The 72,089-nt window shown below is 34.6% G+C and overlaps 4 protein-coding genes, 1 non-coding gene and 4 pseudogenes across 5 annotated transcripts; 5 read left to right on the top strand and 4 right to left on the bottom strand.

Moving 5' to 3' along the window:
- The first annotated feature begins 2,542 nt into the window (after positions 1-2,542).
- On the top strand, positions 2,543-7,734 carry LOC120185904 (filament-like plant protein 4). Its single transcript, XM_039189984.1, is given in 7 exon segments — positions 2,543-2,776; positions 3,646-3,809; positions 3,902-4,121; positions 4,204-5,730; positions 5,733-6,627; positions 6,749-6,806; positions 7,005-7,734. Coding segments are annotated over 6 exon segments (3,282 nt in total). The 5' UTR covers positions 2,543-2,776; positions 3,646-3,680; the 3' UTR covers positions 7,458-7,734.
- An 8,017-nt stretch (positions 7,735-15,751) lies between these two features.
- LOC120185911 (auxin-responsive protein SAUR50-like) lies at positions 15,752-16,084 on the bottom strand. The gene has a single exon (XM_039189989.1). The coding sequence runs from the start codon at positions 16,067-16,069 to the stop codon at positions 15,752-15,754; it is 318 nt and encodes a 105-aa protein (XP_039045920.1). The 5' UTR covers positions 16,070-16,084.
- Positions 16,085-24,959: 8,875 nt separating this feature from the next.
- LOC120185429 lies at positions 24,960-34,721 on the bottom strand (annotated as a pseudogene).
- Positions 34,722-35,772: 1,051 nt separating this feature from the next.
- On the top strand, positions 35,773-38,583 carry LOC120185925 (annotated as a pseudogene).
- Positions 38,498-40,199, top strand: LOC120185439 (annotated as a pseudogene).
- An 879-nt stretch (positions 40,200-41,078) lies between these two features.
- Positions 41,079-41,774, bottom strand: LOC120185918 (snakin-2-like). Its single transcript, XM_039189998.1, has 3 exons — positions 41,627-41,774; positions 41,464-41,506; positions 41,079-41,380 (listed from the first exon to the last, which is right to left on the bottom strand). The coding sequence occupies exons 1-3, from the start codon at positions 41,702-41,704 to the stop codon at positions 41,199-41,201; spliced, it is 303 nt and encodes a 100-aa protein (XP_039045929.1). The 5' UTR covers positions 41,705-41,774; the 3' UTR covers positions 41,079-41,198.
- A 5,255-nt stretch (positions 41,775-47,029) lies between these two features.
- LOC120185448 lies at positions 47,030-47,527 on the top strand. The gene has a single exon (XM_039189664.1). The coding sequence runs from the start codon at positions 47,030-47,032 to the stop codon at positions 47,525-47,527; it is 498 nt and encodes a 165-aa protein (XP_039045595.1).
- Positions 47,528-47,717: 190 nt separating this feature from the next.
- On the bottom strand, positions 47,718-47,820 carry LOC120186245. The gene has a single exon (XR_005522193.1). It is a non-coding gene; the product is annotated as a small nucleolar RNA Z279/snoR105/snoR108 (small nucleolar RNA).
- Positions 47,821-69,268: 21,448 nt separating this feature from the next.
- Positions 69,269-69,952, top strand: LOC120185715 (annotated as a pseudogene).
- The last annotated feature ends 2,137 nt before the right edge of the window (positions 69,953-72,089 follow it).

Genomic DNA, 72,089 nt, shown 5'->3' on the forward strand with positions numbered 1-72,089 from the left:
GTAGTATCTAATTTATGAAATTATGGACTAAAATAGATACTAATCAAACTAGAGAGAACTGAAAGAATAATTATCTATTTTTCCCCAAAAAAAGGTGTGAATCCTAAACTAGACAGACCGGGTATTTGATTTGATGCCAAAACAACATCATTTTGAAACTTATTTGTTGTCCCCAAAATCATTAACTTTAGAGGCAATATGTAAATCACTTTTCTTTTGTTTCCTTCTCATTTTATCCTTTCTTATTTTTTTCTTTCTTTAATTTCTTCATAAGTTGATCCTCGTATGTCATATTAATCACTATTAACTATCATTAACCACTGTATCGATCACTACCAATTACAACCGTCTCATATCAAGAATGCAGGTAAGATCTTTTTGGTATTTCGATCACAGATTTAAGGTTTGTTTTCCCAAAAAAAAATCAATTTTATACATATACCTTAAAATGAATATAACAAAAAACGTTTTATTGATGATAAGGGATATTTTATATAACATATAAATTGTATAATTTTAGTTCATTGAAATTAAAAATTGTTGAATAAAGAGTTTTAACACATTTTTATTTGAAGGTATGGTAATTAAATTGCTAAAGTAAGGGAATATTAGAAAATATAGTTAAGATAAAAAGTGCGTAACCATTTGGATGTGACATATCAAAATACAAGTGATAAATTATTGTCGTTGAAAGTGGTGGATAGCTAATTTTTAATTTTTGTATGTGGTTGGATGTTGTATTTTCACTTGAAAATTAGTTCAGCCATTGAAATTCATGCACTTTATATTCTTAAAAACACAAATATGCAGGGATTAGTATATGGACTTACTATTTATTAAATATAAACCCTTAATATTTTGCCAATTAATACCATTTTCTAAGGTTTTACGTTACTAAATTGAGTTGCTTTGCTTATGAATCCAGCTACTGGAAATGAAGAAGTCACCTGAAAACTAAGAGGAAAAAATGCCCTCTTCTTAGATACTGACTCATGCTTCGTGTGGAACACGCGCCATAAATTCCACCCTTCGTCGCCTGCATTTTGTTGTGCGGTCGAATCACCATGACATGGCATTTTCCCCCCTTTACACAAATTTATTACTACAGCTACTACGTAACAGAAGGAAAAGCAAGTCGTGGGAAGTAATAGGTAAAACTATGATTCTGGTCTCTTTATTACGCTCAATATTATCATTTAGTTCTTAGAGTTTAATTTAACATAAATTTTTCCTATAATATTTCATGTAATTAACTATCCCGAAATTCTGATATGGAATTTTATGTCGGAAAGAGTATTGGTAAGAAAAAAAAGATTTTGGAGTAGTGAATGAAGAATATTACAATAATGTATTAGATTTCTAATTTGGACATAGTGGAGGGATGGAAATGAAGTTTGAGCAAAAGAATAGGTTGAGGTTATAAAACGTCAGAAATTCCAATTTGGAAGTAATGAAAGATGGGATGGATGAGGTCAGAATTGAGAAGTGGGAGAAAGCAGGTGCTGTTTATGGACCGAAACGATCGTTCTTTTGGACAATTTTGGAGGTTTGTAACCTAGGAAATGTAGGTTTCACTGTCAATCTCGTCACTTGTCCCGTGTTTAAGATTGAAAATTAATAATATTAATTTCTTAAAAAAATTAATTATAATCAAATAATTATGATTAATATTTTATTTGAAGATTCAATTTATTAGTAAACCGCATGTTTTTTCATTAAACAGATCAAGTACAAGGGGTAAGGTAAAAGAGAAATATATTAAAAAAGAACCCAAATTTGCATGTCACTGTTTACTTAAATTTCTTTTTCATCCTTTCAGTTAAATCTATGACGTCAATAATAAACAGCCACGTCCCGTCGTATTTCCCAATTATTGCATAAAGTATTTACGGCGATACACTTTTCTTAATATTTACTTTTCTATTTGAATTTAGTATTTGACAAGAACACAATAACCTAATCATTACCCATCTCATTTAATTTTATATTAAATTTATTTCAGTTAACATGTACACGTGGATTATAATCGTAACTTTTCTCTAAGTACTAGTAATTTGTATATTTTCTTATACGAGTAAAATTTAGCCAAAGTATCTCATGCACCTACAGCTGTTGTTACTTCTACCACAAGAGTATGTATCGGCCTATTTTTCCTCTTAAATTTAATATTTTTAATTTAAATTTAAAATTTTATCAGTATTATTTAAGTTCGTGTCACATAATATATTATTAAAATATCATATTAACAAGATAACTTTAAATAGTAAAAAATCTTAATTGGGGACTAATGTGAAAAAAATTCAAAGATTAAATTAAGAAATATTATTAATTCTAAAGAGAAGTTCTTTTTCCATAAAACAGACGAAAAAAATATAAAATTAGGATATTTTAAATAAGGTATATAATTTATAAAATTAGTGACTCCAAAAGGAAATTATGATATTTTTACGGTCTTAAAAAATATACATGACTTGGGGCGTTAGTGTAGTATATTAAAAGGTGATTGGTTTGGGAACCTTTTGCAAATGAGTTGCCTTTTTAAAGTGACATCCAACTCCCAGAAGCATATTTTACAGCTTACCCATTTTTCCACCACTTCCCTCCGCCTCCTCCTCCGCCATCACCACCACTTGTTTTTCTTTTCCCAAAACCTCTACTTTAAGTCATTAACAATATCAAAGGGAAAAAGGAAGAAGAAAAAACGCCACAAATTTGGATCTTGATCTTTGAATCCCACACAATTTTCCAGTTCCAATCAAAGCTGCATTTTCTGGAGGTTAGTCAAGCTTATGCAATAACGTGTTTTTCTTCAGTTGTTTGGTTTATTTTTTAAATGTCAATGCTGGTAGTGAAAGTACAGTGGAAGCGAGTGAAGATGGAAATAGATTCTGTCTTCGCTCTCATTTCTGCACTCTGCTTCTTCTTTTTTCAGAGTAAAAATGTTTTCTTTCTATCAAGTTTTTTAAAGATGATTTGTCTTACCTGTTTTGTCGGTGAGGTTTCCTGTTTCCAGATTTCTCCACGTTCAAGCCTTTAATCATTCTCTATCCCATTCGCTTAAGTAAATTCCTTTTCGTTCATTCATTTTTTACTTGCTTTTTCCTTTTCAATCTAAATCTGTCTCTGGTTTAATTGTAATGAAATGAGCTTTTGATTCTAAGATCTTTAGCTCCTTGATTAGATGTTTTTCATTTGAAGGGTAGCCATTGATGAAATTGGTTGGCTTGAAAACGCGATCTCATCTGTGTCAATTGCAACACTTTAAAACACTGACGATCTTACTCTCATTTCAATATAAAACATTTTTACAAGCCGCTGTATTCTGTTTGGTGGTCGAGAAAATAAGATTTCGATTTCTGAGAGCTGACGTGGTCAATGTGAATTCTTGTTCACAAAGAAAAAAGAAATGTTGAACCGAGAAGAAAAAGATTACACTTGTTTGTTTGTTATAATTCTGGGTGACAATAAAATAAGAGGCAATGAATAGTTTGGTGTTATGCAATATAAATATTGCTAACCTATTTTCATGATTAATATCATCTCTCTACAGAGCAGCTTCCCATTCTTAATTAATTTTGTTTATTTTCCCCTTAATCATGAATTTCTAAGACTTAAATCAAGTTTTTTTTTTTACATGTCATATAGTCTTCTTGACCTTGGAAATAAAGGGGATTTAAGTGATGGACCGCCATTGGCCTTGGAAGAAAAAATCATCTGATAAAGCTCATAAAGCTGCAGCCGCCGCCACCACTGTTGCGGTGGATCCTTCTGCCTCCCCTTTGGCTTCAGCTGCACCTCAAGGCGATGAGGTACACTGTTTGTTCTGGATTATCATTTCATAGTACATTGTGTTGAGCTATTTTATTTGATACCTTTTGGTGGATGTTTTTTTGTTGAACAGGATACACACAAAAAACCAAAATACGTTCAAATTTCTGTTGAATCGTATTCGCAACTCACTGGTTTGGAGAATCAAGTGAAAACATATGAGGAACAAGTTCAGTCGTTGGAGGAGGAGATTAAGGACTTGAACGAAAAGCTCGATGCAGCAAATTCAGAGATTTCTGCCAAGGAAGACCTGGTGAAGCAGCACACTAAAGTTGCCGAAGAAGCTGTCTCAGGTTAGTCTATGCTCGTACATTCCAAGTCTAATGTAAAACGAAAAGGTTATCCATTTAATTTTTGCTGTCGGTTTTGGTGTAGGTTGGGAGAAGGCTGAAGCAGAGGCCTTGGCATTGAAAAATCACCTGGAATCCGTTACGCTTTTGAAGCTCACCGCCGAAGACAGGGCGTCACACTTGGACGGTGCTCTTAAAGAGTGCATGCGGCAAATCCGAAATCTTAAGGAAGAACACGAGCAGAAGTTGCAAGATGTGGTAATTAGCAAAAACAAGCAATGTGAAAAGATTAAGCTTGAGCTTGAAGCTAAGATGGCCAATTTAGACCAAGAGCTCCTGAAGTTCGAAGCTGAAAACGCTGTAATTTCGAGGTCTTTGCAAGAACGTTCTAACATGCTGATCAAGATTAGTGACGAAAAATCACAAGCTGAGGCTCAGATTGAGCGTCTGAAGGGTAACATTGATTCATGCGAAAGGGAAATTAATTCACTGAAGTATGAACTCCATGTTATTTCCAAAGAGCTTGAAATTCGCAACGAAGAAAAGAACATGAGCATGAGGTCTGCAGAAGCAGCAAACAAGCTGAATATGGAGGGTGTCAAAAAGATAGCAAAGCTGGAAGCTGAATGCCAAAGACTGCGTGGTCTTGTGCGGAAAAAGTTGCCAGGTCCTGCTGCACTCGCCCAAATGAAGCTAGAGGTCGAGAGTTTAGGGCGAGATTATGGAGATACACGACTAAAGAGATCTCCCGTCCGGCCTTCCACTCCGCACATGTCCTCTGTCAGCGACTTTTCCCTAGACAATGCACATCGATTTCATAAAGAGAACGAGTTTCTGACGGAACGTTTATTGGCAATGGAGGAAGAAACAAAGATGTTGAAAGAAGCTTTGGCAAAGCGTAACAGTGAACTGCTAGCTTCTAGGAGTCTCTGTGCTAAGACATCCAGCAAGCTTCAGAGTTTAGAAGCACAACTTTCTGTCAGCAGCCAACAAAGAAGTCCCTCGAAAGCGATTGTTCAGATTCCTGCAGAAGTTTACTCGAGTCAAAATGCTAGCACTCCGCCAAGTGTTACTTCTGTATCTGAAGATGGAAATGACGACGACAGAAGCTGTGCCGAATCATGGGCAACAGCTTTAGTCTCTGAGCTCTCTCAGTTCAAGAAGGCAAAGAGTGCCGATCATTCTTATAAAACTGATAATTCAAAGCACTTGGATCTTATGGATGACTTTCTTGAGATGGAGCAGTTGGCTTGTTCCACAAATGACTCAACTACAAAGGGTGCAATTAGCGTTTCTGGTTGCACCGACAATAAGCTATCTGAAACCTTCAACGGTGATTCTTCTGAAAAGCTGCATGATCTATCTCCTCCAGCAAACGATGTATCTTCTAAAATTGATTCGTCAGAATTGTATCCTGAATCTGATGTAGACATATTGCCGGTTATGAAGCTTCGAACAAGGCTTTCTATGGTGCTTGAATCAATATCCAAGGATGCTGATGTGGAGAAAATTCTAGAGGACATCAAATGTGCTGTGCAAGATATAAATGGCAGCCAGATCCAGCACTCCGCAAATGGTGTCTCAGAAGAATTGCACGGTTCTGATGGAACATCCATGGGCAAGTTTATCCTGAAGATGCTAGCTTGACTGCAGAGAAGGAAATTGCTATGTCCCAAGGTGATAAGTTGAATTCAGAAAGTGTGCAAACTTTAAGTCAAGAATTACCTTCTGCAATATCACAGATTCATGACTTTGTGCTGTTCCTGGGAGATGAAGCAAGGGCAGTTGATGATCTATCTTTTGATGGCAATGGGTTAAGCCATAAAATCGCCGAGTTCTCTGTCACCTATAATAAGGCCTTATGCAGCAATATAAGTTTGGAAGATTTCATTTTCGATCTCTCTTCTGTTTTAGCGAAGGCCAGTGAAGTAAGGTTCAATGTCCTTGGCTACAAGGGTAATGAAGTGGAAATAAATAGTCCTGATTGCATAGATAAGATTGCTTTACCAGAGAATAAGGTTACTCAAAATGGCTCATTGGGTGGAATATATCAAAACGGCTGTGCCCATATTTCGAGTCCAACCTCCAATCCTGAGGTTCCCGATGACGGAAACCTGGTCTCAGACTTTGAATCGAAACAATCGTGCAAATTCTCATCAGAAGAGTTTGAGGAACTGAAGTTGGAGAAAGAAAGATTGGCAATGGATCTTTCGCAATGTACTGAAAACCTGGAGATGACCAAGTCTAAATTACATGAAACCGAACTGCTTCTAACAGAAGCTAAATCTCAATTGGTATCTGCTCAGAAGTCGAACAGCTTGGCTGAGACACAGCTCAAGTGCATGGCGGAGTCTTATAGATCACTTGAAACGCGTGCAGTAGAGTTAGAGACTGAGGTGAACCTTCTCCGGGCGAAAATAGAAACTCATGAAAATGAACTTCAAGATGAAAAGAAAAGTCATTATGATGCTTTGGCCAGATGTAAGGAACTCGAAGAGCATTTGCAAAGGTAAGCATCAAACTCTTTTCAGACTATGCAGAACTGCTATCAACTAATTGGTGTGCGATTATATAAGCTAATGTATTTGCATTTAATTAATTCTAACATAATTGCACTCCATGATTTTTAGGAATGGGAACTGTTCCGTCTGTTCTTCAGCAGTTGAAGCTAACATCAAGAGCAAGCAGGTAAGGTTATATTTTATTTTACATACAAGTTAGTGTTGAATATGGTAATGGAAAGTTGTCTGTTGGCATTCTTATCGGCAAGGTTTCTTATTTGCAACCATGATATAATTCATTTTCTGTAGAATCATTCTTAAATCCACATTGCTTATCCCGATTATTGTTCACAGTCCAACTTCAGACTATTTCTGTTGATCACAGGAGAAAGAGTTAGCAGTTGCAACGGAGAAACTAGCCGAGTGTCAGGAAACCATATTCCTTCTTGGCAAGCAATTGAAAGCTCTCCGCCCTCTGACAGAAATGAAGTGCTCGCCAAACAATGAGACAATCCCAAAGGTCGAAGGTTTCCGCGAGGACCAAACCACTACCAGCAACGGGAACTTGCATGATTTAAATCGGGCAGAGGTAGACACTGTTGGTTCCTGCAATGCATGCAGATCGGGTGCAGAGTCGCCTATGGATTCGTCATTTAACACGCCATGCAGCCCTTCTGATACTGAAGCAAACCCTTTGAGATCACCCATCAACTCATACAATTCAAATCACAAGTCTACCATATCGAGTTCTTCATCTTGCTCTTCCACGCCTACACCAGAGAAACAATCACGAGGCTTTAGCAGATTCTTCTCCTCCAAAGGGAAGAACGGTCATTAAACCTGCAAGCCGATGGGCGTGATCAATGTGGTGCCACTGGACATACTAATAAGTGGAAGATTTGAAGTTTACAAATCCATAGTCCTTATTTGATGCTAAAGGCTGGTATTTTGTTGGTTACACTCCTATTGTGAAGTGATTTTGTAAGTAATGACTGTATATGGTTTTCATTTCCCTCCCTTCAATTGAATCCCTTTGTTATTTCGGAGGTAAATGTGACATATTTAGCTCTAAAGCTGGTGAATATATTTTGAATATTATTGTATGCAGCAGTTTCATTTCAAGCATTCGAAAAGCAGAGAAGAGTTGGACTTTTAGTTCTGAACTGTATGGTCTTGTTAGTGACATTGTCTAGTTAATTGCAAATTGCAGTACCCCTGTCCTCTTGGGCTCCAACTACAGAAAAGGGCTTCTTTTTATCTTTTGTTTTCAGCTCCCATGGGCTCCAACTGAATCTTCGCCGTCGGATTTTTTTTGGGGATAATTATTGAAGTATTCAGTATCGGATACATAAAAAAAATAAAGATGCTGGATATATATATATAATATTATGTAGTAAGGATGTGATTTAAACGGTCAAAGGCTGCTTTGCCTTTGATCTGTTCTATAATTGAGGTGGAAAAAACAGTGACAGTTAATTCCACATCTTACTATGAGTCAGTTGATGAAGGTGGTAGAAAAATAATTAAAGCAAAATTAATTTAAAATAGAGTAGATTTTTTATTTTCAATCAAATTACATATTTTTACTTTCCCTAATTAATTTGAGTCAGATTGAATTCATGTCAAACTCTAATAATTTACACAATAAATAGAACTAAAATTCTACGTGAAAAGTCCTTCCGAGAAAAATCACAAGCAAAAGAGAAGAATTTTCAATATTGTCAAAAACAGAAGAATACGAAAGGAATTCTCATAAACAACATCACCTATTTATAGGGATAATTATTTGATTAAAAAAAACTTGCATAGCAAGAAATCTACTCAAGCTATGTTTCATATTCTCAATCAACATAAAATAAAATAGACTTTCTACTTTCAACAAAAAAAAAAATTAGCTGACCCTATTCCCATATGTAATGGGTAAGGGGAGGTAGGATAGTAGGCTGCCCCCAACGCCAGGTTGAGAGCAGCTTCCGTGGGAGACCTACTTTCAATCAAACTAGGTTTATTACTTTTCTCAATCAATTTGAACCAGATCTAGTTTAGGTTAAACTCTAAGAATTTCCCGCTTGACACGAATTCTAAAAGCGCAAGGAGTACGAGATAAAATCCAAATTCGATGAAACATTCTTTACATCGACGAACAAGTTCTCCACATAGAGAACATGTTTCCACTTCTTCCACAAACATAGTGGCGGAGCTACAGCTTGGTGAGGGTGGGCACGTTTCCACCCTAAAATCTTTGTTTTCTGCAATTATTTATTTATTTTACAGATAGTGTCCACCTTAAATTTGTTGTCACACCATTCGAAAATTTTGTGTAACATATGGTATTCACTCTCAAAAATATTTTGGATCTGCCGTTGTAAAGATGCATTCTACAAACATGTAGTGGCGGAGCTACAGCTTGGTGAGGGTGGGCACGTTTCCACCCTAAAATCTTTGTTTTCTGCAATTATTTATTTATTTTACAGATAGTGTCCACCTTAAAATTTTGTTTGTCCACACCATTCGAAAATTTTGTGTCGTTAACATATGTGTATTCACTCTCAAAAATATTTTTGGATCTGCCGTTGTAAAGATGCATTCTTCAACATTGATTGCTAACAAAATTCAAACCTTTCCTAAGTTTAGCTATATGAGGTAACTTAATTTTCACATCAATAAAGTTACCACAAGTATCAATTCTTCTCACAACTGTATCACCACGAATAATATCATGTATAACACAATTTCAATCATCAATGATAATCTTATATTTCTCGTTATTAACTCATGTGACCAATTAAATTTTCTTTTTATTCACAAATTCATCATGCTTACCAAATATAATTATGATATGATTCCCAAAACAATTTAACATCATTAAATCACTTTTTTATAAAATCGATAAGATCAGTTTAAAATATTCAATTTTTTTATTAAGTTAAGGTGATAATAAAGTAATATCTGTTATAAATACTCTTAACTATTTTGAAAATAAACATTCAATCACTCATGTAGTTGCTGGTGTTTGAACCCATGACTCCTAGAAATAATAATGATCTTTAACCTCTGAGATAAGTTGGTTCGTGTAAGATGTTCAAATATTTATATGAATTAAATAAAAAAGAGGAGCTTATTCTTGAACCCCCAACATTAGTATGGCCTACAACACAGCAAACCACCCAACATAAAGGGGATTCCCTTGTCTTATAGCGCCTAAAATTCCGACTAGAAAAATTTGATAATACTTTTTAGAAAGTCAATTAGAAAGTTGTGAAATAACAAAATTGAGTGGAGCAGCCTACACTAAACAATATTGTGGCAGCCTGAAGATGAATTCCTATTATATACATATATAGTTTTACCTCCAACAATCATTCAGATTTCCCCCCAAAATTAAAAGTTTTCTTATTGAAAATGATCTCATCTGCTACTATAATTTAGTATGTAAAATTTTCTTCATTTTGCTCTTTCCTTAGCAATCTGATCTTTTAAAGAAATCTTTCTATAGTTTTCCAATTCCATTTGCTTATTGTGTCTCTTTAGTGATCCAAAAACTTTGCCTTCCAAAATGGTTTTGATTTGATGGTACGTAGGGTCATAAATTATATTGGAAATGAAAGTTTAGTTCAACCATCAAAATCAACATCTTGCCTGCATCCAAATTACAAAAGTTAAAGCAAAATCATGTTTCTAATATATATATATATATATTTAGGAGTTTGATTTTTTTATTAAATAGAGAGAAATTACATACTTCATGTAAAAGTCAAGATTCGAATCTATATAAGATGAGACAACATAAGCATCATTAACCATTAAATTAATTAATGAATCTCCGTAATTTAATTATTTATGCACAAGACTTCTCATATAATATGATTGGAAACTCCTTTCTTTTTGTTTGTTTCAAGCACTGCTTGCAATTTTTTTATATATTGAATTGATCTAGTTACTCCATGCATGCAGTTTAATTTGTATATATGTGTATATATATGATCAAGTTCACTTAATTTCCCATGATTAAAGCAGAGATTAGTTCCCCTTTAATCGACTTGCTAATCAAGATTTATCATGGGAAAAAAGGATATACCCTTCAATCATGTAGAATATTTGAATCTAATGTGACATTGTAACCACTTTATTTGATGCAATCACATGAAGCTATAGGAAGTGATTATAATCCAGAAACCTTTTTCTATTTTTAGCTTAGCCAATGTACTTGTATACATATATATTTGGTTGTATGTTATCATCGTTGAATTTTTTTTAGAGGGTAAACCTGGGGTATTATCAATACTCAAGATTCGAGCCTAGCATACCCTATTTTCCTTTTATTTTTATATATTAACTAATTTAAGGGTTTTCTTTTTCTTCACTTTTTCTTAGATTTTTTTAATAACAAATCTAATCGATTGTCGATAGTTACTCGGGGGGCAGACTCTCGACCTCGCCCCATCTCATCCTCTTCCGTACTCCACTTTCCCTTCTGATCTTCTTGTTTTCTTATTTTCATCTCTATTTTACAAATTTATTTTATGGTATGAAATTTGTGCTTTTCATTTTTAATAAGTCGATCGTTTTGCATTTTCTCATAAAAATGGTAAAAAAATATCTTGTCTAGTACAAATTTTAATTTTACTTTTGTAAGTTTTTTTCAAGGTTAGATTTTTCATCGATCCTCTAATTAACAAGTTCTTGTTTCTTTTATTGATATTTTAGTTGGTAATGTTCAATCCCACGTAGAGTTGAAAATACTATTGAAAATGAGTACTTAATATTTGCATTCTTCACTGTCACTACCATCAGGGCCGGCTCTGGGTATTTTTTTTGCCCGGGACGAAATAAAAGAAATGAACCCCTATTTATGTTATTTATTTTTTGGCCCGGGCGAAATAAAAGAAATGAACCTTTAGTTATGTAAAATCTTGTAGTTGTAAATTAATAGGTACTATGGAAATATTATGGGCCCTGGACGGGTGCCCCTCCTGCCCCGGCCCAGGGCCGACCCTGACTACCATTCATCTTGGCTCATGGTCATATGTGTCTTTTATATGTCTACCCGGATACTACTTTTTCAGAAAAATTTCGTGTGAAATTTCAGAATCTTTGATGCAATTAGGTTGGTGTTACAAGGTCATCAGGACGTTTCAGCAGTGCAAGGCAGTGATTTTTGAATTATTGTTTATTTGCGGTCCATATTTCCAACATTTACAGTCGCATCATATGTTGTGTCAAAAACAATTATTAATGCGTTGTATTATTATTATTAAAAAAGTTGATAACTTTTTGCTAATCCTACTTATCATTACCTTTAAATGTAGTGTTTGTTATACTTTTATTTTTCTCAAATTGTTTGATTGTGCTCATTTTTTTTCTAGCATAATCCTATTTCATAAATAAAAATAATTTATACAATATAAAAATTAAATTTATAATGCGGATAATAGCATGTAATCGACGGTAAAATAATAAGGAATTTTGGGTTATAATTTTGTCCTTTTTCCCAACCCGAATTCCCACAAAATCCACCAATCGTAATCTATTACTCATAAGATTTGTTCTAAATTTTTAGTAGTAAAACCCTTTGGAAAGGTCACGTAGCTTCTTTCACGTATCAGATATACTATTATACATGTGAACTTTGTCTTCATTTCATGAATTTGATTGATGGGTGGTCCCTCGTTAATATAATATTTGTTGATGTTTTAGCTAAGAATGCTTAATTTTTTAGTTAAACCCATCGTTAGTCAAGATTATAAGCATTGTTAATGTATTTCAATTCACATACTAATTAAGTAAACCATGAAGAGAACGAGGCTGAAATTGTGGTTGATCGTTATAGTTATATATAAAAAATTTTGGTGACTTGCAAATCCCAACTTTGAAACTTAACACTGTAAATCTGGTTTATGTTGTCAAGAAAATAGTAAAAAATTTAAAATTAAACGTTGGTAACGGTGAATTCACTTATTGTACCCGTCTTAAATTTGAATTCTTTTCCTGTTAATTACTTATCTTACCTATTGTATCTATTCTAAAATCATATTTATGTCCATATGTGGTACAAAAATTTTATATTATTAATATATATGTGTTCATCCTAAAAATTATTTTTAAATCCAATGTTGTTGAGTAGTTATACTCGGGGGAGACAAAACAATGTTGTATGGCTTTGAGACTTTGAGTAGAACAAACGGTAAAAGTGAAAGGAAAAAAAAACTGTAAAACAAAATCACCATGGCTAGGGTTTAAGGTATAGTGTGTGTGTTCTATGTATGTTTGAGAAGTGAGATGCAAGAACCGAAATTTGCATGTCAGTTGAAGATTGCATGCGTATTTTAAGAAAAGACTACAACCTGGTTCAGTGAAGGACAAATAACGTAAACTGGTTTGGATTATTTACTTTTTTTTTATTATTATTGTGGTTCTGGTGTAGTTAGGGCTAGTTCTAAAAGTTGGAAGCTAGGGAGAGCCCTCGCCCCATGTTCTTCAGCTGTGACCCTTGAAACTTCTGCCATGGTCAAACATTACCACGAAATTTTCCCGAGAAAAATGTCGTCTCCAATAAGGTTTTCTTTTATATATATATATGTTTTTTAAAGAATCCAATGAGCAGAAATCAGCCATTCATCTGATCTAACGTTATTAGGGATAAATCAGGGAGTATATGTACGTTAAAATCAATTAAGCCATTTCAATTGAGTGGTTCGTTTAAATCGGTTTTAATTTATTTATTTTCTATTAAAATAATTTAATTTTTTTTTAATTTAAGATGATTATAAATAGTATTTGTTTTAAAGATTTTCAATCATTTAACAATAAAAATTTAAACACATTTGTTGTCCACTTTTCATTCTTAAAATTTATAATCGAATAAATCAATTATCAAAATAAATAAAGCTCGATTCATGTAGTTTACCTTGAAAAAAGTGGTCTGTGTGTGTCGGCCTAGTGCCTAAGCAAATGAAGATTATATTTATAAAAACGCCATATTCAACGGCCGCATCCATTGCATTAAATAAGGAAACCCCAAAGCAGTTAAACGAGTGATGGTGAAAAATTTTGTGGTTTTGAAAGCCTTTTAGCAATCGTTACACATTAGCAAACCCCCACCCAAGGGTCGTAGTGTCCGGTCTGTACGATTAAGTATTACTTTTTTGGCTGCAATTGTGGTCCAACAAATAAAATAAAACCTTGGAATTTTAGCTAAAAGCATGATCTTCTTAAAAGATTATAATCCCATCATTTAATGGCCTCATGCTTATGGATAGGTGAATTTGATGAGTTCGGAATTAATTCAATCGGCTTAATTTTTTATTTTATAAATTTATATTCATGTAGAGTCTTTTCTAGGGGGATTGAGTTAGTTTTATGTTTAAGATATAAACTTTTTTTACATGACTTATATAATATTATAATTTTTTATATATTTAGAGACAATTATAATAATACTCATTTCGATAATATTTTTAAATTAATTCCTTATTTCATCTTATAGAAATAAATATATAATATAGGTAAGGTCAAGTCGAATATGGATTTTGACCTAAAAATTGGATCAATTTTAAGTCGAGTAGATTCACCTAATCTCAAATCGGGTTGAGTACAAATATAATTCGAATCATATTATGATGGATTAAAAATCTGACGTGATTCATGATCACCCCTGTTTTCTCAATTGATTGCAATAATATTGTCAATTTAAATTTTAAAAAATTCTAAATCATTGAAGGACTATTATTTGTTCGGTTAATCTTAACTTCAAACTATTTTAATTTATTTGTTACAATTTTAAGATAAAATGATTTCGTATTTGGATAATTTTAAGATTTTTTATTCAAAATTTAGATCTGAATTAATATTTGTAAATCTACTGCATGCACCAATATTTCTTCGAAAAATTTATTAATAATGTTATGAAAATAAAAAGTGATGTTTTATTTTTATTAGTTTGAAGTGAATATAAAATAATATTTATTCAAATAAATTAAACTATTTGGCAAAAACACGTCTCAAGATATGTGTTGTTCGAACTCAAAATTTTAAGAAATAAAAATCACTTAATCATTGAGATCGTTTAGATCAGGCAATTGTTTTTAATTTTTTTAAAGATTAAATTAAAAAAGAAAAATATTTTTATAATTATAAACTAAAAAATAAAAAATAAATTCTATTATTATATCAATTATGAGAGGACTGATCATTCTCTCATCATATTATTTACGCATCGAAATTTAATACCGATGAGCCGTCCGATTTTGTAATAAGGTGAGCCAATTGACTTGACTGACGCCATCGCTGATCCCAAACTGATCATCATCTGCAACTAGAGTTTTCTGTTTATGGGTCCCATCACATGCCGATCCTTGATTGATGTTGATTGATCAATTTGCATGGCGGTTTCAACATCTCTGAGTTTCAAAGCAAAGCATCATATTCAAATGGTTAATTATATCAGTAAAAATATTTTTTCAAATGTAAAACATAAAAAAAAAATGTCACGGACTCCAATATTTAGATGCATCCCGTAAGATCGTGTCCAGGAAAGCTGAAACTTTCAAAGCATTGACCAATGGGAAATTGGGAACAACATTTTTGCTTTTTTTTTTACTGCAGAGTTTACAGCATCAAACAAAGTTCACTGTAATGGAAATTTCTAGTTACAAACTTACCCGTTGTTTTTAACCTTCGTCTCGGGCACAACATTCCAATGACCTCTCTGGTTGATATCGTTTTTTAACAGTCGTTAACGGCTCAACCGTTAACCAGAAACACGAAAAAGAAATAAATGAAGTGTAATGCTAAGAGACAAAACCTTGGAAACCGGTGAACGTGCGCCTAGTAAGAACAAAGATGCAGAGAAAATTAAATGGCAATGGGAAACCCCATAATCCTTGTTATTACTTCTCTCACAGGGTACATTGGTAGTTGATGTACAACCCACACCTCAGTGAGGAAAATTTTCAGATTTACAAATCTGAACAACCCAGATTGATTAAAATAAAACAAATATTTCATGGGTTTTTTGGGTCAGAGTTACATAAACAACTCAAGCAAGAAAAAGGCAGGAGAAAAATGTAAACAGAGAAGCAATGGTGCAGCTTCATCTTCTGCAAAAATTGTTTCTTTTTTAAAAAATAATCCTCATCTGAGCATGGAGGTTAGAGACTGGAAAACAGCTTCATCACAGGGAATGGTGAGGCCCATGTCGTGATCGAACCCAAATTCCTCTTCAGCTTGATGAAGCAAGGTTTGGAACTCGGGTCGGGTCAAGAAAGAGATGGGAACAATGTATCTGGTCCTGTTAGGGCCAACATATACAACGAAATGACCTTTGGGGACATCCAAAGGGAGTCCTTGTTCGTCGTAGCTTTGCTTCTTTCCCAAGCTGGAGCATCTCTTGAGGATTTGCTTGATGACTGCTGTTTGAGGCAGCTTGTTGGATTTCTTGTTGATAGCCATCTCCTCCCCTGCCTTTGGTTTCAAAGTGTGAAACTTGGGGAGGGTAAAAGGGAGAAAGAGAGTTTGTGTGAAAGAGTGGAGGGGGGATTGAAGGGGTATATAAGGTGAGATACTAGAATTTTGAAAGAGAGAAAGTAAGGCATGTGGGGGTACTTATGGGGATAAAGTACTTAAACCTAGTAGATTCAGACACATTTATATCAAAAATACGAATTTTTTATATGAGGTAGCTTTAAATAAAATTTTAAGATAAGTATTATCAGTAAAATAAATAATTAATAAAAAAATTCTAATTTTAAGATAAACACATGTCCATCTTATAATACACCTATATCCGTCACCTAGGGTGTCATGTGTGTTTGGGGGTCTGGCGTGAGTGAGCTCAAAGTACATGCCTGATGGCAACCCTATTGGGATTACACCACTTTGTTGCCCTCCCAAAGAAAACCACGGTCCCTCTTTCACCTCAGCTCTGGCTTATCAGTTGGGTCGTGTTTAGGACGCCCATATGCTCTTGTTGAAGTCTTGGTTCAATTTGAAATTTGAACCTTAGTTTCTTTTAAGTTACATCATATTTCTAAACTAGTGAATCCATTTAAAATATGCTCTCCTCTTTTTACATGCTATTTTCTATTTAATATTTAGTCAAATTTAATTATATTTTAATATAATACAAACACTATTTAGGCCCCTCCTAATTTTGACATTTTTTTATTTATATTTATAGTAATATATATTTAATTTTTATATAGTATTTTTATTATTTAGACCCCTCCTGATTTGTATATTATAGTTTAGGTTAATGGTTTTGTTACTGTTCCATCATATTTGGGTCAGATTGATCCCAAAAAAGGTTTGAGGTTCAAAAGAGATGCAACGAAAGTTTAAACGGACTAAAATAATTAAGCTGATAAAGTTGAGGGCCATAAATGCCATTATACCCTTTTTTAAGCCTTCACATTACTTGTATTTGTCAAATAATGTTGGCTTATATATAAAAGAGATCCCTCTAATTTTATCCGAAAATTAAGCGAGTCATAATATGAATCATAGATTTAGTGAGACCTTATTCGGAAAATCATGGATCAAAAAAGTCTTAAGAGTTAATTACATCACATGTCCTCAAAGTATATCCTCATTTTAAATTGGTCACTAAACTTTTAAATGTTTTAATTTCATCCCTAAGATATGATTGTCATTCTAAATTAGTTCTCAAACTTTTGAACATTTCAATTTCATCCCTAAACTATGATCTTCATTCTAAACTAGTCCCCAAACGTGTTGAACATTCCAATTTCATCACAACTATACGTATATACTAATCACATCTATTGTTAATAAAATCGTTAGGCCAAGTTATATTATTATATGTTTGAACAAAAATTAGGTTAAACTACGGTTGAAACTAATTACATATTTAGATGAATTTAGGGATGAAAATTGATTATTCAAAAGTTTGGGAACAATTTAGAAAGAGTGTTATAGTTTAGAGATGAAATTAGAATGTTAAAAATTTAAGGATTAATTCAGAACGAGAGTCATAGCTTGGGTATGAAATTAGAATATTCAAAAGTGTAAGGATTAATTTAAAATAAGGGTTATAGTTTAGGGATATATGACACAATTAACTCAATTTTAAGGTAATTTTAATGGCTTATTTGATCACATTTTTTACATAAGAATTCATTTGATCATTCAAAATTATTTTTTTAAGATGAGTTTGGGTACAAATATATTAACAACATAATTTTTGGATGAATGAGAAGAAATAAAATTTTATGGTGGACATCACTAATGAAATAAATAATTGACCCAAAAATATTCAGATTTCTGAGTAGATACGAATCCATCTTGGAGTATATGCACCATAAAGTATATGTAGATCTGTCTCTGCATTTAATCAATGATTCAAATCAAGAACTTACTTTATTTTTTTAGTATAATTAGAGAGACTTATTTTATTTATAAGCCATTTATTATTTTTATATAATACTATTAGCTTAGCATTCAACCAAACTGATTCATCCATATGCCACTATAGTTTATTACTTATAGGCCGGCCTCTTCAAGTTCATACGTTTCCGGTTATTACTAGAGAATTATTGCATTTTCGAGTTCATCCCTATGCTACTATAGTTTATTAATTGCTTTTCGTTAACTGATAATTAATTTCCTGCTGGGGATGCTGGATTTGTTTCGGTTCAATTTTTTGATTTTAAAAGGTAAGATTTATTCAGATATTTTAAAATAAATTTAATTTAATTTTAAATTATTTATGATATTTATAATTTTCATTTAATTTTACGCATGAAATACATTATATAGTCTACGAAAATATTTGAAAAATAAAGAAAAAATTATATGTAAAATATAATTTATCAAAATTTATATAAATTATTTTATTTTCATTATACTATAAATGTATCACTATATAGATTTAGATTTTTAGTGTTCTTATTCTTAAAAGAATATAATAATAAATTTATTATTACAATTTATTTTTAAAAGAATTTGAAGTGTTCTAGATTAGGTTTGTGAAGTTCGAGGTATTATTTTTGGTGAAGCAGACACTCGATTCACGTTCATGAGATAAAAAAGGAGTGGATTGAAAATTTTAGAGCCAAATGGTTGTCGACGACAACCGATGGTGATTAGCGACGGTGATGAGTGATAAAGGATGACATAGATTTTGACTATATTTAATGGTTGAATTAATATTTTGTTTAAAATTTAGTGTCAAATTAGTGTTTCGTCTAAATCTAAGGATCAAATTTAAGTTAAACCATTTTCACTAATATGTCACGTGTCAGTGAACTAAAGGAAGTCAACAATCCAATGACTATATTAAAATAGGTCGAAAACAAAAATGACCAGAATATAACTTTTTTTAAATCAATAACTAAAATTAAACTAAAAACAAAAGGACTACAAGTGTTATTTACCCAAACAAAAAAAGAGCTTCAGATTTGAATGAGATAAAACGTAATGAAAGCGATAAATAAACTAAGCAGGTACATTAGGCGAAAGTCCCGAGGTTATATGGTAATCTGGTACATAGATCAGAGGTTAAATATATATGCAGTATGTACTGATTGTGTACTACCACAAGCTGCTGCGAGTTTCACGCCTTCTATGTTTTTGAGCTTTTGATTCTTAGAATCGATTGGCAAATATACAATAACAGTGATTCACATGCATGATGCATGTACGTACGTGCTAGCTTTTCTTCTTCTTCTTCTTCCTTTTTGCAGGGTTTTCAAGCCCTTCTCGGCTCAAATCATTTCATCCTCTAATACTACTCGATATTTCTATATGTATATTATTAATTAATTATGAATTAATTGATAATTTTGAAACAATTAATCCTCTTCCAGCAGCCACATGCATGGCAGGCTATAGTTATCATCTGGTCTATAAAGCGAAGTTACTGTTTGACTGCATTGTACCGGGCTAGAAAGTGACTCTTCGGCGTACCTTTTCTTGATCACTATCATAGCTAGCTGAGGTAAATTAAATCTGTAAACTTAATTAATAACAAAGACAGGAGTTAAATAGATGATTAAGTTCTAAGTTGTTTTCTCGAAGATGATCTCTTAAAACATATGAAGATGTTTATATTGAAGCTGTTAGTTTAGTAGTAAATTTATGCTTGAATCAAAATAGATAAATGTTTAATATGAAATCGGAGTATCTTTCTATTATTAATTTATTTTACTAAATGTATCCATTATGTGATTTTATTTGTGTGTGTTCTTCCTAAAATAATATTTTTAAACTCGCCACTAATTCAGCTGATTAAGTATGGTGGTCCTTGAACTAGCCTTGCACGAATGACAACCACATGTTACCCGTCCTTATGATCCAAGCAGCAGCTTCTCTCTCTTCACTTGTCCCCCATGTTCTATGGTTCAGACCTAACAGCCAAAATCAACTAAAGAGGTCCGTTTTTTTTTTTTTACAATGGTAAATGTTGGTGTGCAGTTTAGTAGTACAACAAGCCTGGACGTGGTCTGGTACAGTAAGTGATAAATTTAATCATCAAAAGATGCAATGTGCCAACAAGTACGTACTAAAATGGTTTGAAGGGCTTGAACCCATGGTCACCAAAGGAAGCGAATTCATGAAACTGTGTTATTGAAATTGATTGATTAAAACTGAAATGGACTTCACTTGGGAGGATGAGAAATTGAAAAACACATGCAAATACGGATGTGGGTCCAATGGAATCACCGAAATTGCAGCAGTGACTAGCTACTTTCACAGGGTTTGAACAAAATGACTTGGTTTTTAAATGGTACGCACATGAAGGTTTTGTTATATATACTTTGTAGAACGGCTACCTGTTAATATTGGAAGGAAACAATTCTTGATTGCATATAACATCACAACTCGACAGACTAGATTGCGACAGAAGTAATCCTAATTAACTTGCCTAACAACACAAAGGACAATCAACCAGCGAACTAGCCATATTTACGTGAAAAAAATATGGGGAAAGATCTTAGTGATCATCAACTTGCATGGAATGGGATAGGTTTTTAAAGAAAAATATTCATATAGACACAAACAACAACAAACCTTTTTGAAACTTTGAAACCACCAAACCTAGACAATGACTTCTGTGGATAGGAACAACAAAGTTTTGCCGGTACTAAACGGTTTATCTATTATGATTTGGACATAAAATCACGACCAGTGAGAGAACGATTGTTGGACAGTATTTGAATAAGGGAGAAAGAAAATTATCATGAGGAAGAAGGAGGGTTGGCTGGTTTCGAGTAGTCCATTGCCCTTCCCAGTTTTAATTGAGGGTATTTATAGTGGTTCTTAGTGTATGTGTCAGCTATAAGAATATCATGACTATTTGTAGGTTGACAGATTAGATAGATTTGATAGTCATATTTTAAATTTTGTTATGTAGGCCTATCAAAGGACTTGTTGATCAGATGTCTTGTCTACACGCAATAAATGATCGAAGGTATGAGTTTTTTGAGATGTGGGCTAGTAGAAGATTCTGAATGATAGAGACTACCTCTGGAGGTATAACAACTTCATAAATCTATAAATACGAAGGAATACAGATTAAGAGAACCATTAAAATTGGTAGATAAGGATAGTTGATTGTGGCCCTTAACTAGAGGTAGCCTGCTTGACTAGATATATCACATGCTCATGTTGTGACAATATATCGAAGCCACAGCAAAGCAAGGAAATTGAGAAGATAAACGTTTAATGCTGGGATGAAATGAAAACGGGGAATGGACCCATTTGACAGTTAAGAACTGGAATCCGGACGTCACTGATTTACGGATGTAGCATGAACAGAGAAAGAAGCACATGAAGTGTGTAAGATGGAGGAAACAATAAGTGTCATGTTTGGGTTGATGGTTTACTACACAAGTATATTATTGTCATCTGTAAGTGTTTTGCTTCCTATTTTGGGGAGCAACATTTGTATTGGAAGGGGTCCAAGCCAGCTGGGGTGGATGACTTCTTCTGTGTGGGGTCAGGGCCTGGAGAAGCCGTCCCAACCACGCGCCTTTAAGTTAATTTTGTGGAATTTTCATTGGAAGAACTAGAAATCCAACACTTTGCTATCTGAAAATTGTTATTATGACCAAATTTTTTAACCCCAATAGGGCATACCTACTTGCCACATGAAGATTCTTGGATCGGATTTAATCTAATTTAACTTAATGATAAAAAAATTTAACAAATTTAAATAGAGTTAAATTTAAAAAAATAATCAGAAATGACTTGGCCTGAAAAATCTTTATAATCTTATTTAAAATGATCAACATTCAAAATCGAAATAACTCAAACATAAAATAATTTGACAATTTTAAAATTCAAATTAACTTGATTTAGATCAATTCAACTTGAAACTAACTCAATATACACAAAGCTTATTCCATTCGGTAGTAGGCATAATGACAAAATTAATCCCCAACATTTACGCAAAAAGTCACTTTGTTATTTATTCATTTTTCGAGGTATTTTAGCCCCTAACATTTCAATTTTTGGTTAGTCTTTAGATAAAAACCATTAATTAACTAACAATTAATATATATTACTGAAATATTATTTTTATATGTATTTAATTGATAGCGTAATAACATGACATATATTACATCACTAAAATAATAACATAACATATATTACGTCATCCAAAATGATGACTAATATATCATGTTACTCAAACGATCTTTGAACTTTACTTCTATCTTTTAATGTTTAAAACGATCAAAATTATATATATATACTTTATTTGATTAATAATCAAAATAAAACAGTTGATAACGCATGATAAAACACATCTTAAAGCTCCATTTGACCAACTATGTTTAAGTTATAATGTTCCGAAGATCGGTCTATAATTGTATTGATATTGATAATTGAAAAATTATTTTCAAACATATTATTTGAGTGTGAGACTGTCAAATACAAAATCTAGTCCAAAACATCTCTGAGCAACCTAATATCATTCACGGTAGACGAGCCATATTAATTTATCACAACATCTCGTTAAGAAAGAAAAAAAGGAAATTTTTGGATCAGATTTATTACCATTCTTTTACTCTTGTTTATTAATACAGATAAGTTTGTGAAATGCCATTCGCCAAGTATCTAATTGGACTCCCGATAATCGGTGTTATGCTCTCCCGGATGTGTGCTAAACTTTGAACAAAGAATTATTAATATATTAATAATAATCGAACTTCCGATAATCGGTATCATGTCAATCACTCGAAACTCTTCTAACACTCTTTTTAAGAGTATGAGAAATAGAATAATGAGATTTAAAACGAGTATAGACATTTTATGAACACAATATTAATTATTGAGGATTAAATCAATTCTCCGAAGAACAACACTTTGTAGATGGCAAATATGATACGAACATATGATTTGAGGAAGATCTTTATTAATCAAAAGTTGATACATTAGAAAGGTTTGTTATTGGAATAGTGCTTGCAGTTGAAGATACTCGGATAAAGACCTGGAATAAACAAACTAAATAGCGAGGACAAGTGAAGCCCAATACAAATGATTTGGGCGCATGGTGTTCACCAACCATCTTTTTCCTTTTCAATGACCACATTGCGTCTTCAAAAATAGAATAAAGTCCCTCCTTTTGAAACCCTTCACCCTTTTTATATCTTCACAATGAAACCACACACATGACAACGATTACACTTCCCGGAGAGCACCTGTCAAAGCAAAACCAGAAAGAAAAGTTAACAGCTTAACACCATCACTACATATTCACAATGTACTACAGGTCTCAAAGAGAGAGCTTTGTTATACAAGTGAAAGGCAGCAGCAGTACCGAAACCCTATACCAAGAGACCTCCAAGTTGAACTTCACCGCAATGAAGCTCTTTACCCGTTTCCGCAAGATTCTTACGCGGCTCATATTTTCTGGCACATCCAGTATGGCCGTCACCACCAAGCAACAGAACTGTGATCGCTTTGATCCACCAAAGACTTCGTGCAGCTCCTATTACTCTTCACACTCGCATTACAGTGAGGCCATTGCTGATTGTATCGAGTTCTTCAACAAATCGGCACAAGATGGGATTTTGGATGGTCGAAAATCTGATGTTTTGGTTTGATCAAATACGTCAATAAATGCATTAATATTGGAAGTTTCTCTCCATTATATTTTATTTTTACATGTTTTATTCTTCCTTTGAAGTTTTTGTTTATTAACACATGCATGTTCTTTGAAAGTGGTTGGTTAGTCTCTTCATTGGTGGGTTTTCGAATCTTCCATTGAAAGAGACTTGGAATCTCCGTTATCTGTTTGTACATTGAGAATAATCTTCATATGAAAATGTTTTTCGTTTTGTTTTGATTTCAATCAGGTTTGTCGAGGCCTCCGATTAGAGCGGTGCAAAAAACCCGGAAAACCGAATCTAAACCCGAAATCCGAAAAAAAATCTAACTGAAAATATAGTTAACCGAACAAAAATAAGTCGTTTTTGTTTCGTAGCTGTGAATAAAATTGAGTAATCGAACCGAATTTGCACACCCTTACACGATAGTCCAAGACTCCAAACTAAGGTTAAGTACCATACTCGAATCATAAAATCCAACCGGATTATCTCAAATTTGGTCATTAGGTTAACAACCTAAACTCGTTCAGCCAAAAATCTAAATATCATGGTCAATTAATTTGAAATGACTTAAATTCAAAGCAACAAGAACCTATTATGATGAGATTTTAAAAATCGAAACTTCAAGTTTAAATAGCTTGAATTGCATACGACCTAATATAAAAATTAACTTAAACCTATAATTACTTGGGTACAACAAAATCATTTTAAAATTAAAATTGACTTGACTTGATTGACCTAACTCAAAATCAACCCAGTTCATCCAATTGATAGGTGCAGGCTAAAGAGTTCAATTACTACTTGGATCCAAGAGTTTAATGGGCCAACCGGCTTCTTGAAAGTCCATCAAACTTGATAATATCATTTGCCATTTCTTATTTGTCATTTGGATTTTTTGTTAGAAAAATGAACTAGTTTATACAAATGACTGAAGAAATGAAAATGGTAGTATGTGGTAATTAAAGCATCAAAGAGAGGTTCCTGATTATTTCACTACTAGGGGTGGGTGTGTGTCTTTCATAACTTAAGTAACTGGTCCCAAAAACCAAAGCTTTGATAGCTGCAAAAGCCAGATATTTGATAGCTCTCCACGTCCCTGGAACCAAACACATGCCTTAACAGTGTCCCTCATTCAATCTTTGTGTTTAAATTTTACAATGGTAACATGTCTAGAAGGTAAAAGCTCAAGAAATTGCAAAATGTCAACTGTGAATTTTATTACATAGCAGTCTCTTATAAGAAAACATGGAACTTCAAAAAAAAAAAAAAGAGTAAAGGGTTAAGTTGATATTTATTGTTGGAACTTGGAAGTGAAAGTATTTTATTGAAACTATGAAGTTATTTAGGGACTTCTTGGTGATGAAATTTCTGGGCTTTCTTTTGTTGGATATATGAACTGCAAAACCACACCGTTAGCACTGACTGAAATATAAACAGTAATTAAAAGGAACAAATTCGTAAATTGTGTCGTAGTATAACCACTGCCTTAGAAACGAATTCGCCCCGATGTGTGTAATCGCTGCAGTAGACGGACCGTCCCCCGAGATTAACACGGTCGCTCCGAATTCTGTACACCCGAAATCGGAGTGGACTGTAGGTGGTATTGCTCTTTTTTTCGGAAAGCACAGAAAGAATAATTGCAGAAAACACTTTGAGAGTGAATTGTGAATGTTGAGAGTGAATTGAGAAGCTGAATATAACCCTCTATTTATAGGCTATAAATGGGTTAAAATCGTCCATAAAATTTTAGGATTAAATCTCTTCTTTTATAACAGCTGAAACGTCTAGATGATCCTGACTAAAAAATAGTCCAGGTTCATTGCATCATTATTCAGTTGTTATAACTCCCGAAATTATATCATGTAACCCCTGGAATCAAATCAAATAACTCATGTAACTCCTGATATTAACAGCTTGTCCCCTTTGTACAAAGCTGAAAATCAGTCCAAATACATCTTAACGTTTTTTGATTTAATTTAGGAAAAGCTGTTTAATTTCTGATAACTCTCATAAACCAGCTGTTATCATTTGAATTTAAATAGTCCTCAGCAGCCTATAAATATTAGTTGAAATCTTTCACATTTTTCCATTTGTTTCTTTCAAAGAGAAATTCCTCAAGAATTTTCTCTAAAAAGATAGTATCCGCGTGGACGTGTCGAAGACACGTATTACCACGACCACGACCAAGACCACGAGCCGAGCCGAGTCGAGACGAGATAGACGGCGGTGGCGGCGGTGCGATAGTCCCCCTTGTTCTCTTTCACTCAACAAGGAAGTGGGAATTCCATATTATAAATACTCATTCCCAATAGTGTTTCCAATACTATGTGGGATTGAGCATTACCAACATTCCCCTACTAATGCGAAAGAATTCTTCTGAAACTCGAAAACAAACTTTCTAGAAGAGCAATAGCGAAATTAGTTGCTTAAGCACTAGTGAACGTATCTGGAACTAGTACATAGTGATGATGAGCAATCCTTCTCTTAGATAAGTGAAACTAGTCTGGAACTTTATAAGATGAGGGTAAACTCATAACACACAACTAACCCCTTCATCCACCTGAGTCCTCGATGTGTAAGATATATATATACAAAAGTATATATTTGGCCATCTTACCTCAGGATTCTAGTAAGTGTGCTAGAAAAATGGCCCAACATTTTTCATAGAAGGCGGCTAACCCTTCTCACTTACATAGGTTATTTCATCAAGTTTATCTCGATATAAACCGCCCTTAACAGGGATATGAAATAATTAAGAGCTTTTATAAAAGCTCAACCTCACAAAGGGTATGGTGACTTTCTTCAAGTTCATTTTAAATGAGCCACCCAAACTCTGGACTAAGAAGTCATTAAGAATAAATATTCAACCTCATTTATCGGGCAAATTCAATAAGTCCTTATCACTAGAACCATCAAAATACTTGGATTTGAATTTATTAAGAGTTTAACAAACTCAACCTTTCTGTCGGTAAGTTCATCATTTCCTACCCACTCACTATGGGTTATGAACTTATTAAGAATAGATATTCAGCCAAAATCGGTAAATTCATCAAGTCTTTCTCACTAAGACCACCCAAAGCCTGGGCTATGAATTTATTAAGAGCAATTAAGCTCATCCTGGGCATGCACATTATTCATCATAGGGATAGGCAGTAGGAATGTGCATTATGAGTCTTTCCATGGTTTCGTTTGACCTCATGGAACTTAGATAACTAAGTTAGGTATCCACCATGAATTCCTCAACCAATGGGCTTTAGACCCATCCCCCTCGACGAATCTAGGACCAGCTTCCTACTTAACCCTTTGGTAAGTGGATCTGCTAGGTTCCTTTCCGACTTCACATACTCTAAAGAGAGCACTCCATTCTTTATTAAGTGTCTAACTGATTCATGTCTTATGCGAATGTGTCTTTTCTTACCATTGTAAGCTTGGTTATTAGCCACACATATCGCAGCTTGTGAATCACACAATAATGAAACCGGAGGAGTCGGTCTTCCCCACAACGGAATATCTGCTAACAAGCTTCTGAGCCACTCGGCTTCTTACCCAGCTAGGTCAAGAGCTATAACTCTGACTCCATGGTAGAACGAGCAATACAAGTCTGCTTTGATGATTTCCACGAGATTGCTGCTCCACCCAAAGTAAAAACATACCCGCTCGTAGAGCTTACCTCATTATTATCAGAAACCCAGTTGGCATCACAATATCCTTCCAGTACCGCAGGAAAACCAACGAACTCAAGTTTCCAATCCAAAGTACCCTTAAGATACTTCAGTAAGCGTTTAAGAGAAATCCAGTGTTCACCACTCGAATTATGTGTATATCTACTCAGTCTACTCACAGCATAAGCAATATCAGGCCGAGTATAGTTCATTAAGAACATTAAGCTTCCGATTAATTTAGCATATTTAGTTTGGGAAACGTTACTTCCTTTATTCTTAACAAAATGTATGCTAGGGTCATAAGGAGTTCGAACAGGGACGACATCAAAACTGTCAAATTTCTTTAACACTTTCTCTATATATTGTGCTTGACTTAAAGAAAATCCCTTTTCAGTTTTGGTAACTCTGACTCCTAAGATTACATCAACTTCTCCCAAATCTGTCATCTCAAACTTAGTGGACAAGAAACTCTTAACTTTGTTAATGGACTCGATGTTAGAACTGAAAATCAATATGTCATCAACATACAGGCTTATGATGACACATTCAGTGTCAAACATCTTCGAATACACACAAGCATCTGAACCATTCACAATAAAACCAAAACTAAGAATAGTTTTATGGAATTTCTCATACCACTGTTTAGGAGCCTGCTTAAGTCCATAAAGTGACTTTTTAAGTCTACAGACTTTCCTTCCATACCAGGTGCTTCAAAACCTAGTGGTCGCTCCATGTAAATCTCCTCATCTAGATCCCCATTCAAGAAAATAGTCTTAACATCCATTTGATGTACCTACAACTTATGAATAGAGGCTAGCGCAAATAATGCACGAATCGTTAAGATTTTCGTAACGGGAGAGTATGTATCAAAGTAGTCTAAACCAAACCTTTGAGTAAACCCTTTGACGACTAACCTTGACGTGTACCGCTGAATCGAACCATCTGGCCTTAGTTTCTTCCAGAAGACCCTTTGTTGGAGATTGGTTTGAATCTCTTAGGCAAGTCAACTAATTCCCAAGTATGATTAGACATTATCGATTCTAGTTCATCATTAACAGTGCTTTTCCAAAAACTAGCATCGATAGATCTTATAGCTTCTTCAAAAGTTTTAGGATCCTCGTCTAACAGAAAAATTTGAGCTATAGGATCTGAAATGGAGTCTAAATCATTTATCTCAGAAATAAAGGAAGTAATAAAGTCTGGTCTAAAAGAGGTTTCAACTCTTTGCCTTTTACTTCTTCTAGGCTCAAAATCAATTTGTTCAGAAGACCTAGCAAGATTACTAGAAGAAGTTGATGGAATATATTCTATTTGTGTTTCGACATTTAATCTCGGTTCCTTTAAAGGAAAGGTATTTTCAAAGAAAACAACATCTCTTGACTCACAAATAGAATAATCTTGTAAAAGTATGAATCTATATGCAACACTATTCGTAGCATACCCTATAAACACTGTATCAACAGGTTTAGGTCCAATGGTGGACTTCTTAAAGTCTGGCAAACCTACTTTAGCCAGACACCCCCACTCTTTCAGATATTATAAATTAGGAGTGTATCATTTCCACAATTCATATGGGGTAGAATCTAATTTCTTATGAGGAACTCGATTCAAGATATGAGTTGACGATAGAATGGCTTCCCCCCACATGTTATCAGATAATCCTGAACTTATTAGTAAAGAATTCATCATCTCTTTTAAAGTTCTATTTTTCCTTTCGGCTATACCATTCTGTTAAGGAAAATAGGGGGCTGAAGTTTCATGAATTATATTATTCTTTACACAAATATCTTTTAAGAAATTAGATCCATATTCACCACCTCTATCAGATCTAACCCGTTTGATTCTCCTATCTAACTGATTTTCAACTTCTGCCTTATAAATAAGAAAGAAGTTTTCAGCTTCATCTTTAGTCCTTAGGAGATAAACTTTTGTATATCTTGAATAATCCATCTACAAAAGTTATGTAGTAGTGTTTTCCTCCTTTACTTTCAGTGTTTCTAAAATCTGCTAGATCAGTATGAATAAGTTCTAACAGCTCAGTCTTTCTTTTAGAAACAATCTTAAAGTGAGGTCTAGTATGCTTAGCTTCTACACAAATGTCACATTTGTTAAAGCTAGTTGTGTCTAGTTTAGGCAGAACATTCATATTTATCAATTTCTTTAAGAGAAAATAACCTCAGTGACAAAAATCCCAGATAATATACGATTTTGACCAACTTTTTTTGGATTTGCGAAAATGACCAACAAAATCGCAATGTGATCTCTAATTCGCATTGCAATCTCCACTATCGCAAATTCGCGTTGCATTTCGTGTTGCGATAGTCTACAGTTGTCGTTGCGATTTTCTAAATTCGTTGCGATTTTTCGTTGCGATAGTCTACAGTTGTTGTTGCGATAGTCTACAGTTGTCGTTGTGATTTTCCAAATTCGTTGCGAAAATTCGTTGTGATAGTTAAAAAAAAGATTTTGTTTCTTAAGAATTTTCTCTAAAAAAATAGTATCCGCGCGGACGTGTCGAAGACACGTATTACCACGACCCGACCCGAGACGAGAATGACGACGGCGGCGCGCGAGAGTTCCTCTTGTTCTCTATCACTCAACAAGGAAGTGGGAAAGCCAAGCCTTAAATACCATTCCCAATAGTGTTTCCAATACTATGTGGGATTTGAGCATTACCAACACTTGTTCCCAATACTATGTGGGATTGAGCCTTAAATAGTGATATTATTTTTGAATGTTTTGCTTAAAATTGCAATAATCGCGATTGATTGTAGATTGACTTTTAATTATGACATATTTAATCGTATAATACTAATGCAATTGGTTGCTGATTCAGTTGTTTTAAGGTGCATGATTGTTAATTGTTTCCTGAATAATCACATTGTATTATAAACAAGTGTTGGTAATGCTCAATCCCACATAGTATTGGAAACACTATTGGGAATGGTATTTAAGGCTTGGCTTTCCCACTTTCTTGTTGAGTGATAGAGAACAAGGGGGACTCTCGCGCGCCGCCGCCGCCACCGTCCGTCTCATCTCGTCTCGGGTCGTGGTCGTGGTCGTGGTCGTGGTAATACGTGTCTTCGACACATCCGCGCGGATACTATCTTTTTAGAGAAAATTCTTAAGAAACAAAATCTTTTTTTTTAACTATCACAACGAATTTTCGCAACGAATTTGGAAAATCGCAACGAAAACTGTAGACTATCGCAACAACAACTGTAGACTATCGCAACGAATTTGGAAAATCGCAACGACAACTGTAGACTATCGCAATGCGAAATGCAACTCGAATTTGCGATAGTGGAGATCGCAATGCGAATTAGAAATCGCATTGCGATTTTGTTGGTCATTTTCGCAAATCCAAAAAAAGTTGGTCAAAATCGTATATTATCTAGGATTTTTGCTCACTGAGGTTATTTTCTCTTTCTTTAAAGCATGAATATTCACGTGTCCTAATATAGCATGCCACATATCAATGGATTCAACAATATAAGTAGAAGTGGTAGCTTTATTTTCATTAAATTGAGTTTCTATGACAAATAAACCATTGCTTAAAAACCCTTTCCCAACATAATCACCATTTCGGGAAAGGACAAGTTTATCTGCCTCAAAAACTAACTTAATGCCTGCCTTATTCAGAAGCCAACCACTTATCAAATTTCTACGCAAGGCAGGTACATACAGAACATTATTTAAAGCCATAATTTTATCAGATGTCAGTTTGAGTAAAACCTTGCCTTTGCCTAGCACTTCAGAGCTGCTAGAGTTCCCCATGTACACACGTTCACCTTCGTTCCCATCCTCGAATTCGGTGAAAAACTCATTCCTTGCGCAGAAATGCTTTGAAGCACCAGTGTCAACAACCCATTCCGAACTATTTTTAACTAGATTGACTTCTGAGACCACCGCAGCAATGATCTCATCATCTTCTTCTACAACGTGCATCTGTGGTTTTTTGTCATTCTGGCGGTCTGAGCGGTGTTGGCATTGGTAAGCTTTGTGACTGGGTAAACCGCAGACATAACACTTGAGCGTCTTTCCTTCAGGTTTGGCCTTTCCTGACTTTTTGAAGTTGGTAGCCTTCTGAGGTTTGTCTTCTTGTCTTGATTCCTACATTTTATGATCTTCTTAAATTTAGACTCAACCAGGTTAGCTCTAAAAGATAAATTACTCATAGAATTAGTAAGCTTATCTTTTAAACGGTTGGCTTCTTCAATCTTCATATGGCCCACGAGCTCTTCAAGCGAAATTTCTCTCTTCTTATGCTTAAGAGAGTTGCGGCAGCAGGGGTTGGCGGCATGATAGTGGTTGCTTGAGCAGTACGTAGCCAAGATCAAGCTGCTCAAAGAAAATCAGGATTCGCTGGGACCACCTTCTATAATTCTTTCCATCAAGTGCATCGAGTTTGGAAAGATCGGGAATAAGCTTGCTCAAAGGTGTTGACATGATTGCAGTATATCGAATTCATTTCTAAATTGTTGGATATATGAACTGAAAAACTACACCGTTAGCACTGACTGGAAATATAAACAGTAATTAAAAGGAACAGATTCGTAAACCGTGTCGTGGTATAACCACTGCCTTAGAAACGAATTCACCCCGATGTGTGTAATCGTTGCAGTAGACGGACCGTCCCCCGAGGTTAACACGGTCGCTCTGAATTCTGTACATCCGAAATCAGAGTGGACTGCCGATGGTATTGCTCTTCTTTTTGGAAAGCACAGAAAGAATAATTGCAGAAAACACTTTGAGAGTGAATTGTGAATGTTGAGAGTGAATTGAGAAGCTGAATATAACCCTCTATTTATAGGCTATAAATAGGGTTAAAATCGTCCATAAAATTTCAGGATTAAATATCTTCTTTTGTAACAGCTGAAACGTCTAGATGAAACTGACTCAAAATAGTCCATGTTCATTGCATCATTATTCAGCTGTTATAACTCCCGAAATTATATCATGTAACCCCTGGAATTAAATCAAATAACTCCTGTAACTCCTGATATTAACAGCTTGTCCCCTTTGTACAAAGCTGAAAATCAGTCCAAATACATCTTAACGTTTTTTGATTTAATTTAGGAAAAGATGTTTAATTTCTGATAACTCTCATAAACCAACTATTATCATTTGAATTTAAACAGTCCTCAGCAGCCTATAAATATCAGTTGAAATCTTTCACATTTTTCTATTTGTTTCTTTCAAAGAGAAATTCCTCAAGAATTTTCTCTAAAAAGATAGTATCCGCGCGGACGTGTCGAAGACACGTATTACCACGACCACGAGGCAAGCCAAGCCGAGCCGTGCCGAGACGAGACAGACGACGACGGCGGCGGTGCGCGAGAGTCCCCCTTGTTCTCTTTCACTCAATAAGGAAGTGGGAATTTCATACTATAAATACTCATTCCCAATAGTGTTTCCAATACTATGTGTGATTAAGCATTACCAACACCTTTTTTCCTGGAAAATATCCCTCCATCAGCGGAATCAATGGCTTCTTCTTCTTTCTTAGTGAAGGGTGTCTCTCGAGTTTTTCTACACCTTGTGGGACAATAACTTGAGCCAAAGAGGGTGGATTTGCAAATGAAACATATCTCTTCTTTTGGAACTCTGTTCCTTGTTCATTACATGTTTGTGTTTTCTCGACACTGAATTCTTGTACAACCTTTACATCCTCCATTCAAACTCCATCATCAATATCTCGGTGGTTTCTCGTTCCTTCATTTTCTGCACTTCTCTCTTTGTTCTTTCAAGCTCTTCTTTGAGAGAAGACATGCAATTCACCATTGCCATACTCTCCTCTAGGGCTTTTTCAAGGCTATGTTTTGTCTCCTCTAGAGGAGCTGTCACGGTTAGGGTATCAAATAGCGGAGCGCAAACGTGATAGCGGCCGCTATTTCGCAGTAGCACTATCGTCCGATACAGCAACTTAACGGGTAACGGCCGATCACGGTGATAACGGATCGTTATTTCCGTTATTTACCGTTACACCAAATCAACTGAAACCCATATATTTTCTGGGTTTTAGAGAGAAAAGTAGAGCTTGAAATAAAGAAATAAAGAAATAAAATGACCAGACCCATACCTATTTTTTTGGACAACAAAAAGGGGAAAACATGCTAATAGTATGATCCAATTGATGATTTTTCAACAAAGAAAGAACATGAGAAACTTTCAACAACACATATACAAGAAAAAAATGAAGCTTTTTTTTGAAAATCACAAACGAAAAATAAACATGGGAGTCTGATTTTATGATTTTGTTGTGTATCTCTGCCTCCCTTATCTCACGCAGAGATAGAAGAAGAAGAGGTTTGTGGCTTTAATAATTTATTTTATTTATGTTTTAGATTTAAATATTTTTTTTACTTTTAATTTTTTGGGTTTGGACCAAAAAAATCCCAATAAATTAATAAGATTTGGGTTACATGTTATGGGTTTTTTTTGTTAGGTTTAATTTAGTTTTGTGAGTTTTAAATTTTGATATGTTGTTTTTGGTAAGTGAGTAATGATAGATGATTTTATGGGTTAATTTTTAAATGATTATGATTTATTTTAAGAGATTGAATGTTGAATTTAAATTTTATACACTTAAATTATTTTTATTATTTATTAATTTATGCAATAAACTCACTTTTTGTTAGTAAATGTTTATTATATTTTGTATTATATTATTTATAATAGAAGTAATGAATTGTTTTATATTTATAAATTTTAATTCTAATTTTATGTTTCTTGTATAATATTTTTAAGAAATTTATAAATAAATATAAGAATAATTAATGATGGTAAAAATTAAGCCCATGTATTAATAAAAGTTTTTAGAAGTTCATAAGTGTTAGAAAACACTCTAAATATTATTAAAATTGATTTTTTTTATAATTATAATTATAATTATAATTTATTATATTTTGTAATAAGTTGTGCGGTCTGCGAAACTAGCCATGATCGCGGTAGCATCCATTACGTCCGCGACCGTGATAAACATAACGCAACCGAAAACGCGACCGCGACCGCGATTTGAATCCCTGGTATAGGTTCTCAGCCTGGATAAACCATTTCCACTTGCTTCGCTATGCATCAGCCGGCAACTAACTTATTATATTTTACAGTAAATGACCATTTAGAGTGCTGCAAAAGGAGAAAAGAAACAAGTCGAATTAATTACCTCCCTGAGCTTGGTGGCATAAAGTTCACCGGCTAAATCTTTCTCTCCGAACAAGGCGACGGCCTCTTTAACCGACCTGAACGGAGCCCTGTTATCGATCTCCGGCTTGATCATCACAACCCCTCCACCACCTTCACCTTCCATCATATGAAAGTTGGCAAACGAGTGAAGAAAGAAGGGTGCTATATATTTAGAGAGGAAGAATGGGGAGGGAGCAAAGGGAAATATTGTGGGAAGGGAGCTCGTCACTTGGCGTCCACTTCACTGAAATTCTATTTTTATATTTGACATTGAAGTCTCGAGGTGAAGCTAGTGGCGGTTGATGGGCTTGAAAATTTCGGCTGTTGCCTAATGTATTTGCTTTTAAATATGCTCAACGGATCAAAGGGCCTAATATTTTTGCACTTGGAGTTTTGAGGGTTCTTGTCTTTGATTAGCCTAGGATCTTTCTCGCAAGTGATGATTTGATTTCATGTTTGTTTAAGAAGAGATGTTGGCACAATTATAAAATTAAGTTATTTTTAGTTCATTAATCCTTTGATTTGAAAAGGGAGTAAAAAACTCCATACCTTTTCTATTCGATTAGTGTTTTACTAATCCATACGAAGAGTAAAGTCCGTTTTGTTTGGTCAAAATCTCCCTAGCTTTTCTATTTAACCAAAATTTTGATATCTTTAAATAATCCATATCCAAATAGTGTTATTTTGATTTTCTTACATTAATGAATTTGAGAAATTATGAAGACATAGCCATTACCAATCAAACTCAACAGAAGTGTAATTAGGAAACTGGAGAATATCCGAAAGAGGAAAACATCCTGAAAATTAGATGAACCGAACAACAACAAAGCATAGATGCTGTGTCAACATCCAAAACTCCGTCTTTGCCCTCTTTGTCTTTTTCACTATTTTTTTTTTTAGAAAAGCCCACCTTTTACCCAAAATTCATCAATAAAATTTATTATTACTTACAACTTTAGATTCCCTCAAAAAAAAAGTAAAACTTTTGATTGAAATTTCAAAAATTTTGTGGAATCTCAGTAGAAAAGAAAAGAAAAATCCACGGGAAAGTTAAAGAAACCGTTAGGTTGTTAGTTACTTAGTTATTAATAGGAGGAATCGTTTATTACAATATTAAACTCATATAATCTTATAATCCAAATTGTTGAAGGGGAGCGAATACTTTCTTCTTCCTTCTCAACCTCGTAATAAATTTATATAAAAGCAAAGGAAAAATAACGTTTCCTATACTTTTTTATTTCTTTTTGATTTTTGAGCAATGTCGGTCATTGCAATGGCAACTGCAACTTCGCCAACCGTTGGATCGATCCGTAGCAGGCGATCCACTAGTGGGATGACTCGGTTCAATATGGCTGCCCGATCTAGCTCCATTTCAGTGGTTGTGGCTCCCATGTTGAACAAGCTACAGCAAGACTGCGCCACTCCTTTGCCAGTTCTTCGGAGCGTGGCGGACTCCATGTCCGCTGATATCCGTGCTGGCCTTGCCGTTGACGGCGGCAGCGATCTCAAGATGATCCTCAGCTACGTTGATAGCTTGCCTACCGGGTACGTTCATTCAAAGGATAAGCTTTATTTTTAGCTTGGTATTCCTATTTAAGCTTAAAAAAATGGAGATTTGTGTTGTTAAGGAACGAGAAAGGATTGTTGGGAACCAACTTTCGGGTATTGAAGGTTCAGTTAGGTGGGAAAGATGAGCGCGTGATTTCCACTGAATCGGAGCAACTTTCCATCCCACAAGAACTCATGTCTGCTACCTCTGAGGTCTGCTCTTTTTGTGTTTTTGCAAATTTTCTTTTCTTTGAGAACATTAATTAAATCTCTTGTGGTATATATATGTTTTGATGTTGTAGGAACTGTTTGATTTTATTGCTTCTGTTCTGGCAAATTTTGCTCAAAAAGGTGGAAACTTTAACTTACCCCCTGGAAGAAAAGGCGAAATTGGGTTCACTTTTTCTTTCCCGGTGAAGCAGACATCCATTGATTCTGGAATACTGATTAAATGGACCAAAGGTTTTGCAGTCTCAGGAACGGTTTGTATTGTCATTTTAGGTTTTTGGGGCTTTAAGATCATAGCTAGTTCTTATGCTGTTCGTTGATGCATTTTTGGTGATGAGCTGGGCTTTGTAAACAATCTTCAGGGAAAGTGAGACGATCATGAGCTAGGGTCTCTCTCTTTGTCTCCGTTAATATTTCTTACAATGGAGGTCCTGGATCACAAGTTCTGGCACCGCCCTAGCTCATGGCTGTCTTCAAGGAGCCGAAGGACATCTGAGTCTCTAACCTTCACTTGAAGATCATTCAACAAAAGAATCAATCACAAACATGCATCAACACTGTTATTAATATGGTCTGACATTCATTGCCATGCTTAAAATCGATATGCAGGCTGGAAAAGATGTGGTTGCTTGCCTGAATGAAGCTATGGATAGAAAAGGAATAGATATGAGAGTGTCTGCCTTAGTTTGTTCTTCAGCTCTTGTTATGTTATTATCATTGAAAATTCTTTGACCGGAGCTTTAGTAGGTGAATCGATATAGGAAACATTCTAATTAATTTAGGCTTTAGTAGGTAAATGATACGGTGGCAACTTTGGCCGGAGCTAGATATTGGGAAGATGATGTTATGGTTGCTGTCATTTTGGGTACTGGAACAAATGCTTGCTATGTAGAACGGATGGATGCTATTCCTAAATTGCAAGGTGACTTTTCCCCCTCTGGAAGAACGGTGAGTGAAAATCGTCTCTCCTATGTTCTTATTCAATAATCACAATTACAATCAGTCTTACGGATATTTCCATTATTTACAGATTGTTAACCTTGAGTGGGGAGCATTCAGAAAAGGCCTTCCATTAACGGTGTTCGATAGAGATATGGATGCTGCTAGTATCAATCCTGGAGAGCAGGCAAACTCAACGTTTTAATTTTTCTATGTTAACTCCCATCAGTCTAGTACAGGCTTTCTGATGTGCAAATATTTGTTTATATGTTGTAGATATTTGAGAAGACAATCTCCGGAATGTACCTCGGTGAAATTGCACGAAGAACTCTGCTGTATATGGCTGAAGAAGGTTCTCTGTTTGGGAAATCCGTGCCGGAAAAACTGTCCATGCCATTTGTTCTACGGTAAATTTTCTTCAAAGTGTTAATCCTAGAATTTGAAAGTCCATTTCAGTTTCAAGCTGTTGAATTTACTTCAGTAAGATTGTAATTTTGGGGAGCAAGTAAAATTGCTTGACAAGTCTCTGTGCCTCTCGGTCCCTTGTTCTCTTAATTTAAAAGTGGATTCTTTTGTTTTTGACTTTCTGCAGACATTCACATTTAATTAACATCCTCTTGCTGAGTTATTTTTGAATTGTTGTAGAACCCCAGATTTATCTGCAAAGCAGCAGGATACCACGGATGATCTGCAGACCGTTGGATCAGTCCTATATGATGTAGCTGGGGTAAAAATTTTCATCATTGCTCTACTTGTTTGAACTTCGGCTTCTATGTTCTTGAAAACAAATTTTGACTATTCGAATCATATCCAATGCTACAATCAGGTCGAGTCCAACCTAAATTCAAGGAAGATTGTCCTAGAGGTTTGTGACACCATCGTGAAGCGAGCTGGACGCTTAGCTGGTGCTGGAATAGTGGGGATTCTTTCAAAAGATAGAGGAGGATACAAAAGGTGCCATCTTTGGGAAACGAACAGTGGTGGCAATGGACGGAGGTTTGTATGAGCGGTACTCCCAGTATAGAAGATACTTAAAAGAGGCTGTAGCAGAGCTTCTTGGACCTGAAACATCTCGAAACATTGTGATAGAGCATTCCAAGGATGGATCTGGGATTGGGGCTGCTCTCTTGGCTGCTACAAACTCCAAGTACGGTCGAAATCATTAGGCAGATACACCTCATAGTCATAGTATCAGGAAGGAAAACTATTGCTTTGTATTTGATCTCTTTATCAATTGCATTTTTGGTATGTTAAGTGTAAAACTGTCTGTAAGTTGGATTTAAATCCGGATTGTAATGTTGTGTACTCCGTAGCGTATAAGTAGAGCCAATAATTGTGAAATCAACGACTTGTTTCTATTTGTATAACCATTCACCCTCTTAGTTATTTTACAATTTTTAGCCAAGTTGTAGTATTAAAAAAGCAGAATCATTATGTATATATAACATCTTTATCCTATACATAGAAAAAGATAAATAATATTTAATCATTTTGTCATTGTATATGCATATCTATAACATCTAAGCTTGGTACTAAAGGGAGAATGCATATATAATGTGACACCTCCCCGATCTTGTTAAGTGCGAAACAAGATGACAACAAGAAATCCTTGGTTTCAACAATGGTGCAGCCTTAATCTTTTCTCTCTCTCCCTCTACGATTACTGATTTAGAAAATCTGAAATCTTTTTTCATCATTTTGTTGTGTTCTTGATCATGGCAGATCCGATTCATTTTGTTGCAAAACAGGCAAGGCAAGACTCATATAGACAAGGTCGAATACGAGGTATTACATTTTCCCTTTATATTGTTTATTTTTCGAGATTGTTGACCTTTTTTTTGTTTATGGTTTTTGAATTCTGGACGATTTGTTAGTTAGGATTCCTGGATACCTTGGTTTGCAGATTCATCGATTGGTGGTTAACAGAGATCCTCAATTTACCAATTTCTTTCATTAATTGCTGAATTTTGATTGATTTTATGCATGTACTTTTTGCAGTTTCGTACGCACAAGGTAATCTACAGGCTGTATGCTGGATTGTTCGTCTCCTTGTGTGTTGACATCACGGTGATGAGTTGGCATACTTGGAAAGTATCCACTTATTTGTGGAGATATTGGATCATTTCTTCGGTAATGTTTGCGAGCACGACTTGGTTTTTAATTTTCACAAGGTATGTAGCTGCTCTGATAGTTATTTTAACCTGCTGGATTGAAATTTACCACCTGATTCTTATGAAGCTGCCATTTTCAAAAACTTTATATTTGTTGATGAAAGTTTGTGCTCTCAAGCCTTCTCAATTTGCTTTTTGCAATTTTTATCTTGTGCATGTGAAAGCTAGTTCTTGCTCCTTGCCTGCATTGATTTGTTCATGCGTTACCTGGTTTATTGATGTCAGCTTTTCTGATTCCTGATATAAATTTGAGTTTATATCCCATGCATCACTGTCACTGTTTGCATCAAAGTTGACTGTCATGATTCTGCAATGTGATTTACAATTTCGCTGGAAATTCTCCAAGGTCTATCTGATACTCGATGAACTCATTCTTGCTGGAGAGCTTCAAGAGACGAGCAAAAGGTTTTGCATTTTTCTCTAGACCTTTAAATCTTTAATTATATTATTCATGCTGATGGTTCTGTGGCCGATGCTTATTAGAAATACAGCTCTCTTTCTTCCCAATTCATTGCCTTGCTTCTTTGTTTTGGCCATATATTTCTATGTCGTCGTTATCCTGCTTGTTTTATTCAAAGTTCTTTATCCTGTTACAAGGACACAATGCTAATGTTTGATGGCTTCGAATCTGTAGCACTCAGGTTAGTCTTGTTGCATTTTGTAGGCGATCATAGAGAGAATGGGGGAGCTGGAGAAGCTAGAGTAAAGATAATTCTGCACGAAAGAGAGAGAATACAAATTACGATCATTGTCAAGGATGAACACCAGGTTGGTCTCACGAGGTAACTAAAATAACTTATGACACCAGATCCGTCCTCCTGCAGTCCATCCTATTCCTGTCAAATATTTCAAAGATAAACAGAAGGAGAAGATTATTGCTTGAAAATAAATGGTTAAAGACATCATCTTTCCTATTCCAGGCAAAACTCAAATTCCATTCCCCTACTTACTTTGGTTGAAGACAGATACAATAAACAAACACCATTAAAGCTCTGGTCAAAGAAAAAAAAGAATATCAACGCTGTTGTTATTGTTAAAATTCTTTTATGACTTGTATCATTTCAAGATTGATCAGGTAAAAACAAAGTCACCTGAAAATTATATCATGAATTTTCATCATCATATCAATCATGATTCTAATCAATTGAAATTATTTCTTTTATTATTTTTTTCATGTCAACAATCAACTTGTATGGTAACTTTAAAAAAAAAAGAAGAAAAATATTAAAAAATATTGATTAAAAATAATAAAATAAATGATTTTTATTAATTAAAATCATAATTGATGTGACAAGAAAGATTCATTATAGTATTAATTTTCGTGGAGCCACACAGTGGGCAGAGGAATAATTAAGTATATAATAATTAAGTTCTAGGCTTTTACAACTCATCCTTTAAATCCGATTAAAGGAATTAGGCATGCAATCATTGACTTTTTGAGGTGTATTTCAGGCTCTCTTCTCTTTCCAAGGTTGATCATTTGCCCTAGAAACACACGTACTTGCATTAAAATTTAAACTAAAATTCACGTAAATGGGAGCAAATAGAATTACAAACTTCATCATTAATTGATTAAAATATAATATATTCAAACTCAAAAAATAACAAGTCATTAAACATATAAGTTCGCCAAAAAGAAACGTTAAGGAAAAAAAACAAATGAGTTGTGCTTTACGTATGACACATTATTTTATTTATTTTTACACCATGCAATTCGTTTATTTCACCACAAAGCTCGCCTCAAAAGGAGAATATTAGTTCCAAGTTGATTAAAAACTCAAGGGCACTTGCGTCTGCCACCGTGGGTGGTCAAGCTAGCATAGCATGGGCACATTTCTTGGTTACCGGCAGTACCCGAAGGAACACAGTTGCAGCGGGAGCAACATGTCCCGCACGCCCTCTTGCATAGGTTCGGCCTCGACGATAATCGGCACCTTGCCGCACAAGGCCCTCCGCAGTCTGGAAAAAAAACACAAATCGATATGTCAATAAAGGGTTTCATCCTAGTTTTCTGGTTACAATCGAGGATTGATCCTATTTACCGATTTTCATTGGGGCAGTGGTTCCCTTGCTGGCACTTGTCGCCTGTATTTCACATCAATCAACATGTAGCTTAAATTAAGGTTACTGCTCACTAACAATTATTCAAACAGAAAAGAAAGAAAGAAAGGAAACCAAAAGAAAAAGGAAGTGGTGAAGATTTACCAGTTGATCAGCATAAACAAGTTGGATAAGAAGAAGAGATACGAGAAGTGAGGCAATCAAAGCCTTCGAGATAGCCATGACTGAAACAAGAAATAGAGACTTGTGATTGGTTTCTCGTGTTTTGTGTGGAGAACAAGATGAGTTGTCTCGTATTTATAGCCCAAAAATTGTTAGTTGAAAGAGCAAAGGAGTAATACTAGTAACCCAGAAAAAAATAAATGTTAAATGCTGGCTTGCCGGGGAATATCTGGTGGAGGAAAAACCCCACTGGAACCATAGGAGAAATAAAGTAGTGAAAATTTTACAAGCGAAATGAGTCTTCTAGTAGTAGGTTAGACAGAGAGACAAGTCGAATAACTGATCTCTGAAAATTTTTATTTTTTATATTTTTTTATTCATTTTATTAAAATTTTATAAATTTATATATAAATCTCAATCCTCTCTAACGTAAGTTTGTGCGTAAATAGCATAGCCTTTTTTGATTTCTAATAAATATATATTCTCATCACATCGGTCGATGCAACCAAAACGAAAGTGAAAGGAGTAGCTTACAATCCCTACGAAGAAATGAAAACTCCATTTGGAGAATTATGGGAACCCGTGAATTTAATTGCATAATAGGCAAGATTAGTAGGACAAAGATGTGGAGTTTGCCATTTAACTATGAGGCCTAATCAATTCCACAGCTGTATCAGTCCCCTTTCAACAACAGCTCTAGCGTTGATACTTGTCCATCGAATTTCAGCGGTTTTCAAAGTGTTGGAATGAATTCCATGTCCTTTTTTGGCTATAAGAGCTGTCCTCAACTTAATTTCCATCGTGCTTAATTTTAGCACCCTTAAACTTAACAATATTAAATCAGTTATAATGGGTTGAATCATTAAAAAATTATAACTTAAACAATAACATAATAAAATTTGTCTATATAGTTTGAATCCATCAACAATTTTACATTTTTGAAGTCTTATTTAAAGAGAATTCCACTATAATATTTCAATGCAAGTGACATGAATTCTCACTTCCAAAATTTGCTTAACAATTACTATAAGTACAATTTACAAAACTCACAACAATTACACGTTTAAAATGTTTATTAAGAAGATAATACAATAAAATTATTAAAAATTTTAACACCCACTTAAAACCTTTTAATATATATACTTGTGTCAGTTAGAGTAGCAAGTCTTATTTGTTCATTTTGAATATAATAGATTTTATTTTATAGAGTAATTAATCAAATATTTTTTTCGAATAAGAAAAATTCTTTACTTACTTCACAAGATAATCTTAGCTTTGTCTAATAAGGTTTATTGAAAAACAGTCTTTTTGTCATCAACGGTTGTTTTCCCCAAAAATCTCATTAAAATGTATCGAATTACGAATATATCTTTATTAAATAAAAAGTCTACTCAAATAATCTTTTAATTTCTAAACCTATAAAAGTTTCATGAGATATCTTCATATATATATATATATATATATATATATATATACATTATATTTTAATAGTATAGATCAATTATAAGATAATATTTGTTCATAATTTTTTTAATCATTAATAACACATACATTCTACAAATGTAATTGTTCGAACCCAAGGACTCACAAGAGAACAACATTTTCTTTAACCACTGATATCACTTGATGTGTTTACAAAATATATTATTCAATTTGAGTTCTGCTTATTTTTCACATTAAACCTTAACATTATATGTATTTGGATTAATTTTTTTTAAATGAATCACTAATTTTATTTAAAATAGAAAATATCTTAAATTATAATAAAAATTTACAATCACAATCGTAAATTAAACACATAATTAAATATTTTCCTATAATCATTGAAACAAAACTAGCAACTTAAGATCACATGAGGACAACAAGGAAAGATTAAAATCTAACCAAAGAAAACATAAACAAAGATAGATACAAATATATCAGATCGCATCGACAAACGAACTACAAAATGAGATTAAACTATTAAAAGATTATCGACAAACCATAAATCAGACTCGAATAATGTGAAAAGTTATTATTCATAAACATAAAATTGATTTGAATAATTAAAATATGTATTTAAATTAACTGCATATAAAAGTACAGTTAATTCAATAAACAAATACGTACTGCTTATTACCCTTATTGTGCTAAGAGGATAAAGAAAGTGATTAAGCCAGATTATCTTAAGCGGTAACGGATAAAGAAAAGTGTAGGGAAAGGGGTCTGCCGAGGACTGGGGTCTGGGGTTGGTAAGAGCGAGCAAAGCTGGCTCTTGGACAAACGCACGAGTGAAATCATTGGTAAACTTAAAGATAAGAATATGCAACAGCTATCAGCATCAATTGATTTTAATGATTAAAATAATAATAATTAATTTTTAAAATATTGAATTATAATATAATATCATTAATAATCTTTTAAACCTATATTATTTTATAATAATCTCAACAAAAAAAAAAATAAGCGACAGCTGGGTGGCTAATCATTAACGCTAATGCGTTACAGCTTGCGAAACATCATCAATTTCTCGTTTTCTTCTAAATAAATTTAGCATACTTTAAAGTCGTATCATTTTCATTTATTTTTCCAATATGGTGAGAATATTAATTGTACATTTCAAAGGGAGGCCCAAACCAAACCTTCCCTTAAGAAATGAGATTATGAGAATAAGAAAATAAATCAGTAGATTGTTGGAGTTATTCATCAATCGTTAATATGATAAATCATCAATTTTTTTATAAATTTATTTTAGATACTTAATTATTATACTTAAATGTATATTTTGGTTTCATTTTATTCACCTATCATTAAAAAATTAACAATAATGTTGACGTATTACCATAAGATAATATCATATCATCATTGAAAAAATAAAAAATTATCACATCATCATTTTTGTTTATTTTTAATGGCTTGTCACCAAAACATAACTTTAGATATAATTTTGAAAAAAATTAAATGGATACTAAAATAAAACCTTGAGAATAGTTGGATGACTAAATACGTAGTTTACCCTTATTAATAGATTATTTGTTTATCAAAATAGATAAATAAATTATAAATTAAAAAAACATACGTTTATTTTTTTAAAAAATCAAATTTGAATAAATATATCTCCAGTTTATTTATTTTTAAGAATAAGATTATTTTGAAACTTCTTTATATTTGTAACTGTCAAAACTCACTGATAATTTCAGTGGTGACTGAATTTGTTCGAAATCCGGAAGCAATCGTTCGTGGTGTTTGCTAATGCAGATCCATGGTGCTGTGCTATTGGTCTCGAAGAGCTTGTAAAGGTTGGTTTTCTGGATAATGCTCCTGTTTCTTCGTTTTTCTGCTGTTCGGGTTCCCAGTATGCTTCTTTGCTTGGCATTGTTCATAGTCGATATTAGTGTGTCTGTCAAAGAGGTTGTTTTGCTTTTATAGTTGTTCGATTGGGGTTCGTCCCATGCTTTGTCGTCCAGTGATGTTGTTTACTCTGGTTTGATTTTGTTCTGTGCCACCCCAATGTACATTCTTTTTCCTCCAAATAGGATTAGGGAGATTTTTTAACGAGATCTTTGAGGTGGTTATTTTGTTATTCATACAAAGTATCTTCTTACACACAAAAAAAAAACTCACTGATAAAATAAAAAATTCTGACGATCAAGTTTGAATAAATATACTTTGTCTCGTTAATGAAATATAATATAATAGATGTATACCACTAAGTTTTGTTATTTTAGCATTTAGACTATTTTCATTTGCAAGTTATAGATTTCGAGAGTTTTGATGGGATAATAATATCATCAGAGGAATCTCGATGAGAGTACCAAAGTACAAGGATAATAACTTACATGGGTTTGTAGATTTTATGATTTGCTTTCATTATCCGAGTCATTTTCGAAATATTTTATTTATGTGTCTGGTAATCAAAGGTAAAGGGGATTCAATTTTATAAATTCTGTATTTTCGTATTTTTTCATAAAACGTTTTTAAAATTTTGAGTAAGTCATGATTTCAAAGTCGTAAATTCTTAGATCAATTCATTGACCGTAGTATTCGTGAACTCGACGTTGAATAAAAATCGGATTTGGAGTGCTACATTACTATGAGTTGATTTTTATTCTTAATACAACTGCGACCCTTAATACTTATTGTGATGTTTGATTGAGGTGGTGAATTAATATCTGGATTAACAGATTTTTTTAGATCAAACATTATTTCTTGAAGTTTTTAGAAACAAAAAGTCATCTCTCATCCAATCAACAAAAGTTGAATATTGTAACTTAACTGATGGTTTGTAAAAAATAGTATAATTAAATTAAAATACGAGTCTGATGATTTTGAAATTGTTTTCAACGAAGTTCCCAAGATTTGGTGTGACAATACATGTACAGTTGCATTAGCTATCAATATGATCTTCTACTTCTAAATTAAACACATAAAATTGAATCTTCATTTTATTCAAAATATATTTTTTATAAATAATTACAAGTTAATTATATACCAGTTCAACTTCAATTTACGGAAGCATTAACCAAAGCTTTACAGGTCAACACCTTCGCAACATTCGGCCAAAAGCAAAAGATCCGTTCAAGAAAAGTTGTGACTCTCTCTTTAATAAAAGGAAGATAGGTGAATATTAGAAAGTTAAACCCCACAATTTATCATTGGTTATGAAAATCGATATATATGTTTTTGTTTCTGCAATGTTGAAAACTAGGGGGGAAATGAATGAAACTTTCTCTCATCTTCTTTAGCTCTGTTTACTGTTTCATTGTATCAGCTATAAAATAATTTAAAAATCTAAACAATGTTTAACAAAGTTAACATATGAATAATGATATAAATTATACTCCAAACGATACCTAATGTTAACTACAAATTCATTTCAGCGAAATTTCTTTACCCATATACCTTCAAAATTTAAAATAAATATAATTGAAGGAAAGTTAACATATGACATTTCAATTAGTGTATGAAATATTAGAAAATCTATTGCCACAGATGCATACATTAGTATATGAAAACCTGAACTAAACTTGTGTTGAATTGGTTAGGCCTACTACACTAACACTCTTCTCATATTCTAATAGGTTACTCACCACTTTATTCAAATGCTCCTTTCAGCTTGTGCCACCTGAAAAGCTGAAACCAAACTTCAATTGACGTGGCATATGTTTTACCTTTTCAAATAAAGTTGTGTGTGTACGGTTGAATCTGTTACATTATGATGAAATACTATATTTTTTTTCATGTGGTGTGATCCTTCCAACACCTTACTTTTCCCATGTCTATTACATTCCTAGTTCCACCTGCTCCATGTTCAATTTTAAAGTCCCGCATCGATTCCATTCTCTTTATAAGCCATTCTAGTCCCACTGCATCAACATTCACAATAGCCCTGTCTTTTTCACAGTGATGGAGAAGTTCAAAGCCCCAAATCCATGTCTCCTTTTCTTTATTGTGGTTGTGTCTTTCACAATTCTTACTACACCAGGCAAGGCAGAAACGACTACAATCCACAAGGAAGATACTCGAAATGAAGGGAAAAATGCTCGGTTGTCGGGTTCCCTTCCCGGTGGTACTCCTATTAACAATGTTCCATTTGCCAAACCTGTTGGCAACAATGGGAAGCAATTTCAACTTGGTTACCAACAGCAACAAGACCCTAACTATCCACAACAAGGCATTAACCAGCCTCTGACAGGCTTCAGTCCGCCGTTTTCCGCTACGAACCAGCCTTACTCCGGGTTTAATCAGCCATTTTCTAATACCAACCAACCTTTCGGGGGTACAAACCAAGCTGGCTCAATGGATTACGCTGCCTTTGGTAATGGTGTTCCAACGGAGATGGCCTGCATTCAAGGTATTGCCTTGCTCTGTATACTTACATTGATGGTTTGCTTTGGGTTTTAGATATAAATTTATGTTTTTATGCATCTTAACATGGATGCACGTCTACTTGTGATGTGTCCTCTAAAACTATAAAATTAAGCTTGATTTTGCTTAATGAAATATTAAGTTATATGTACATCCCAGTTGTACTCAAAATCTGAAAGGTAAAATAAATTTCGTACTCCATTAAATGGGTGTTTCCTTCAAGATTGGGATCAGATGGTAAAGGGGGGAGTGCCCAAGTGTCGTAACCAGGCGTTGGGGCGGACACCCCTCTCGCAACGTTAACGAGTAATGACCACTCATCATATCCCGTTGACTGCCTGAAGGATCATGCTTTCACAAGCAGAAGTGTATATACTTTATACAGAGACTCGGCTCCTCGATTGTCTCGCTAGTCGTTGTGGGACTCTAGACCACGTAGAAAAGCTTAAAACTAGCTTACGCTTAAAACGGTTCTATAATTATTTGCAAGACTTGAAATTAACAATCATTATAGATTTTTTTATATTTGAAAAAAATAAAATTTTTATTCGTTAGCTTGGATTTTATAAATTTTATTATAACTTATTTTTTTATTAAATTAGTATCACGAGTCAATGAATATCATTTTATTAATATAATTTAAAATTAGAACTTTTATCACAAAATAAAATAAAATAGAACTAAATTATAAAAAGAATAATATTTTTAGTAATAATATAAATTGAAATTATATATGTATCCGATAGTCAATTTTACTCATTCTTAACTCTATTATCAATTATATAGTTTCTAAGTTTGTTCTCTTGTCCAGAAATATAAATGCATAAGACTAATTTCCACTGCCATGAAAGATTTTAGGAGAGGGACATGGTCGAAACTTCAGATGTTTCACATGGATAAGATTGGATTGGCGGTATTAATGATACCTAATCAATTTTGACATAATAGTAAATCAAACACTGGGTCCCAAAATTTTCCATAGCCTGAGCCCAGCCCATTCAGTTCAAATAATTTATTCTTTATTTTAAAATATTATTTAATATTAATAATTATATGTTTTATAATCAAATTTAAATGATACATATGTCTTAATTATTTAAATTTTATACAGACCAAACAGAACTGATTCATAAACTAACATTCTCTACTCATGTGAAATTAGCTTTTCAAAGTGGCATTTCTTATTGTCCAGGTCCGCATATATCTTCATTACCACTTACCAGTGCTTTACAAACACACGTCGACTGCCTGCCTCACAATGTTAAAGCTTGCAAAATGCGCGCATCTTAATTGCCGACAGCATTGTTGAAATTTTCAGAAAATTGGGTCAGTTATTAATTAAATGCATTGCTCTCACAGCTTGGTTTTCTTTGAACGGTCGTAGGCTGAGTGTAATCCTATAGCAATCCCAGTAAGCGAGAACGACCCACTGCCAATTAACATTAAACAAAAATCTACAAATTGCGGGTCTTCCAAGCTGGCGTGCTCAGGTTTCTAACTGCAAAATTAAGCATAAAATCTTATTGTTTGGTCGTCTAAGGCGGTGGCTACCGTGACATATATTCAAATGAAAACTAGTTTAGTTTTACCCAATGGGAAATTTCAGCCCATATTTTTCTCAATGAAGGTAGGGTTTGCAGGTAGCTAAGATAATATATTCTATTCCGCCAAGCAGTTGTTTTCAGGTTAGACCAATTATGCTTTCTGAAACTTAATTATTAGAAAATGATCATCAGTCCATGATCCGTTCAACGATTAAACGGGTGTTAATTTGTTTATGTAGCGCGAAAATATAGAAGTTGCTAAAGCTACTTCAACAGTATTCTCTGCTTATTTCTTGGGTGGGGGAGCAATGGGATAGAAAAAATATAGTTTAAGCAACCACTCACTCTAAAAAAATAGGAAAAAATATAAGCCAGGGGGATTTTGGTTACAAGGTTTGACCTTCGAGGCCATTGAGAATTTAAGTGGGAAAACAAAAACGTGCGTTCTAGTATAAACAAGACTCTTATCCCATTCGTTTCTCGTCTTATATTAAAACCATACTAAAGCATCCTAATGGAAGGACCAAGTGAACATATAGGCAGCCAGCCGCAATTGACTTGGTTTTCTGCATGGGAAAATATAATCGGTGTCAAACTTTGAAGTTATTAGTCGATCAAAATAAATGTTTATAACTGTCATCGTAAACTAAATACATAATATGGACATTTTCTAATAACATTTAAACTAACAATTTTAGATCATATAATGATCATACATGGAAAATGTTCAAAACTCAACCAAAAAACTCTAATAAAAAAATATATAAACAAATCTGATTGCATCGACACACGAACCACAAAAAGAGATTAGACTATTGAAAGAACACCAAGAATTGCAAATCAGAGCCGAGCGTTGTGAGAAACTATCCACAAACGTTAAATCACGTATTCATATCCAATCTAAAGATCCATAGCAGGAAAGATCAACAAGATTACAAATAAACGTCATCTTGATCAGTTGTGGAGTCTTCAAATCCAACCCTGAGAAAACATAAAACAAAAAGAACGGTGAAACGATCGAAAAAGAAGACGAAAAACATGTCAAAAAGACAAAAAAAATGCTACAAATACAAAATTGTTCTTATTAAAAAACTAAAAAAGAAATAAAAAGAAAAAATCGGTGTCAACAATCAAAACTAGCGGTGTCACCGACTAAACAAAATCCAAAAAGAAAAAATTAATCTAATAACAGCACAATGATTTACATCCACGTAAATAATTAAGTTTGTAATACTTTCCTTTAAGAGAAAATAACCTCAGTGACCAAAAATCCCATATAATATACGATTTTAACCAACTTTTTCCGGATTTGCCAAAATGACCAACAAAATCGCAATGCGATCGCTAATTCGCAACGCGATCTCCATTATCGCAAATTCGCGTTGCATTTCGCGTTGCGATAGTTGGAAATCGCGTTGCGATGGTATACAATGTCGTTGTGATTTTCCCAATTCGCAATGCGAATAAGTAAATCGCAACGCGAATTGGGAAAATCGCAATGCGATACTGACTATCGCAATGCGATACTTACTATCGCAATGTGATAATACAAAATCGCAACGAGATACTGACTTTCGCAACGCGATTCTGACTTTCGCAACGCGATTTACATAGCGCCATTCGTATTAACGCGTATTTTTTTTTTCAAATTCCAAACACAAATTTTTTCTTAATAAATCGGAAACTGAACCGTCCACAGTAATCGCAACTCATAACCTCAAACCCAAAAACACAACACTCAGTCCCATCTCCATCTCTCACTCTCTACGGTGAAATCCGTCCCCATCTCCGAAGATTTCCGTCCCCATCGCCGGCGAAATCCCTCACAACCATTCACAGTCAAAAAATCCCTCACAATCATTCAGAAATGGAAAATCAACCTCCGAGGGTTAGTTTTTTTTATTTTTATTTGAAATTTTTGCATTATTTTAGGTTTTTCATATTGAGATTGATGATAAGTTTACTGGTAATTTCAATAATAGATTAACCATTTCACTTAGATTTCTTATTAAATTCATTCGATTGCTGCCAATACTGCTAAACTGTTTAGCATGTGAAGTTAGTATTTGTCTTTGCTTTGTCTTTTGGTTGAAGTAATACAGAAGAAGAATAGTTTCGAGAATGAAAATCGCAACGCGGAAATAACTATCGCAACGAGATAATCGCAACGCGAAACCAAAATCGCATTGCGATTTTCATTTCGCGTTGCGATTTTCATTTCGCGTTGCGATTTTTATTTCGCGGTTGCGATTTTCATTTCGCGTTGCGATTGTCTGGTCGCGATAGTCATTTCGCGTTGCGATTCTCTCGTTGCGATAGTCATTTCCGCGTTGCGATTCTCATTATCTCGTTGCGATTTTCATTTCAACCAAAAGATAAAAACAGTGTTGCAAATTTTAGTTTCAAGAATAAACTACTATTTATGTTTATTGTTTTGTTTTTGGTATATCTTGACAGTGTAATTTTTGGTATATCTAACTTGGTATGTTTATTGTTTTTTTGTAGAAATTTTTTTCGGCTTCATTGACATTAAGGAATAAAGTTAGCCTAGCCACTACAATTGCTTCGAAGCTTTCACCTGCACAAAGAAAATTGTTTGAAGAAACCTGCTTCGGGCCATGGCTGAGAGTACAGCATCCGGGTGGAGATGCTAGTTTGACCCATTTGTGGCTTCAGACCATGACTAGCGATCTACCGACAGTATACAACGTGGTGAGGAAGAGATATGGTTTCATTTTCCACCGGCGTATACTTGTTTTGGGCGGAAGGAGTTCTGCTTAATCACTGGTCTACGATTCGGACACGATGATGTAGGCCGGTACACTCGTCATATCACCCGCCCCTCATGGTTATCCAAGGTTTTTCCTGATGAGTCAATAGAGAAGCCGAACTTACACGTCGACGACATGAAGAAATTGTTTAATAAGAAAAATGGTTTTACTCGGATGAATGACGTCGATGTTGTCTGAGTATGCCTTCTACTACTTTTGTATGCCGGCTTTTTAGGCAGAGAGGCCAGACAACCTATTCCTCAGGAGCTAATATTATTGGTAGAGGACCTAAATGCATGGAATTTGTTTCCGTGGGGTTCGTATATATGGAAAGCTACCTGGACTAAGTTGTCGTCTGCCTTTGATGACCGCAAAAGTTTGCGGGGCGATGGGTCGAAATACACTTTGTCAGGCTTTGTTTGGGCCTTTAAGGTAAGAATTTCTATATAATGTTTTCAAAATTATAATTAATTATTTAACAATTACGCATGTTTGTTATTATATTGTTTGTAGATTTGGATATTCGAGGCTTTCCCCAGCATGCAGACATATACATTAAAATCCTCAGATGATATTCCTAGGGCTATTTCCTGGAAGAGGAAACGTATGTTGGATTGGGAAGACTTAATACCATATGCGACAATAAATAATGTAAGTTAACACAAATACTATCATATATAAACAAGTTATTAATAGTAGACGTTTAACTTTGTTTTAGTTTTTATATTTTTAGGAGGCCAACACTCCATTAATGAGACTGACACCCACGGAGGCTGAGCTTGCCACTGATTGGTGGCAAGCTAGTCAGCGTTTTTTTGATGGCACGAATGATGAGCAGCCTCCACTTCGAGAGCCATCACCTCACCCAGAGCCATCACCTGATCGACCCGACTATACACCTCTACAACGAGAGCCATCACCTATCCCGTCACATCATCGAGTCTCTTCTCCACCATCACCTCATGATAGGCGACCGACAAAGATGCCACGACTTCTATCTCCCTGTTCTCCACCTCCACGGGATGAGTCAAGGGAGTTACGTGATGAGGTCAATGCCTTGCGTGAGGAGATCGGTACTCTACGCGATAATGATGGTGCATGGCGTGTGGAGGTGTCTACTTTACGTGGTGAGGTTGTCGCTCTACGTGAGATGGTAGTATCGTTGCAGAATGAGGTTCATACTCTATGCAACGAGGTAAGTTTAAGATTTTCCATATTTAACTTGATGATAAATTTACTCGTAATTTCACTTAAATTAACCATTTCACTTAGATTGCTTAGTAAATTTATTCGGTTGCTGCCAAAACTGCTAAACTTTTTACTTTAACACTGTGAAGTTAGTATTTGTCTTTGTTTTGTCTTTTGGTTGAAAGTTTGAAATATATTTATCTTTGTTTTCACTGTTTAAATATCATGTCTGTTTATTTACTGATATTTGTATTTTTATTTAGCGGACCGATAAGGTGGATGCTTTACGTCGGGTTTTTCTTGCACGACAGAGTTCACGCATCAGACGGCGTGCACGTGCTATTAAGTCTCCGTATACCCCAATAGTGCGAAGACACCGCAAGAAGAAGCCCGACTCGCCTATCATCACTCAAGAGTCCACTCCTATCGTTGAAGAGGCCCCTATCATTCCTCGAGAGTCCCCTCCCACCGTTCAAGAGGCCACTGTCATCGTTGAAGAGGTCCCTCCCACCATTCAAGAGCCTGATTCACATGGCGTCATATGTAGGATTCTTGAGAAACCCTCTGACGTGTCGGACATGATGGATTCAAGTTGGCTCTCGTATGAGTTACCGGCCAGTACCATACCGATATCTGAAGAGGAGAGGAAACAACTACCGGACACAATTCTGGATAACACCCTTTGGGCTAAGACCGCAGTTGATTTTTATCTACATGAGCGAAGCCAGGGGTGTTTCACTGACATATGCAAGCTCAATGATGATATCTATTTGTTGCTTGATCGGTCTTGGTGGGGCGTATTATTAGGGGTCGAAGACAATGGCTATTTCGATGGAGGGGTAAGTCTTATATTTTACTTATATTTTCATTTGATTATTTTTTTTGTAAATTTATGTAAGTTACTAATATATGTCTTTTTTTGTAAAACAACATATCGATGCGTGGGTGTCACGTCTTCTAATAATTAGGAAACTTAAGGAAAATAAAAGAAATACACGGTATACAATTATGCCGACGTCTTTTAACGCCGTTCACTTGAAGAATCAACGAGATGAATCATTTGCGTTGGGCAATGGACAAGCTAAACTTTATCCTGCATGGTGGGAGGTCGATAAGGTTAGTGTTTGTTTTAGATTGAGTTTAAAGGTATTCATAAATAAGTGCGCAAATGAATGAATTATTACTTATGATTGCAGGTGTTTATCCCTATTTTGGAACGTAACCATTGGCTTCTCGTCGAGCTTCAGATCCCATCCCTTAAGGCAATAGTATATGACAGCATGATAAATTACATATCATTGGCTGATTTAAGAGATATTATTAAGGGATGGAGCTCTTATTTGGCTAAATACTTGGATGCGATAAATTATTGGACTCGTTCTGGAAACAAGAAGCCAAAGAAGCTCAATATTACAGTTAGCAGAGACGAGACCGCACCACAACAAACGAAAGGACCCAGAGGGGATTGTGGTCCTCTCGTATGCTTGGCGTTGGACCGTTTGATCACAGGAAGTATAAAGTATCTACCTCCCACCGATATAGATAGAGCTGCAGTAGGCTTGTGGTTTCGACATTATATGGCTAGATCGATATATACGAGACGCTGCCTACCTGCATCCGCGTTATAAAAATGTCCATAAATAATTGGTATGTTTATAGGCTTGTGGTTTGAAAATGTTTGGTTAAGTACCTAGAATTCAATAATTTGCTGTTTGTAGGTTTTAGATGTGTAGAAAGTGTTGTTTGAGCAAATGTTTGGTTTATGCAGGTTAATCTCAGAAGTGAGCTGCGTGAAAATGATGTATGGCTGCAAAAGTTGATTCAATAGTAGAAGTGTTATTTTCTCTAATAATTATTGCTTATTTTTTGATTGTTTAATTGATTTGTAAAAGGTGATTTGTAAAAGTTGATTTGTTTAATTGATGTTAACATAATTCTTATTTGTGCTTGTTTAATTGATTGAAATGTAATGGTTGATTTTGTTGATTTTCAATCTGCATTATGTTGAAGGCAAAAAGTACTATCGCAATGTGAAATGAAAATCGCAACGAGAGAATCGCAACGCAAAAATGAAAATCGCAACGCGAAATTAAATTCGCGTTGCGATTTTCATTTCGCATTGCGATAGTAATTTCCGCGTTGCGATAGACATTAAGATGATTGCCTATTAAGTGATAACAACTGGAACAGATCATAGCAATTTTCAAACTCAAGTTACTAATACATGCCTAACTGAAAATGTTAAAAGTTCACACATAAAATTTACATAATACAACGTTTGCATTTAAAAATCACCTAAGTTAACAGTCCCAAAAGGTGAAGCCAGTTGTGATTGGGATTTTAAAGATGATTGCGATTTTGATTGCCTTTTTCTTGACACCATATGAGCTTTGGATTTTGATGATGATCCATATTTTGGTAGAGGAAAAGATGATTGTGATGGCACTGGTGATCCTCAACCTTGTATGACCACTTTCCTTGCACCGACTACATGTCGATCTCTTCTTCTCTTCACCCTTAGACGGTATACGATCGTGACTTTTTGGTCGGCCAGGTAGCCTTCTGTCCATGGCTGGTGGCAAAACTGTTTGTAAGTCATCTGGTATGTCCCACTCAGAAGGATGTGAAATAGGGTAGACAATCTCGGCATAAGTCTGTCGATATACTTCTGTAGTGTAGCAATCCATAGCGTATGTGCTTGAATCATCTTGGTTTAGATGAAGAGCAACTTTTTATAACATGGCCACATGGATAACCAGATGTTTGCCATTTCATACAACTACACGTCCTTGCATTTAGATCGACAAGCCCATTTAAGTTATTATCCAGTACTTCAAACAAAGTGTTTGAACATGGTTCAACTCTCCATGACGTTGACTTCACAACACGTTTCGTTATCTTTTTTCAGTCCATGGTGTAACACGATGTTCCAATGTTCCTGTAAATTTAAATAAATAATACTTAGTAAAATATATGATAAGTTACGAATTCAAAGAAATAATACCTGCATGGTTTCTTTTCTTGTAGTACCACTGTTGAATAGAGGCTCGAAAAAACTCCATTAACATAGTAATGGGTAATTTCCGGGAATGACGACTTAGAGCGTTAATTGATTCTGCACTATTAGACGTCATGAAACCATATCTTGCTCCAAGTTGATGTACTCTTGACCATCTTTCAAACCCGACATCTTCTAGTGTTTGAGCACACTGAGGCAAAACACGTCTTAAACATTTTATATGCTTATTGAAATCCACTTCCCGATAAGCCTTTACAGCCTTCCAGTATGTCCATTTGTGCTTTTTTATACCAGCAGACCTTGATTTTAGATTTCTATACAAATGAACACCACAAAGTCCATGAAAAGCATCTGGGAAACAACTTCTAACAGCGTTGTCAATTGAGTTTGCCCTATCGGATATGATTGTCAGATTGTTAATAGGACCTATGCAATCCCTAAGATGCCCCATAAACCATGTCCATGAATCAGAGGTTTCAGATTTGCCAACCCCGTAAGCTATTGGCAATATCCCATTGTTAGCATCTATGGCTACTGCTAATAAGTTTACTCCAAGGTATCGACCTTTCAAATGTGCTCCGTCAACTATAATAACTGGGCGCATGCAAGTAATAAACGAACGAATCTACAAAATAATATACACAAGAAATATAATCATTTAAATGTGAAATGCATGTAACTAACAGAAATGAGTCAACAGAATTATATTGATTTACTAACCGCAACACCAATGGCGATAAACAGCAACTCAAAGCGTCCATCTCTATCTGTTTTGATATGAGTTACCGACCCAGGATTTTTCAGCTTTAAATTGTGACAATAAGTCGGCAGTTGGGCAAACGATGCTTCTGGCGACCCCCTCAACAATTCCAAGGCATAACATTTGGCTCTCCAAGCTTGAGAATATGATATACTAATCTTGAACCGAGCATTCATGTCAGTCATAATTTCATGTCCCCGATATACCCTGCCATTCAAAAACATTAACTCAGCCAGAAAACCACCCAACACCTTTTTGTTTGCATGTCTATGGTGAGGAAAAAACTTGGGTTCTTGAACATGTATGTTTATCAATAAAAGTCCTAACTTGAAACATTGTGCAATCTTTTATCCTCTTTGCAATCATACGCCACGTACAATTTTTGTCAATCGTACACCTTGTTTCGAAACGATCTTTGCTTGATTTGTTAACTTTTAGTTGATAGCCATCTTCCACACATTTCGTATAAAAAGCTATCTTCAAGTCTTCATTTTTATCAAAACAATCATCTTTCTTGATACGAATAACTTTTGTGTAACAATCAACTGCTTTCTTTGCCAACTCTTCTTCCGGTAACTGAAGTAATTCTGGCATATTCCAGTTATACTCCCGTGGCATTTTCTTTTCTTCGGGGACTTTTTCTTCTTCTTTTTCTTCTTCAGGATTATATGAATTATAGAATGGATGTTCAACATGTTCATTCACAGTCGTAACTTCCTCCTCATTATCATCAACAACATCTTCCTCGGCAACGGGTGTTTCATCATCAAAATTCGGGTATTGACCAATATCAAAATCATTACACGCATGGTCTGTTTCTTCTTCTGAAACATCATCAAAATCCGTGTATTTGACCAATATCAAAGTCCGGGTATTGACCAAGATCAAATTTCGAATACTGACTAGTACTCACAATTTTTTCTCTTGGCTCATCATCGTCTAATTGGTCAATACGAAAACCGGAATTTGGTGCTGAAAGTTGATTTGGATTAGGATTAGAGAAAGGTTGTGGGTTTTTTGACCCACTTAGTTGATTACTACCCGCTACTGACCCAACAATACTACTTCTAGGTTCAACAACATACAATGTAACATCATCACTTGAAACATTAATGTAAGCAATGAATCGTTCAACATCTTCATTGTCGGTTAACAAATAAACTTTACCATTTCTCTGATAAGATAGCCTAAATCCACTTAGGGGCTCTAAATTCAATTTCTTTGAAACACGTAACATTAGGGTTTCATAAGTTAACTTCTTTAATGATAGTTTTAGTTGAAGATTCATGGGTAAAGGCATATATTGTAAAACACCATGAACATTCTCCCATGACCCTCCAAAACACAAATCTATCCAAACATGATCAACATTAGATGATTTCATGGTTGTAACCAAACAAACGAGATGCGAAACTAAGACCTGTTGCCGGATGGGGAAGGATGTCGTTGGATATTGGAATGGATGTCGCCGGAGAGAGTGATAGATGGAGATGGAATGAGTTGCGATTTAGGGATTTAGGTTATGAGTTGTTGCTGCTGCGTGTATATATACACAAAAAATTTGGCTTGCGAAACTAAAACCTATTGCGAACTTTGAAACTCGCATTGCGATTCTATATTATCTCGTTGCGAAAGTCATAATCGCGTTGCGAAAGGCAATCATTTGACCATCGCAATGCGAAATGCAAATCGCAACGATAGAATCGTAATGCGAAATGAAAAAGGTAACGAGGATTAACATGCATAAACTTTTAACAATTATTATTGAATTCTAGGTACTTAACCAAACATTTTCAAACCAAAAGGAGTATATATGTTAACAAAACTTGCATTATGTGTATTTTATGTGTGCACTTTTAACATTTTCAGTTAGGCATGTATTAGTAACTTGAGTTTGAACATTGCTATGATCTGTTCAGTTGTCATCACTTATTAGACATTCATTTGACTATCGCAACGCGAAAATGGCTATCGCAACGCGAAAATGGTTATCGCAACGAGAAAATCGCAATGCGAAATGAAAATCGCATTGCGATTTTCATTTCGCATTGCGATTTTCTCGTTGCGATAGCCATTTCGCGTTGCGATAGTCTGTTTTGCCTTCAACATAAAGCAGATTGAAAATCAACAAATCAACTATTACATTTCAACACAAATTATGTACACATCAATTAAACAAATCAACATTTACAAATCATCTTTTACAAATCAATTAAACAATCAAAAAATAATAATAATTCTTATTTCTTCATCAATTATTGAATCAATGAATCAACAACTTTGTGACCCCGTACATCCATTTCACGCAGCTCACTTAAGGATTAACCTGCAGAAACCAAACATTTGCTCAAACAAGACTTCCTACACATCTAAAACCTACAAACAGTAAATTATTGAATTCTAGGTACTTAACCAAACATTTTCAAACCAAAAGGAGTATATGTTAACAAAACTTGCATTTGACTTACCAATTAACAATGGACACTTTCATAACGCGGATGCAGGTAGGCAGCGTCTCGAATATATTGCTCTAGCCATAATGCCGAAACCACAAGCCTACTGCAGCTCTATCTCTATCGGTGGGAGGTAAAAACTCTGTGCTTCCCGTCGTCAAACGCGCCAAGCAAAGGCATACGAGAGGACCACAATCCCCTCTGGCTCCCGGCGATTGCTGTGGCGCGGTCTCGTCTCTGACAACTGTGACATTGAACTTCTTTGGCTTCTTGTGTCCAGAATGACTCCAATACATAATCCCATCCAAGAATTTAGCCAAATGAGAGCTCCATCCCTTGAAAATATCTCTCAAATCAGACAGTGATATGTAATTGATCATGTTGTCATACACTATTATCTTCAGGGATGGGAGCTGAAGTTGGACGAGAAGCCAGTGACGACGTTCCAAAACAGGGATAAACACCTGCGATCATAAGTAATAATTCATTTATTTGCGCACTTATTTATGAACACCTTTAAAAAATTTAAAAAATAAACACTAACCTTATCGACCTCCCACCATGCAGGATAAAGTTTAGCTTGTCCATTGCCCAACAAAAATGATTCATCTCGTTGATTCTTCAAGTGAACTGCGTGAAAAGCCGTCGGCATTATTGTATATAGCGAATTTTTTTATTTTTCCTAAGCTTCCTTATTATTAGTAGACGTGACACCCACGCATCGATATGCTGTTTTACAAAAAAATACATATATTAGTGAATTACATTAATTTTTAAACAAATTAATCAAAATCATATATAAGACAAATATAAGACTTACCTCCCCATCAAAATAGCCACTGTCTTCAACCCCTAATAGCACACCCCACCAAGACCGATCAAGCAACAAAAACATTTCATCGTTGAGTTTGCTGATGTCAGTGTAACACCCTTGGCTCCGCTCATGTAGATAAAAATCAACTGCGGTCTTAGCCCAAAGGGTATTATCCACAATTGTTTCCGGTAGTTGTCTCCTCTCCACTTCAGATACCGGAAGGGTACTAGCCGGTAACTCATACGAGAGCCAACTCTCATCCATCATGTCCGGAACCGGTGGGGGTTTCTCAATACTTCGATATATTACCCCATGTGAATCGGGCTCTGGAATGGTGGGAGGGACCTCTTCAACGATGACAGTGGCCTCTTGAACGGTGGGGGGACTCTTGAGGGAGAATAGGGGCCTCTTGAACGATTGGAGGGGACTCTTGAGGGATGACCGGTGAGTCGGGCTTCTTCTTGCGGAGTCTTCGTACCATTGGGGTGAACGGAGACGTAATAGCACGTCCACGCCGTCTGATGCGTGAACTCCGTCGTGCAAGGAAAACCCGACGTAAAACATCCACCTTATCGGGCCGCTAAAAAAAATTAATACATAAATTAGTAAATAAACAGACATGATATTAAACAAAGACAAATATGTTTCAAACTAGCATTGTATTCACTCAAATCATTATTCTATCATAGTTCACAAAATGCTCAGATAACATTCCAGAAGTAAGCACTTATATAAACATTTAAAAGGACAACATATATAAACATTCCAGAAGAAGAATAGTTTACTTTCGCAACACGAAACTTAAAATCACAACGCGAAATTACTATCGCAACGCGGAAATGGCTATCGCAATTCGAAATGAAAATCGCAACGCGAAATGAAATCGCAACGACAAAATCGCAACGCGAAACACAAATCGCATTGCGATTTTCATTTCGCGTTGCGATTTCATTTCGCATTGCGATTTTGTCGTTGCGATTTTCATTTCGCATTGCGATAGCCATTTCCGCGTTGCGATAGTCATTTTCGTGTTGCGAAAGTAAACTATTCTTCTTCTGCAAATTGAAACTTGAATGGATTGCATTACTTCAACCAAAAGACAAAAACAAAACCAAAAACAAATACTAACAAAAATAGTTTAGCAGTATTGGCAGCAACCGAATGAATTACGAGTATGAAAAATCTTAAACTTACCTCGTTGCGTAGAGTATGAACCTCATTCTGCAACGATGCTACCATCTCACGTAGAGCGGCTACCTCACCGCGTAATGTAGACACCTCAACATGCCATGCACCATCGTCTTTGCGTAAAGTACCGACCTCCTCACGCAAGGCATTAACCTCATCACGTAACTCCCCTAACTCATCCCGTTGAGGTGGAGAACAGGGAGATAAACGTCGTGGCATCTTTTTCGGTCGCCTATCTTGCGGTGATGGTGGAGAAGAGGCTCGATGATGTGACAAAATAGGTGATGGCTGTCGTTGTGGAGGTGTATAGCCGGGTCGATCAGATGATGGCTCTGGGTGAGGTGATAGCTCTGGGCGAGGTGATGGCTCCCGAAGTGGAGGCTGCTCATCAACCGTTCCATCAAAAAAAACCCTTACTAGCTTGCCACCAATCAGTGGCAAGCTCAGCTTCCGTGGGTGTTAGCCTCTGTAGATGAGTGTTGGCCTCCTAACAATATAAAAGCTCAAACAAAGTTAAACGTGTACTAGTAATAACTTGTTTATAAACATATGGTAGTATTTATGTTAACTTACATTATTTATTGTCGTATACCGTAGTAAATCTTCCCATTGCAAGGTCCGTTTCCTCTTCCAGGAAATAGCCCTGGGAATATCATTTGAAGTTTTTATTGCATATGTCTTCATGGCGGGAAAGGCCTCAAATATCCAAATCTACAAACAATATAATAACAAACATTAGTAATTGTTAAATAATTACTTATAATTTTGGAAACATCATATAAAAATTCTTACCTTAAAGGCCCAAATAAAGCCTGTCAAAGTGTATTTGGAACCATCGCCATGCAAACTTTTTCGATCATCCAAGGCAGACGATAACTTATTCCATGTAGCTTTCCATAAATACGAGCCCCACGGAAACAGGTTCCACGCATTTAGGTCTTCTACCAATTTGATTAGATCATTTGGAATAGGTTGTCTGGCCTCTCTGCCTAAAAAGCCGGCATGCAAAAGAATTAGAAGGCATACTCGGACAACGTCGACGTCATCCATCCGAGTAAAACCATCTTTATTATTCAAAAATCTTGTCAGGTCTTCTACGTGTAGACTCGGCCTCTCCAGCTCAGGAAAAACCCGGGATAGCCATGATGGGCGGGTAATGTGTCTAGTGTACGACCTACATCATCGTGTCCGAAGCGTAGACCGGTGATTAAGCAAAACTCCTCCCGCCCAAAACACGTATACGCCGGTGGAAAATCAAACCATATCTCTTCATCACGACGTTGTATAGTCTCTGGTAGATTGCTAGTCATGGTTTGAAGAAACAGGTGTGTCAACATCGCATCTCCACCGGGATGTTGTACTTTCAGCCATGGCCCGAAGCATGTATCCTCAAACATTTTTCTTTGTGCAGGTGAAAGCTTCGATGCAATTGTTTTGGCCAGGCTGACTTTATTTCTCAAGGTCAATTGAGCCGAATAAAAGTTATACAAAAACAATAAACATACTAAATTAGATATACCAAAAACTACACTGTGAAGATATACCGAAAACAATAATAAACATAAATAGTAGTAGTTTATTCTTCAAACTTAAATATGCAACACTGTGAATTTCGTATTTGTCTTTGTTTTTTGGTTGAAGTAATGCAATTCATTCAAGTTTCAATTTGCAGAAGAAGAATAGTTTCTGAAAATGAAAATCGCAACACGAAAATGACTATCGCAACGAGAGAATCGCAACGCGAAACTAAAATCGCGTTGCGATTTGCATTTCGCGTTGCGATTCTTGGTTGATTTAATAAGCAATCTAAGTGAAATGGTTAATCTATTATTGAAATCACCAGTAAACTTATCATCAATTTCAATATGAAAAACCTAATAATAATGCAAAAATTTCAAAAAGAAAATAATTAAAAAAACTAACCCTCGTTGGTTGATTTGGTTGATTTTCCATTTCTGATTGTGAGGGTGGCTCTGAGAGATGGAGATAGACGGATTTCGCCGGAGATGGGGACAGATTTCGTCGGAGATGGGTGAGAGAGTGAGAGATGGAGATGGGTCTGAGTTGTGATTTTAGGTTTTAGGTTATGAGTTACGATTACGGGATATACTGTGGACAGTTTAGTGTTCCAATATATTAATATTCATGTTTGGAATTTAAAAATAAAATACTTGGCCAGTATACTAATGGCGCTTTGAAAATCGCATTGCGATTATGTATTATCGCGTTGCGAAAGTCAGTATCGCGTTGCGAAAGTAAGTATCTCGTTGCGATTTTTTATTATCGCATTGCGATTTACTTATTCGCATTGCGAATTGGGAAAATCGCAACGATACTGTAGACCATCGCAACGCGATTTTCAACTATCGCATTGCGAAAATGCAACGCGAATTTGCGATAATGGAGATCGCGTTGCGAATTAGCGATCGCATTGCGATTTTGTTGGTCATTTTGGCAAATCCGGAAAAAGTTGGTTAAAATCGTATATTATATGGGATTTTTGGTCACTGAGGTTATTTTCTCTTCCTTTAAATATCCACTAATAATTTATTAGGATTGATAAAAAATATTTTTATTAGGAAAAATCTCGTAGGATAAAAGTTTAGCGAAGAAAAATAGTATATCATATTTCAAAAAATCTTTTAAAATTATTCTAATGGATCAAAATTAGGGGTGTAAATGAGCCGAGCCGAGCTCGAGTATTGTTGAGTTCGACTCAACTCGAAAACTTTGAAATGAAGCTCGACTCGACTCGAAAACTCGCGAGCTTAAAATTTTCAAGCTCGACTCGAACTCGAAATCCTAAACTGAAGCTCGTGAGCAGCTCGAAAAGGCTCGAAATGAAAAAAATTATTAAACTTAACTGGATTGAAGTCTCAAACTCGAACATAAACCTTAAATACAAGAAATCTTACTGTATTTTTTTATAAAAAATCAATACATAAATATTAATATTATTAATAATTTATTTCTAAAAAAATAAAATCTTTAATATATTATATTTTCGAGTTGCTCACGAGCTTTTTGAGTCGAATATCGAGTAGCTCGTTTCGGCTCGTTAAGAACTCGAGTCGAACTTGAGCTCGAGTCGAGTCCATTCGATCCGAGTATTTATCGAGCCTTGATCGAGTCAATTTCGAGTAGCTTGCGATCTGTCTCGTCTCATTTACAGCCCTAATCAAAATAGTGGATGAGAGAAAAAAAAATTATATCCCTTGCATATGCTTCGTTGAAGTTTTTTTTAAACCACCAATATCTAAGTTATTAATCAAGTATTCTAAAGCTAGCTTTACCTAGGCCTATTGTGAAGGAGACCCATCTAATCTAATTTTCTCAATTCGCAAATATCAGGATTCAAATTCTTGACTTTACTTAAAGAATCTAGTATCTTATCCCACTAGATTAATTGATTGTTAGTCCACCAAAAATCTTTGAAACTACGCAATCTAATATTGAAAAACTTCTCAAATGTAGCCGTAGAAAATTCCTTAGTAAAATACTTACTTTAATGAAATGGTTGAGCATTAATGTCTCTATTATTTTGTAGATTGTTAGTGAAGAAATTTTTTTGTCAGATATGTTTTTATTTTATCACCCTTTATATATTTTTACTTAAGTTGTGCAATGTGAGTAATATTATCTTAATATACGACTCTTAGAACTTCTTTTCGAAGAATAAACTATAATTTTCTCGTATGTAATGAATTACATACCTTAGTTACACACATTCATGATTGGTTTAATGAATTGCCAAATTCTCAACTTGGTTAGAAAAAGTGACAATAATCTCTTGTTTCGTAGAACGTTAAGAAATTACAATTTTACCATATGTAAAATATAACCCTAAACCCTCAACTATGAACCAAATTGGGTGTGTTCATCGAAAATGTTCTTGCTTTGATCGATGGAAGTTTTTCTAAACTCAATGGTATTATTCTGACTTGAATCGATCTGAAGCTAATTAAGTAATATTAGATTGTGTAATTAAACTCAATGAAGATCGTGAAACTAATCTCTATTATTTTGAACTTATGTAATTTGCCATCTTTTAATATTTAATCATAATTTTGTGATTGATTATTGACAGTTATAAAAAAAAAATAACAGAAAGTTTTTAATACCCTATGTTAATATTTTTTTTTATCAATTTGGCGCTTATAGAACTGTAAAAGTAGATTATTGAAAATTATATTTTTCATTTAATGATGATTTTTTTATTCATCTTTAAAGATTAAGGGTTAAATTGGCAATGATTCTAAACCCTTTTCATACATATTAAATTGCAATCCTGTTAATTTGGACCAAGATAGAATATTAAATGGGCAGTTAATTTATTATAAGATACTCAGATTGGTAAATCTAAGGACTGAAAAAACCAAAATTGAGAGCCGCCAACCCCAATCCAAGATCAAAGGCAGTCAACTGAATATGAATCATTCACTGACTTCCAACCGTAAAGTTCAAATAAGGAGTCTGCAAGCGCACCGTGGCTGCTGTTTCTAAAATTTACAATTATTATTCTCGACTGTGATTTGAGCTCTTTATTATAATATGCAAGTTTCAAGTGGGAAATGTGGCCTAAATGTTTAACTGATTGAATCCGAGAAGAATGACTGGTTCCACTCATTTAATTAATTAATAAATGCTAGATTATGTCCAGGTTCAGAAGAAAATAATTGTTGGTGGTCAAACTGATTTGCCTGAAGATTTGAGAAAACAATGAATCCATCTTGTTTGAGGAGTCTTGTCAAACTCAAGGTTCTGATGTGTAGTAAAAGGACACCGTTTCTTATAATATAATATCTGAGAGCTTCTTTGACTGCAAACCTCAAGCTCAACTTCTTTGGACAGGGTTACCCCTTTGATTTTAAACCTTGAATTACATGGGCCGAACTCAATCAATTCTCTACTTTATGGTCAATTCGCTTAAGTTAAGGGAAAGGAAGTGGTGGGAAAAAGATTATACAAGAATGATCCAAATTAGTACTTTACACCATGGATAAACATTTCCAAGGGCAGTCATGTTGAAACTTGAGAGTAATTTCTTCGCACAAGAAGTTGACTAGCCACTACTTCATTTCTGCTTTCCACGTTTGGATTCATTATACTGATTAGCCTCACACACTTGACTGCAGATGTAAAGCTAATTAATACACGTATGAGGTGCGCCGACCGCCGAGCATAGAGGTTTCCGCTGGTTTTATGACACAAAAGTCTGGTGCAGAAACTTTTGGACATGCAACGTAGACATCCCATGCACTACTGATTGATATCAGCTACACACAATTATTATATTGTTTTTCCTCGAGCAGCCAAAATTTGAAACCTCCTAGCAGTTTTACGTGTAGATGTACTAAGACTTGGGTGTATTGAACAATGCTCTTCTATCCCAACAGTGTTGGAGATACTAAACGAATCCGAACATGTTATGGGCTAAAATCATAAAGGAGATCTATTTTCCCCATAAATCTGTTCTGGAAGCTAAGGCATCACGGATTTGGTCTAGCTTCTTAGAAAGGGATAGATTTTTTGAAAGAAAAGATGCAATGGCAGATTATGAGTGATCAATGGGTTTCTAATGTCAAATTGAATAAGCAAGCTGATCGTGCAAAACAATTACTAGATACAGTTGCTGAACTTATTGATGAGAATGAAGGTGTTTGAAAGCCTGATAAAATTGAAAAGGTGATCAATGCAGACCAGTGTGAGGCTATTAAAGCTGTTCCTATCTGCTCAGGGGAAGATGATAGGCTCGTATGGGCTAAGGCAAAGAACGGGAGACACTCAGTTGAAGTCGGTTAAAAAAGATGTATACAGGGAAAGTCTTGGGAGATAATGATCAGTTAGTTAAAGGTCTACAATATATAACATCAGTTTCAGGATAGGTTTGAAAATGCATGGGAATCGGATTCCTTTGAAAATGAATGTTATCAGACAAAACTAATGACAACATCAGTCATATTCATAGGTTATTAAGATGCTTTGTGGCAGTTCATCAAACAGGTTGCTTAATTATATATAATACATAGTTAGCTCTAAATCCAAGTCAGGGGAATTGTGAAAGATAATATGATATTATGCAATACAAAAAGCAGTATTGAATAAATGGAATTTGAGGCGTACACGCTTAGCCTTCAAATCTCATTAATTTGAGAAATCAAACAAATTAAAATATTATAGAACGAGAAGCAGTTTATTTTTGCAAACCGAAAAAGTCATTAGCTACGCGGATACAGTTTATTTAAAAAGATAGACCCCTAGTTTAAAATAAATTTTAAAAATATGTAATATAAATTTTTATAAGTATTTTTTATTGAATTAAACAAATAGCAATTAATTACAGTATCAAAAATGTCAAAAAAATATATTAAGCACACGTATACTTATAAACAACATTGTCTTCGAACATTTATTGATACAAAATCATTTATGATAGTGTCAACATCAATACTTTCCAATATATTTTTCTCAATGCATAACATAACATTTGGAAATAAAAGAACTATCTTATCCAAAATATGAAAATATATGAAAATCAAAAGAAACAATTTGGAAACAATATCTTACCTAGAATTTTAAGAACAATTGGTGATAAACAATTGTGACTTTGTGTTTGTGAGAAATATTAGAAATTAAAAAGTGAGAATAATAATTTTTAGAGGAATTGTGAAATATGGAAGAGAAAATAAGCAAACTAACTATACTTAATTTTTTTCACATTGAGTTTTGAAGAGAAAAAAATAGCGATAATAAAAATTTTCATTGACATGGAAAATTGGGAAATAGATTTAGTGAATTAATAGAATTTGGAAAGACAAAAATTAAAGAGATTCAATTAGATTTTTTTATTTTAGAAAAATAAATATTGAATTAGAGTTTTATGGGAAGTGAACCAATTTATTAAAATTAATATAAAAATTCAATAATGATAATTGACACTTTAATAAACTTATGAGCTTTATTATTTTATTTTATAATTTTTTAAATTTATTATAAAAAAATAAAAGATATTATACTAATATTTTTTTTATTTTATAGGCCCTAGGCGGGCGCCCCTCTTGCCCTGGCCCAAGGTCGGCCCTGCACGGATATGTATTATATGCCGTCGACCTCAACTAGATGACAAATGAAAACTACAATGATTAAAGTTTTCTAGTAAACTACTAGTATCCTAGCTATCACTTTTATTCCGTGTTTTGTCATCCAACTTTTTTTTATAAAAATCATACCAAACATTTAGTTTTGGTTTCATTTTAGTCTCTTGTCGTTAAAAGAATAACAATGATGTTGATGTGTCACCATAAGGTAATACCATATCATTATTGAAAAAAATGAAAAATATCACATTAGAAGTTATGTTAAATTTTAATGGTGAATAACCAAAATGAAATGAAAACGTAATGTTAGATATAATTTAAAAAAAAAAATAGTTATATGACTAAAAAAGAACAAAAATGATAGTCGAGATACTAAACATGTACTTTACCATTTTTGATTAACAATATGATCTCATAATCTCAAACGACTATCATCTCGGTCAACATGTTAACGTCCAGCTCAAATGATTGATAATCTTTTAACAAAAAATGACGAGTTTGGAACATAATGAATAGTCAGATAACCATTTTATAACTTTTAATAGTCTAGAGATTCAACAAAAGAACGTCCTAAAATCGGGGACCATTTTATAACTTAAATAGTTAGGGGAGTCAATAAAATAGTATACCATAGTCGGGGGATCATTTACGTACTTTGCCCAACGATAAAACCAGTTCTTTTGGATGAAAAACTTCTATATGTTCAACATCACCTTGGCAATGTAGCCTTTTTCTTCTTAAATAATCGATCAAAGATATCATCTTCTTCCTCGGCATCAACCCCATATTTTAATGTAGGAACCTTTATTCAGTTTACCTGCAAAAATTCCACTCCAGCTATGGACTCCGTCTTCTCCACTTGTTTAATTGCTCTGCTCTCCATCTTACAAGGTGATATTTACACTTTTCGTTGTTGATTTATACTATATATATAATTATATATAGGATTAAAGATTAATAACATAGCCTGCATTTATACAATGATTTCGGGGACTACATTTACTGTGGTGAATAACTGTGATTATGCAGTTTGGCCTGGTATCCTCGGAAACACGCAGTTAGATACCACCGGTTTCCAGCTACAATCGAGCGGTTCCCGATCCATCCAGGCACCGCCTAGTTGGTCGGGTAGATTCTGGGGCAGAACCGGATGCATACAAGACCCAAAGACAGGTCAAATCACCTGCCAAACCGGTGATTGTGACTCCACCCAAATAGAATGCAATGGCAAAGGCGCAAACCCGCCATCGGGTCGGGTACCCAGGATTTCTACGACGTTAGCTTAGTCGATGGATATAATTTGGCGATGATGGTGGAGCCGAGCGGTGGGTCAGGAACGTGCTTGTCAACGGGGTGCGCTAATGACTTGAACCTGCAGTGCCCGAGTGAGTTGGCGGTCGGGTCGGGCGAGGCCTGTAAGAGTGCGTGCGAGGCTTTTGGGAAGCCGGAGTATTGCTGCAGCGGCGCGTATGCCTCACCCGACACTTGCAAGCCTTCTGTTTACTCGGAGATGTTCAAAGCGTCTTGCCCGAAATCATATAGCTACGCGTATGATGATGCTACGAGTAAGTTTACATGTACGGGAGCTGATTATACGATTACATTCTGCCCTTCATCAACAAGGTAAGCACTGAAGATATATAAATTAATCATAATCGGCTTCGTTTTCTTTATGCTTTTTGTATTATTATTATTATTATTTCATTTCACATTTATGGTGCTGTAATTTATATTTGCACAGTAAAAAATCTGCGAGCAATACGACCCCAACAACAACAAGAGGAGGGACGACAAGGCCCATATACGGATCAACAACAGGGTCAGGAGACGTGAATATTAGTTCATGGTTTCCAAATTTTCTTACATGACAGTCTTCCAGGACTCTTTCTGCCGCAGTTTCCCTCAACACATTGTTGGTTTCGGCCATTTCCTTTCTCTTCCTCTCATCTCTACATTTTATATAATTAACTGCTTTGGGGTCCAGATTGTAAAGGCCAATTTTCCAGACCCTTTGTGTAGAAAACAAAACTACAACTACTGTTATATTATTTTTTATATTTGGTTCCCTGTGATTTGGAAGAGTTGTACTCTAGAAGCAACAAGTGAGAAAAGAAAAAGAAGAGGTGTAGTCATTAGTTTCAATTGGTTAAGAAAGCATTTGAAGAAAAGAAAAGAGTTTATTTTACTGGGAATTTGAGAAAACTTAAATTGGGTTTTCAGAGTAGGCCACTTTGCTGTTTGATGATTAATTTTAGCTGCAATGGGGTCTTGTAAATTATATATGGTGACAATGGCCATCAAATTAATTCACCTTTTTGAGTGTCCCATATTAAATTAACACAGAAAAAGTTATAAATTAGTTGATAAAGCATGCACCATATCTCCAGCTTTATGCCACTTGAACTGAATCTCCCTGGCAGTACATAAGCTGGAGATAGAAAGTTTTAAGATTCCTTGTTCAGTGGGGTTAAGGCGGTGGTGGTGGTGATAGATTGGGAAACTTGCGTAGTGGACCTTTCAGATTCTCTTCTTGCCTAAAATTATCAAAGGAACAAAGACGCGATTTGTCTGCACTTTTTTTTTTCCTTTCCAATTTTCTATGGTTGAAAGGGGTCCAATTAACAAACAAAGGAATGGAGAATTTTGCAGACCCGAATATGTTTAAGCCGCAAAGAAAGGGATATTGCTTTCATGTAGCATTCCCGGCTTGTGACAGAAATTCTTCTCTTTGGAGCTCTTTAGTTTCAGAGTTTTCAATCCTCGAACAGGCATAAAAACATGGTTCCGCTGCTGCAATTTAATAATATAATTGATACAGGTCCTATCATCCACTGAATAGCATAAAATTTGGACAACTAGGAACTAGTTAGTAACAGATATATTGCCTTGTTTTAAGACAACCGACAGGCCCGTCTATGTTTCAACAATGCGGTTATTCCACCGATTCAAATCAGTTCAGTTCAGATTGACGCGATTTAATCTGTTAAACTACTGGGCTGTTGCATGCCTAACAGCCCAGCTAATAACCACCCAACTAATTTTAGTTAGAGCACAATACAAGTTAATTTTTTATTAACAAGTTAAATTTAAACCTATTACTATAATAAGTAAAGCATTACGTTTAAAATATCACTTTAAAATATTAATTTGTACAATATAATTAATTGATAGATTATTAAAAGTTAAATGTTTTCCATTATTTTGATTTAAGTTTGATATTTTTTAATCAATGGGATATTATGTTTTTTTTATAAAGATACTGTAATTTTTTAAACAAAATTTAAATACTTGAATCACATCATTTAACAAAAAAATTATTGTTCCATAATTACAGTTGTTCGATCTTGAAATTGTAAATTATAAATTTTAATTTTAAAATATAATCACAATTAAATAAAAAATTAATTATAAAGTGATTGGATGAACTGAAAAAAATAAAAATTATATATATGTTGAAAAATATAATTTAAAAAATAAATTGTGAACTTTTATATATATTTTTAAATTTTTTTCTATTTTTGAAATTATTACTTAGAAATATTTAAAAATACAAAAAATAAAATTTTAATTGCCTTTGAGGGACCAAATGAGATATTTTTCATCAATTTTTCATGGTGAGTCTACAACCTGGAATGAGAGACTTGTGCGTGAGATCTTTACAAAAGATGATGCTGAGCAGATTCTACAGGTTCAGATTGCTCCTAATGAGGATTCTATAGTGTGGGGTTTTCATAACTCGGGGATATACAGTGTACGTTCAGCTT

This window comes from Hibiscus syriacus, unplaced genomic scaffold (assembly GCF_006381635.1).
Source record: "Hibiscus syriacus cultivar Baekdansim isolate YM2019G1 unplaced genomic scaffold, ASM638163v2 tig00004004_pilon, whole genome shotgun sequence".
Taxonomy (NCBI): Eukaryota; Viridiplantae; Streptophyta; class Magnoliopsida; order Malvales; family Malvaceae; genus Hibiscus; species Hibiscus syriacus.

Coding starts and splice junctions, on each gene's coding strand:
- LOC120185911 (XM_039189989.1), bottom strand. CDS start 16,069: ATGGCTATCAACAAGAAATCCAACAAGCTGCCTCAAACAGCAGTCATC.
- LOC120185918 (XM_039189998.1), bottom strand. CDS start 41,704: ATGGCTATCTCGAAGGCTTTGATTGCCTCACTTCTCGTATCTCTTCTT. Junction 41,507..41,626: donor TTGTTTATGCTGATCAACTG/GTAAATCTTCAC, acceptor TGTGAAATACAG/GCGACAAGTGCCAGCAAGGG. Junction 41,381..41,463: donor CACTGCCCCAATGAAAATCG/GTAAATAGGATC, acceptor TTTTTTTTCCAG/ACTGCGGAGGGCCTTGTGCG.
- LOC120185448 (XM_039189664.1), top strand. CDS start 47,030: ATGGAGAAGTTCAAAGCCCCAAATCCATGTCTCCTTTTCTTTATTGTG.